A 60,948-nucleotide genomic window follows, 5' to 3' on the forward strand; every position below is an offset into this window, starting at 1 on the left:
TTGCAACCATGGAAAGCCTTCTAAGGATGTACATCTATCAAACATAAAAGAGTGTCATTAGCCTAGTCTCGCTAAGAACAAAAAAAATATAAAACGACAATGTAAAACAATACCTGTTGCTCAAGGTCAACTTGGGATTTAGTTGTAGGAGTGAGGAAAACTTGCTCGATGATAGGCTCTGTCTGCAAAGCAGACTTCCCCAAACCAGAGTTATCAGTAGGCACTGATCTCCATCCAATAACTGAATGACCAAGTGATTCAGCAACCTGAAAAAAAAAAGGTTTTCATTAAAGCTCCTAACAAAATTTAATATATATTAAAATATGAAAAAAAAAACAATCAAGAGACAAACCTTGGTGAAAACGCTTTTGCTTTCATCTCTCCTGGACTCAGCGGTTGGTAAGAAGAACATACCAACAGCATACTTTCCAGCCGGTGGAAGCACAAAGCCTAGATCTTTAGCAGCCTGATACACCAAAGATTTCAAATATATTTCAGGTATTACATAACAAAAAAAAACTTTGGCTTATATCCGAATCAGATTCTATATAAACCAATTAACTAGTACAAAAAATATTTTTATGGCTAAAAGCAAAGTAATTTCTAGCAGCCTGTTAGATCAAAGATCTCGAATTTAATTCAGATATTACTACAAAACAAAAAAATAAATAAATAGATAAAGACTTTTGGCTTATATCCGAATCAGATTCTATACAAACAATTAACTAGAATAATATATTTTTTGTTTAAAAAAGCAAAAGTAATTTTTTGCATGGATGATAAATAGATTATTATTGGAGAGTGAGGGAAGAGAAGACAAACCTGAGCATAGAACTCATGAGGCATACCAACAAGAATACCAGCGCCATCACCAGTGTTGCTCTCACACCCACACGCGCCTCTATGAGTCATCCTTATCAACATCTCCAATGAATCAGTCACCTGAATTTATGTTTCAAAATCAATTAGTTGATTAATTAATTAATTAATTAATTAATTAATATCAGATCATTTTATCACAGAACAGTAAACGCTACCGTTTTGCGACTAGTCTCGCCGGACAACTCCGCGACAAAACCGACTCCGCAAGAGTCTTTGTCAAACGAAGGATCGTACAGACCCATCGGCTTCTCCGGAACACCGGAGAACGACGACTTAACCACCGTCCTCAGCTTCGGAGACCGTCCGGGGCCGTCCGATCTCCAGAGCTGAAGCGTGTCGGAACCGGATCTCTTGATCCGGGTCCCCATGAACGGATTCTTCACGGAGCATCGCGCGGAACATGAGCCCCTGCGGCTGACGCCAGACGCGACGGCCAATTGAGAAACGGAGGTGGAGTCTCTCCTCAGAGATCGGGCTGGAAACAAGCGGTTGTTTCGGATCTGCAGAAGGGAGCTCGAAGAAGAAGCTGCCGACATTTTTTTTTCTCTCTTCTCGAGAAATCAACAGTGAAGAGTTTTTTTTTGTTTTTATGGATGAGTATTAGATTCGTTTGTTCTATTAGGAATATCACGAGATCGATTTTATGTAAAACAAACACCAAAAGGAGCTGATGAGATAACAATACTCAGATCAGTCTCGGAGCAAGGCGGCAGAGGGAGAGGAGAGGTGGCGGCTAGGGGGGGGAGAGAGTTTTGTGAGTATTTGCATTGCTTAGGTATTATATTTATAGAGGAGAGAGAGGGTTGAGCGAGAGGATTTGTTCAGCTTTTTTTGCTTACTGAATTTTTTTTTTTTTTTTTTTTAATTCCAGACGAATTTTTAATTATTAGGTATTGTTTCTTATTATTTTGGTTCTTTTATTTGTTACTGTTGCTCTTTCCCGTGTTATTTTAATTTTACTAATTTATTTTTTCTTAGTTTGCATGAAGAGTTTATAGACTTGCACAAAGTGTTAAACTATAATTTTGGATAAAATTTTATTTTATTAAATTATTTTTTTTACTCACTCCTCATCGCGCCACGTCAGCGTTTTGTGAGCCCCACTTTAAAAAGTGTGAAAAAATGTCAAGTCTATGATTCGAACCCGTGTTATTGAGATATAAACACCAACATTTATACAACTAAACTAAAGGATACTTTGTACATTGATGGTCGAACCTAATATATATTTATGAAGGTCGGAAGCTCTTGCTTCTTCGGCTTCCTCTGAGGGTAGGGCCTACAAGTGCGTTATGGGTTTCATTTTTAAATGAGATTCATCACGTTATATGAAAAAAAAAGCTCAAGTTTGCAACAATTATAGTTTTCTCATATTGTAAACTATTGTCATTTAACATGAGTTTGAGTTCTTTTCTTCACTATCTCAAACAAGTATGAGTTATAGAGTTGCACCATGTGTCTGTTCGTAATCTATTTTTTCACCGGTGAACTCTTCATGTCCACATCTTAAATCGCTTGATCATAAATGTTCCTGATTTGTAGCCCCTATATAAACTCTATATATATGATTCTCATCTTTGATGAACCCAATCTGCATCTCCACAAAACTCATTGATTCCTCTTGGATTTAACCAACTTCTAGAAAATGTTTCTCTCTGCCTCTCCAATTCGTCAAACCGGTGTCTCGGCGTCCATCACTCAACCTTTGAATCTCTCCGTCGTGGTCGTAGTAGTCAGAGCATAGCCTCTGGCTTCCTCGCTTCTGGGATTCCCTGAACTTCAAGAAAGACATGGAGTTTGTGGGAATCACGGTTCTCTTCCTTGATGAAAAGGTAAGTTAATCTTCGATCTATAACACTTATTTAACATAATTGTTTTAATTTATTTCCTGATTCTTTGTTGAATAATATTATTTGCAGATTCTGTGATATATGGTTTTACTCCCGTCGGACGTGCTAATCATTACATGTCATCTTTGAAAGCTGGTTCCATTGTGAAAGTCGATCGTTTTGAGGTTTCTTGGTTCTCAAGCATGTACAAGATAACTGATCATCCATTCCTCATTCGTTTCATCTCACTAACCATTATTGATGAAGCCATCACGGATGCTCCTGAGATCAACCTTCAGTCAAGATTAGACTATTCGACAACCTCCAAGTGATTGCGAACACAAACCTAGAACTTTCAGGTATATTATCATATTGCATCTGGGTTTATATTATGTTTTGATATCATAACTGATATTTAAACTCATAGATGCGGTTGGGCAAATCCGTTCTGTCTAGGGCTCTGGTCTCACCAAAGAAACAACTTGAGTCGTTATCTGTCTCCTCATTGATCCGTAAGTAACAATCAACACATAATTCCCTTTATATTACTGTCTATATTGTGCTAACATCAATAATCAAAAATATTTCATACCCAAGATTTGTGGTCGTCTATTTATCTCCCTTACTTATCAATCTAATTTTACACAAATCTTTATTTTACTGTTTAAAAGAAACCACAATAACCCAAACAATCAAAACACCAAAAACTAGAATCTCAAAAAAGACGAATCATTAATGATCACCTCTCTTTTTGTCTAATCTTACAAATAAACTTCGAAACAAATATACCAAACCAATCAACTCAACTAAAACTCAATGACACATGCATTGAGCCAGCTAAACAAATATAAACTACACGGCCAAATATTTAACAATTTATAAACTTACTTTCACAGATGCTTACGAAAATACGAAGACGACAACCAAGATCAGTGAAATTACCTAAACAAAAAAGCAGAGTAAGTTACAAACTCTGATAAATACAACTAACAATGATTTTTGTTTACATATTACCTATCAAATAAAAGAGAAACAAACACAGCCACACCAGGAGATACAAAAGACAATCCCAACAGACACAAAGGCGGCAACAACATCTTCACCTGCTCACTCCTCTTGTCTTATAAAAATAGCTTATATGCTCAATGTCAACATGCCAACGCTATTGTCTTCTTAAGAGAAATATATATATTGGCTTAAAACCCATTAAGACCCAAATACTAATTGTCACTCATTTTATAGTTATTTCTACAAGTTTTCATATATTTGTTTTAAAGGTCCGGTAAAAATAACAAGTTTAAAAGTAAAAAAACATATAACCAACGTAATAAGAATAAAAAAATTATTACTTAATACACACAACTTACACAACTAAACTGGTGAAAAAATATCCAGAAACAAAAGGTACTCTCAACAACCTTAATATAATTTATGTAATCTCAACAGTACAAGTAACAAATTAAAAAGACAAACAAACAATATGTCTGAGTGACACAGCAAGCAACAACACGAACTATATCAATCACATTACTAACACAGTTTAGTCCTTCGTGAGTGGAGAACAGTGCATACACAAGACATCATCACAACTCTAACCCTATAACAATAAAAACTTAAAAAACTAGGGGTGGGCATTTCGGTTTAACTATGGGTTCGGTTTGGGTTCGGTTTGATTTGGGTTATATGGGTCTAAGAAAATTGTAACCAAAGTCAACCCATATTAGTTTGGTTTGGTTTATATTCGGTTTGGTTCGGTTTTAGTTCGGTTCGGTTTGTGTTCGGTTCGGTTTTAGTTTGGTTTGGTTTGTGTTTGGTTCGGTTTAATTTGGTTTGTTTGTATCTTTCTATTCAATCGAATTGATTTTTTTAGTTTTCTTCTAGTTCAATTACAAAAATATAACTAATAAATATATAAACAATTCATCATTTGACACTAAATCAATATTTTCTTCATATTTAAACGTAAAAAAACATCACAATAAATATGTAGAATATGTGATCCAATAACTTTTTGGTTTTGATGTTAATGTATCAGACTATATTCTTTTATTTTATTTTTAGTTGTGTTTATTCTATTCATTGTAGAAGTAAAATGTATATATAAAATTATGGTTAGTTGTTTAGGCTAAATTTGCAAATATATTAAATCTCAATATTATTAATAGATTTAATTAATCTATATTAAAAATACTTCGGTTTGGTTCGGTTTGGTTCGGTTTTAAACCAAACCATACCGAACCATTCGGGTTGATAAAATCTTGAACCAAATGGTTTAGACATATAATTTGGTTTGGTTTGGATCAGTTTGAGTTCGGTTGGGTCGGTTTGGTTTGGTTCGGTTCGGTTTTTTTGCCCACCCCTATAAAAAACAATGATCAACCCAAAACGCAAAATTCACATCTACAATAACCCTAACAAATATTGAGATAAAACAAGAAATATGTCTACAACCCCACGCTTGCGCGGAGGCAATGCCCTAAGTAGTATATAATGGAAGTAGTTTAATTTAGTTTATGTAATAAGATTAAAGTAAATATATTTTATGATGATATAATAAATAATTAAATTTTAGTAATTGACATTTCATTATTTTGTTAATATAAACAGAAATCTTGAAGAAGAAAAAAAGCAATAATGGTATCATATCAAAAATGTCCAAATGTAGACAAATAATAATTAAAATGAAATTATTTTAATAATGGATAATTGTGACATTTCAATATATATGTGGGGTATAGCTCAAAAAAAAAAAATACGTGGGGCTCAGTAGTGAAGGTTACGTGTATGTGGCACGAGGCAACCGCTAACTGTGGGTTCCACCGTAGAGGAATACTACCCACGATGGCTGCTTCAGGTCTGAGTTTAGGGTTAATACAATAATTAATCGGCTACGAGCCTCCGCAAATACGCGGTTAATTTATTTTTAACAGCTGCAGATAATGATTGATGTCCAGGGTCAAATATTGACACCTGATATTTGTGGGGGTTAAAACGTAATTATCTAAATTAATTAATTAACGAGAGATTTATTTGCTATTTGGTTGGTTCATAGTTAAGCTTCGGTTATGATAGTAAAAAACTAGTAACGGAAAGTTGATCATTGTCCGTGGATATGGAACGTGACGCTATTGATGACGAATCATTTGGTTGAATTGAACCGCACCCAGTTATTTTAAATTCCGTATGCGGCCGGGCCAACTGTATAATGTGACTCATAAAAAGCGTAATCCAGCGACCTTAATTAACTGTTATCAATAATAAATAAGGTTAGAAACATTTGAGTTTCAAAATTTCAAACTTATTTGTTTTATTGACTAGCATAATACTCGTGGTTTAATTATGTAACTCTGTGTGCGTTTTGCTGTCTCGCTAGTACAGAGTTTAAATTTTTGTTAGTTCAGTTAAAAATCTAAATTTAATATAAAATCTAACATAATTGTACTAAGCAGAAATAAAAGTGTGTTTTGTGAATTTAACGGTTTGGCTATTTGAACCATTTTAGGCTAGATTATTTGTTATCAGTAAAAAAAAATATTCTCTTTATTTTTATGTGGATGGCACACGCCAGTACCAAAACGTGCAGACCCTTAAAAAAGAAGTTATAGATTTGGCTTTGAGATCTCATCGGAACAAAACCAGCCACTAAAGGTATTTTTTATTTCAGATTAGAAAGAAGAAGAGAAATAGAACGGCTTGATTGTTGGTGGATTTTGATTTATTTTTTGGTTTTTGCTTTTGTAGAAACCATTTTTCATCTAATCAAGTTTTTGGTTTTAGTTTTTGTTTTTATTAAAACCATTTGAATTGCCAATCAAGATTTTTAATAAATAGATTCCCTAAAATTTAGGAAAACTAGTTTTTGAAAAGTTTAACCAATTTATGAAGAAAAACCAAAAACTAACTTTTGTGAACTTTTATGAAGAAAAACGAATTTTGATTTTTTTTTGTAGAAACTACTACATTATAATTAATTAATAATTAATAAACAATATTTTCATAAAAAATAAAAATATCATAAAATATTTTGTACATTAGATATCATTTAAACAATAATGTGAAATATTTTAATTTGTGTTTCATATCTGTAAATAAATTTATATATTTTATAAATAATATTATTTAATTTTAAAACTTAGTTATTAGTTTCTATAAATAAAACAATTGAATTATTTTAATAATTATTAGTCACATTAAAAATAACAAATAATTATAAAAACATAATACGTTTTATTAATAAAATATATTGTATAATCCTGAATTATAAAAATTGCCATTCAACTTTAAGAAAATATAAATAATTTATATAAGAAAATTTATAATTAGTTTCAATATTTTATGTATTTTTATTTTTGTATCATTTATAATATTTATATAAGAAAAATTATTTCTATTCAAGTTTTAAAAATTAAATATAATTTATATAAGAAAAATTTCTAAGTAGTTTCAAAATTTAATATTTTTATTTTTGTGTAATTTTATATATATTTTATGATTTATATTTTACTATAATATATTTTTTATAAAAATATAATAATTAAAATATGTTATTGTATTTTATTTTAAAATAATAATCACAGTATTTGGATAAATTTCAATTGTAAACTCTAAATATTTATTTCTATTTTATTATATTATTTTAAAGTAATGTATTAGTTAATTTTTGAAATTTTTTTAAAAATACAGCAAATCCAAAAACCAAAATCTAAATCTAAAAACCAAAAACCAAAAACCAAAAGCTGAAAACCAAAAACCAAAATTTAAAAACCAAAAGCTAAAATCTAAAAACCAAAAACTAAAACTAAAAACTACTGAAACAATCATCACCTAAGTTTTGTTTTTGAAAGCAGAAAAAATTACAGTTAGACATACTTTACTCTTACCTCGTATCACTCTACCATATTTTCTCCATGTCAAGTACTTTCTCATATAGCAATGTCTAAATTATCCTTCAAACTAAAATTATGATAGTTACATTTTTACTTTCTCCATATCTAACTCCTCATTACCACAATATTTGTCTAAACCCTAGACACCGTAAATCTTCCCACCGCCGCATCCCAAAGCATAGGTGACTCCAAATTATAATCTTTCTTCAATTTTCAACCACGATTTGTTTATTCTCACCAGCGGTTTTTTTCATTCTGATCGGCAATTTGTTCTGTCTCACCGGCAAACTGTCAATTCTCACTGTTGCAGCCCAAACTCTACATTGACTCCAAGTTTCCACATTTTTTCAATTATTTTACCCTTTTAATCTTATTTCAAACTTTGTGTTATAGATTTACTTAGATTCATTTGATTCCTTTTCGGATGAATAGCGACGACCGCCATCTTTCTCCTCCGATCCGACGAAGACACAATCCACGTCTTTTGGTTGGGAGAAGTGTGGTTGGGGAAGTGTGGTTGCTGTCTGTTTTTCAACCGTCTCCTACTCCTCCACCACATCAGCCCGGCCACAACTGTGCCACACCAATTGAAACTGGCCCCAACTCTCCAATAAACAGTCAATACAACGCATGGCACTTTCAATCACATTTTATTCGACCAAAATTCCTCAACCCTCTCCCAATTCCTGTGACCACTCCTCACCAAACCACGTTTCACTCAGTCAACCCTCTCCCAATTCCCGTGACCACTCCTCACCTAACCACGCCTCGCTTGACCAAATCTCCCCATTTCACGCTCGCCTTCCCTCTCTTTACCCAACCATCCATCAGATTAATTTTCTCATCTTTTAATCTAACGATGCCAAACAAATCACACTGTTAAAGAAACCTACCAATGAATTGTAACTAAGAAAATGGTAACTAGTTGCTATTCATTTCTGACTAGATTGCAAGTGTGTTAGAGAGAAGCATTTAGGGAAGAAGAAATACAAAAGGAAGTCAAAAAATATACCTCTAACAAAAAGTACCTAAACATGTTAAAGACCAACACAAAGTAACCTTTTGTGTAACTTTCTCTTGAATGAAACATCATGCACGTAAAAATTATTTAGCATGGGACATAAACTTTGTATTTTATATAAATTTTATCAATAATGGTGCCACAGAATAAATCATGTAATCTACTATTTTGTAAAAAGGGGATTAGCCAGAATATATGTCTATAGAACATGTGTTGTGTCCATACGAGGATTTTTATAGGCATGGCGTTCGGGTACCCGTTGGTGTTCGGATTGGATATTTCGGATTATTTACACACTAGATCTCATTCTAGTAAATTTGTGAGTACGGATCGAGTTCAAATATAACACATCAGTTTTGGTTCTAATTTGTATCACATCCTAAAACCCATAAAGTAATCATATATCGTTCAGACTCAGATTATATCGGATCGGTTCGAAGAACCCGAAATAAAATCTAAAATTTTAAAACAAAACATAAAAAATATATATAAGGTACTTATTTAAATTTTAAATACTTATCTTTAGATATCATATCAAAATAATATGAAAATTAATATTTAAATTACATATTTATGTTTCAAATATTTTTAATGCATACTAATTTGGATATTCGGATCGAGTTTTTTAGATATAACTTTTTTGGGTTTTTCAGGTTAACCGTTCGGATTAGGTTAATAGTACTTTGGGTTCAGATATATTTTGTAACACCCTATAAAACTCATTCAGATATTTCTAACATTCAGACCGGATACGAATCAAATTTTACGGTTCGGGTTTGTATCAAATTTCGAGTTAAATGTATTATGCCCATGCTTAGATCCGTAGATGAGAAACGATTCAAACCATAACATTTTAATGCCTCCAACAGGTTGTCAACTACATTTAGTCCTATACCTTTTTCAAAAAAAAACATTATGCTTGATACTGAATTATGTATGCTACGTGGAACCGTGTAATTAGAGATCCACTCACGAATTTTTTTTTATTAGATGGGTTGACTATCAAAGTTTTTTTTGGTAACTCTGGTATCTGGGCAGCCACATTCCCAACTATCCCCGTAGGGAGTCCAGCGCCCCAACGAAAGGGATGTTAAATCCGCTGTGGCCGGAGCTCGAACTCGTGATGGCGGGTACCTCAGCCGAGGTTCCTATACCACCAGACCACGAAGCTAGGTTGTTGACTATCAAAGTTAAACAAATTCTAAGCGTAAAATGCGGCTTTTACCAAGAATGAAATATCTCGGCATGTTTTCGACAATCAGTTTGAATCGCTAATTTTAAGCATACTAATAATCAATCTGATTATTAACTTCTAAATACAGCAAATAGAATAAAATATTCATCCAAACATTAATTTAGACGATATAATATGAAACACACAAAGTTTTATATCAATTCTGCCACCAACCACATGTCAATAAAATGTTAGGTAGGTAGAACAAATGGTGAGGCTAACGCCAAAACTTAAAGGTGACTAGTTGATATCTAGAAATAGTTAAAGAATAAGCTTTTAGTTTGCATTTTTTTCTATGAGATTCATAAATCATTTCAACAATAGCATATTATTAAACGATTATATCATTTTAAGAGAGAAATTTTATAACCGGGCATCTAGCTCTGGTGGTAAAGGGCTCACAGCAGTGAGTACCGCCACCTGGGTTCGATTCCCGGCCACTGCAAAATTTAACATTCGGGCCGCAGCGACACAGATTAGTCCTTTGGGCCTCGGAAGCCTTTGGGAAAACTGTGTATAATTCAAAAAAAAAAATTATATAATTATGTTGTATCATGGCAAACCAAGCTTAATCCTATAATTTGTGCAAAATCGAAGATCTTCTAATTTAAAACTTTCAAAGTTTTTTAATGAAAATATCTCAAACTGAGTGTTTCAAAAATTAAAATAAATAAAAGTAAAAAAATATTATTTTAATACGTGAATATCTCAAATGTTAAAATGTTCATCCAAAAACAGTTTAAAATATTTCAAATTATATATTTAACTAAATATTCCAAATGAGATACTTCTAAATAAATAAATAAATAATAAACTTTTAACTAGATATCTCAACATTTGAAATATTATTTTTTATTGACTATTTGAGATCTCAGAGAAGATGATATTACTATAACTAATTAATTAACATCACACTTGAAAAGAGCAGAACTCTGGTCACCAACACCGTAAGTGCCTTTCTCAAAGGAAAAAAAACGCATATGGCACACTTGGTCCGGTCGGAGCTAAGAATTAAATTATCCGACAAGCGGTTGACGAAAGGACTAAAGAGGTTAGGCAAGTAAGTGATGAAGAGAGAGTTCCTAACTAAAACGGCCAGATGGATCTATCGACCTGTCACGGTTATGGGCAAAGATTTTAGAAAGGCAAAATCAAATGTGACCATTCCTAAGATTCTATCCACCTCACCAGTCTTACTCCACTCCACGACAACTTTTATGACGTCACTCTCCATCTAAATAAAAATGCTACGCTAAACACACACAAATTTGGCGGAAAGTAACATTAAAAAAAATTAGAAAGGCTGTAAATGTGGCAGAAAATAACATTTTAATTTGGAAAAAGCTTTTGGCGATTTTTTTTTTGAAAAAAGATGTAAAGTGTGTGTATCATATTTTTGATTTTCTTTTATTGTCCAGATATATCTAGATAAAAACTTACCTAGTCCTCCAGAGGAATAATACTGACGACAAATTTTTCTTTAACTTTTCAACTAAAATTCGAGACACAATTTCATCTTATTTTGGCCAAACAATAGCAACTTAATATATTTTTTGGTTTTTATTGTCAATTTATTAAAAAATTATTTATACCAAATTATAAAATTTATTTATACAAAATTTATTTATACTGAATGGTAAAAGAATATTTGTACTGAACGTTTAAAAAAATCCTATTTCAGATATTCTTACAAAAACTAGGTTCTTGTCCGCGCTACGCGCGGATTATTGGTCTGTAAATTTTGAAAATGAAATTTGTTGTATGAAAAATTGAAATCAACGAAACAATCTATAATACAAACTATTTTAGAGTTTGTCATAGTACAACATAAATACATTCACTATTTTATTGAAATAATTTTGAGTGTTGTTTAGATTCAATTATAATTTGTTTTTTTAATTGTTTAATGTTAGCTATCCAATAAGTTTGCACTGGTATCAATTTAATTTTATATAAATAATTATGTTTTTGTGTACTATTTATATTAATTTAATAGACATGATTCTTTGAATTAATACCTTTTTAAAAAAAAGTTACATTCTATAAAACATTTTTTTTGAATTATACACAGTTTCCCCAAAGGCTTCCCAGGCCCAAGGGACTAATCTGTGTCGCTGCGGCCCGAATGTTAAATTTCGCAGTGGCCGGGAATCGAAACCAGGTGGCGGTACTCACAGCTGTGAGCCCTTTACCACCAGAGCTAGATGCCCCGGTTCTATAAAACATTTTTTGATATTTATGATTTTATATTACTTTTAGAATAGTTATTATATATTTCATGTAAATTCTTTTATATTAAATATTATACATGTTAATTTTAAGTTGGCTTTTAACTTATATATATAATAAGATGGATGTTTGTGACTAACATAATTTTGCTTTTTTATTTTGATGCTCAAGTATTGATGGGTGCACGTGTGATTTACATATATTAAATGTAATACTATATTGTGCATTATTTATATATTTTTAACTATTTTCTCCGTATAATAGTGTAGTAATGTAGTATGTGGTTGTAAACGTGTATTCTCAAACCATTATAAAAGCATGTAATCGTAATTTATTGTAACTTAACCATATGTATAAATCTATATTTATAAAAAAAACATATTATTGTATTTTTGGTGGAGTTACATTTTCGTGGTTTAAAATTCAACTAATAATAATTTGTAATTATATTTATTTTGTATAGCAGTATTGACGTATTTATATGTGAATGTACTTATTAGTTTCATTTTGATTTATTTAAAACAGTTTCATTTTGATTAGAGAATATATTCAGCGTAAGTGTCTTTGTAGCGGAAAATCAAATCTATAGTTGTTTTAATGCTGTGACAAAAAATTTAGAATTTGGTTTTATATAGAAACAATTGGATTAAGAATTGGAACATTTCAAATTTCTCCATAAACATAAGATATGTTTGATTTCTTCGACCTTCGTAGGAAACACAGTTTTGTATTTCTTAACATTTGTACCAAAAATAGAAAAAAGAACAAAGTTTAATTAAAAAAAGGTAATGATGCGTCTATCTTTATAAAAATGTTATTGTATTAATAAATATTTATTAGAAAAGTATTACGTTTTTGGTTTAGATTAGCAGCATTTATATTCAGATACACATCTTCATATTGGTATGTCCGTATGTATGATAGCGAAATGAGTACCATTTGGGAGCCTTTAATGCTCAAAACAGTACTTTAATTATTTCCAAAACAAATGGTTAGAATACAGTATATAAACTCTTTGATTTGAGAATTTTTGATGCGAGTCTTTTAGACTTTTTGAAACACTCCCAAAATAAATAGATGAGATAGAGAGTTTAGGTGAGAAATAATTGATGCAATATCCTTATTAATGCACACTTAACATATCGTTTTGTATTGTAAAATAAGGTAGAGAAAACCATAATTATTCTCTACTATTCTAAATATAGAAAATAATTATTTTTGCTCTCATAACCCTTCTAGTAAATTTTCCAATAGAACTTTTCATATCTTCGGAATTTGATTCCGAAATGATCTTACAAAGACTTTCAACGACAAAGGCGATGTTTGGGTTTCTCTTTAGCCACTCTGCTAACCATAGCAAAAAAAAATACTTGTTTCATAGATTCAAAGTCAACTATCATTACAAAGCTTTATATAATATATATGAACACAAAATAGTTTGATCCTTTCCAAAAGAATCTTTTCATTCGCTTGAGTGTGCGAAGACCAGCAATAATCTTGTACGTAACAATTCCAAAGATATTTACATCGATGTGGTTCCTGTGATGACGGGTTCTACGTACTCCCGAGATGCATAGTCGTTTCTTCCGGTACTCTCTTGAGAGAATCATGAAAAACGAAAAATGTGAATTGATTACTTGTTGAAGAAGTAACTAATAATATTCTAAATTTGTAAGAGAGACGGGAAACATGTTACTTACTGTAGTAACAAAATGAGTATTATCCCCGATACCTTTCTTTAGCCAGACCAACGCCTGATTATTTTGGATTAAAATCATCATCGAAAAAACGTATCATGATTTGAAGTCTCCGTATATTACCTGGTCAAGAGACATGCATCTAGTTAATGCATAAAACAATGAAAAGAGTCTATTGTAAAACCAAATTCTTTGTTGATTTACCTGAAGTTCATGCAAATAAGCCAATCCTTGAGCTGCACGAAGCATGATCTCAAGCCTTTGACGGGATCTGGGCTAAACTTACCATGAAGATCACCTATGAGATCACAATTGGCTTCAAAATCTATAAAAGAGTGCATTCTGAATCGGTCTGGCAAAATTGGAGAGACTATTTTCTTCAGGCCCTGAAAGGACAGAGTCGTGTGTAAAGCAAATAACACGCTTCTGATCAGCTACACTGAACATAGCCTTGCTGTTGGAGTGTGTAGATGGAGCCATGCTTGAGCCGACTTTCATATCACTCGAGACGGTTTTAAGCAATGAAACCTTGTGCCACAGTACCTTATAGATAAGATCAAAGTACTAAGTACTATTTTCGTCAATATATAGAAGAAGCATGCTTATTATATGGTGAACATACAATAATAAGCGATGAATATTGGATTGATTTATATCAGAAACCTAAACAATATGTCTCCTTTGGCATGGTTGCAAGCTTCCCAGGAATGAAGAAACATCATCTTCGAAGTGGATGGTCCTGTGACAGCCACTTGACTGAAGAAGAGTGCAGGAGCATTGGCAGTGGTGTCTTACTGTCGAGTAGCCATAGTATTATTAGGAATGGGTCAATGAAATTTTGCGACTGAGAAGGAGATTGATGGGGATATAAATATTCTGATGAGGGGAACACATAGAGTTGGACGTTTCTAATGAGTGGGTAATGATGGTTACTTGAAGAGCCATCGGAATCGTTGGTTAGGAGGGATGCACGAAGCTTCGTCTTGAAGGGTGATTAAGGAGCATTGAAGGTTGGGCTCGGTTTTTTCATTGATGAGGATACATGCGTTATTCCGGAGGAGGGAGATAGACAATCGATTTCGAGAGCTTGATGTCGGAGAAAGCGCCTAGGGTTCGCGAGAAAGAAGCTGCAAGATGACTACTGGACCTCAAGAAAAATAATAAGAATGAGTTTAAACCTTTGTTTGCTCCAAGATGAATGATGGGCCGTGATGACATGACAAAATGATTGGTGAAATTTTTTTTGGCCTATGTGGCACCCCTCTTTAGCTTTCAAATTAGCTCCTTTTATATAGTAGAGATAAGTTTTTGGGACTGAATTTTTAACCAAAAAAAACACTAAATAGTTTGAAACGATATAGTACTAAATATTAGGTTTAAGATCCCTTTGAATATACGTACGATACTAGTATAATTATCCATATATGAATTATGCTTGCCGACTCTGACGATTCAACATTCTATTTTCAAAATCAGCTGAATTTTTCTCTAAAGGTAAAAGAAACGTGCGTATATCGATAAGTGGTTCTATTAGTTTGACCCAAAAAAAAGTGGTTCTATTAGTTAAAGAAACAAAAAAAGAAAAAGGCAAAAGATGCAGAACTTTGTTCTTCTTTTTGTAAGGCGCCACGAAGCATACAGCTTGACAACTACACCACAACCTCCGAATTTTATATACGTGAGCACAGAGATTAATATATCAGTCATGCTTTGAAACACTTTTTTTAACACATATATTAGTCATGCTTACATTTAACATTTTGTGCTTCAGTTTCTATGAACTATGTTTATAGTCAATTTGGTTGATAACAAATTAAAGTAGCACATTATTCATACAAATATGAAAAATGAATATCAATGCTACTATTTCAGCGGTTGAGATTTCCCTTGAGTCTTGTTTTTTTTCTCACTTCGTGCTAAAGTTGTAAATTAAATTTATATAAAACTATCGTTTTAACAAAATATTTTAACTTGTTATATTGATTGTTTTATTCCGATCTGGTTACCCAGACCTTTCAAATTTGAGTAATAGAATAGATGTTCGTTATAAAAAAAACATTTTAACTACAAAAGCTCTCAAGTCTCAAATGTACAAGAAGAATACAATAACTGCACTTTTTCTAATTTATAATTTTTATAATAATCAATTTGTTAAAAACTGGTAAACCTAAATTTGTTTTCTATAAATTCAACTTATACAAAAAAAAAATCAAAACAAAATTGTAAGTGTTTTGGAATATAGGTTAATAACAAAGCAGTCAGAGCATAGTATAATGAATTTGTTGAGCAAAGTAAAATCCCACTAGTCATAAGTTCGATTTCAACTGGAAACATAATTAATGTTATATGACCAGATGGAAATATAGTCATGTGTTAAGTTTTATTAGAAGATTTGGGATAAAACTAGTCGTCAACAATATTTTTTCCTGAAAAATAATTGGATTTTCGATACAAATATCCAAGTTAAAACGAAAGTTAATACTATTTCGTAGAATTGATGGTCTGTTGTTTGTTGCTTGCAAAGCAAGATGAATGAGGTTTGTCCGGTTCGGTCATAAACCCTACTTAAAAAATTCAGTGTGGCAAACTTCTCCTGTTGGACAATTTGAATCGGCTAAGTTTGGACCATGCTCTGGTTCTGGATCTCCTGTCCCAATACTGACGAATGTTTCAAAACCATAAAACAAATTTAAAAACTAAAGCATTAAGCATCACCTATTTACAATTGGGGTCAGAATATTTGATCGATTCACCATAGACATAACGAAACAATACTCTCAAAAGGAAAATCACGATCCACTAGAAAATTTAATAGGTGTTATGAAATAACTTATAATTTAGAGTATCGAGAAATTTAAATAAGAGTAGAATTTAATACCCGTAGGAAGCAAATAACACTACTATAAGTGAGAGAGTTTATTATAAGTAAGAAGAAGAAGATGTAATGGTGTTTTCTTATAAACTCTTGTTCTTGTTTATGGTGTACAAAAGAGTGAGATGAGTGATGGTATTTATAGTGAACAACAATGCATAAAATATCAAAGATGGTGCTTGATTTGGTAAATGAGTGGGTGATCATAGTGCTTGATGAGTAGATGATCATAGTGCTTAAGTTGGTAAAGGGGTGGAGGATCATTTCAAAGTTTATCTTATAACACTCCCCCTTGATCATCCATCTTGTATTAAATTAAGTTTCGTAATACTCCCCTTGGGAACCGGTGTCACTCTCCGCTCTCGCTCAACGTCTTTGTTGCCTCGTTAAAAACCTTTCTAGGAAAACCCAATGGGAAAAACCATAGTTAGGTAAAAAGAGTACAACTACGTAAGCTCCCCCTCGATTGAGCAGTCATAGATCCTTCTGATGACGCATTCCAATGTTATGGACATGTTTTCTGAATACCGAAGTAGGAAGTGCTTTTGTGAAGAGGTCGGCTGCATTGTCGCATGATCGGACATATCTTACTTCAATCTCTTTCTTCTTCTCGAGCTCTTGGGTGTATGAGAAGAACTTTGGATGTATATGTTTTGTTCTATCACTTTTGATATATCCTTCCTTCGTTTGAGCAACACATGCTGCATTGTCTTCATATAGAATAGTTGGCCCCGTACTTTTGTCAATCCCACTACTTGAACAAATGTGTTGGCTTATTGATCTTAGCCATACACATTCTTTACTTGCTTCATGGAGTGCGATGATCTCAGCATGATTTGAAGAGGTAGCCACAAGCGTTTGTTTCTGAGAACGCCAAGATATAGCAGTGCCTCCGATCGTAAAAACATATCCTGTTTGCGATCGGGCTTTGTGTGGATCTGAAAGATATCCTGCATCTGCAAAACCAACCATTTGACCATTTGAATCTTTAGGGTAAAATAAGCCTAAATCAATAGTCCCTTGTAAGTAACGAAAGACATGTTTAATTCCATTCCAATGTCTTCGTGTTGGAGATGAGCTAAATCTTGCTAGAAGATTAACAGCGAATGATATATCAGGCCGTGTACAATTTGCAAGGTACATCAACGCTCCAATTGCACTTAGATATGGTACTTCCGGACCAAGTATCTCTTCTTTTTCCTCAGGTGGTCGAAATGGATCACTTTCAATGTTAAGTGATCTAACGACCATCGGGGTGCTAAGAGGAGTTGATTTATCCATGTTAAATCGTTTCAACACTCTTTTAGTGTATGTGGATTGATGCACAAATATACCATTTTGTGAATGTTCTATTTGTAGGCCAAGACAATACTGTGTCTGTCCAAGATCTTTCATCTCAAATTCTCCTTTGAGATAGTCTGATGCCTTTTGTATTTCTTTTTGAGTTCCAATAATATTTAGATCATCAACATATACCGCGATTATCACAAATCCGGATGTTGTTTTCTTGATGAAAACACATGGGCATATAGGATCATTCACATATCCTTCTTTTGTTAAATGTTCACTGAGACGATTGTACCACATACGTCCAGATTGTTTTAACCCATATAATGATCTTTGCAATTTTATTGCACATAACTCTTTAGGTTTGGAACTTAATGCTTCTGGCATTTTAAATCCATCAGGGATTTTCATGTAGATATCAGTATCTAATGATCCGTATAGATAAGCTGTAACAACATCCATGAGACGCATCTCAAGATTTTTATCAGCGGCTAGACTCATCAGGAATCTAAATGTGATCGCATCCATTACAGGAGAATATGTTTCCTCATAATCAATACCAGGTCTTTGAGAAAATCCTTGGGCTACAAGGCGAGCTTTATACCTTGTAATCTCATTTTTCTCATTTCGTTTTCGAACGAAAATCCATCTGTACCCAACTGGTCTCACATCTTCAGGTGTGAGTACAATAGATCCAAACACTTTTCGTTTGTTAAGCGAATCAAGTTCGATTTGTATTGCTTCTTTCCATTTATTCCAATCATGTCTCTTTTGACATTCATATATGGATTTCGGTTCTGGATCATCGGTATCTTCATTTACCTCACCTGACACGATATATGAGAAAGCATCATCAAGATCATTTTGTTCATTTCTATTCCATATCCTTTTATTGTGGATGTAATTAATAGAAATCTCATGATTATCTTTCGATTCATGATGCTCTGATTCATCAGAGTCCTTATCATTTATTTCTTCCAAAATATTTTCTGCTATTTTGGGTGCATCATATATTTCAGCTTTCTTCTGTTTCCTAGGATTCTTATCCTTAGAACCAGCAGGTCTACCACGCTTCAGGCGTGTTTTTGGTTCTCGTGTGTCATCCTCCTTTTCTTGTTCATTTGGCATTTTGATACGAGCAGGAGCATTTGCAGCTGGTATATGAGATTTAGTTACCGTCTTGGTATCTGCAAATGCATCAGGTAGCTGGTTAGCTATACTCTGTAAATGCATAATTCGTCGAACTTCTAGTTCTGACTCTTTAGTAGGAGGATCAAGATATAACAATGATGGTACACTCCATTTTATATCACTTCCAACATTTTTGTTTTCTCCCCCTAGAACTGGGAATACATTTTCGTCAAAATGACAATCAGCAAAACGTGCTGTAAAGACGTCACCAGTCTGTGGTTCTAGGTATCTTATAATTGATGGAGAATCACAACCAACATATATTCCCAACCTTCTTTGTGGTCCCATCTTTGTTCGTTGTGGTGGTGCTACAGGCACATATACCGCACAACCAAAGATTCTAAAGTGGGAAATGTTTGGTTCTCGACCAAACGCTAACTGAAGTGGGGAATACTTATGGTATGCACTCGGTCTGATCCGAATGAGTGCTTCTGCATGCAAAATGGCATGTCCCCATACAGAGGTTGGAAGTTTTGATCTCATGATCAATGGTCTTGCAATCAATTGCAGACGCTTAATTAAAGATTCAGCCAAACCATTTTGCGTATGAACATGAGCAACTGAATGTTCAACTTCAATTCCCATTACCATACAATAGTCATTGAATGCTTGGGATGTGAATTCACCAGCGTTGTCTAGTCTAACTCTTTTAATAGTATAATCAGGAAACTGTGCTCGCAGTTTGATTATCTGAGTTAGAAATCTCGCAAATGCCACATTTCGAGATGATAATAGACAAACGTGTGACCATCTACTGGATGCGTCAATTAATACCATAAAATAGTGGAATGGTCCACATGGTGGATGTATCGGTCCACATATATCACCTTGAATTCTTTCAAGGAACTTTGGTGATTCTTTATCGATTTTGGTTGGCGATGGCCTTACGATCAATTTTCCTAGAGAACATGCAACACATGTCATTTTATTCCCTTGAGAAATCTCCTGGATTTTCAGTGAATGACCATGTGAGCTCTCTATGATTCTACGCATCATTGTACTGCCTGGATGGCCAAGGCGATCATGCCATAACGTGAACTCTTCTGGGTTCCGTTTTACTACAAGATTTGATTCGATCTCATCGATATAACTATGATGTAATCCCGAAGGAAGTTCTGAAAACTTTTCCAATATGTGTTTTCTGCCACATTTTTCAGAAATTACATACATGTATTTCTTTCCATCCTCAGTTGCAGACTGAGTATCATATCCGTGAAGATATATGTCTTTAAAACTCAACAAATTCCTTATAGAACTCGGAGAATATAAAGCATTATTTATGGAAAATTTTGTTCCATTCGGCAAAGTAAAGTTTGCTTTACCAGTTCCTTCAATCACGTCTGCAGGACCTGATATTGTATTGACGACAATTCTTGTCGGTTTTATATCAGAGAAATATCTCTTTTGTCTCAGAATAGTGTGCGTTGTTCCACTATCTGGTATGCATATTTCACGAATCCGTTTCTTGGATTTTGCTCCATTAGTATTTTGATCCATTTCTGAAATTATCATAAACATTAAATAAAAGTGAAACGTGAAATTTATTCATTGATTATATAAAGAAAACACACAATAATTATACATATATTTTTGTTAAAACAACATTATTCTTTGAAAAACATAATTATTATATATTAGAAATGAGGACTATTCAGCAGTCTTATTAGAAACATTTTCGTACTCTTCAAGAGTATTCTAGTCCAGCTCATTTGCGAAATCAGAGGATTCAAGGTATGAGGTCCCTTCAACGTTTTTCGTGAGGTTCATCTCTTTAGCCTTTCCTTTTATGGATTCTTGATATAACTTGCACAAATGTGGGGGAGTACGACATGTACGGGACCAATGTCCTTTACATCCACATTTGTAACATTTCCACTCTTCAAGAGCGTGAGGGAGATTGATTTCCTTCTGATGATCAAATCTGTCTTTCAAGGCTTGCCATAATACGGCTGGATCCTCAACGTCTCCATAGTCGTGAGTTAGATTCTCATCTAAATGCTTCTTCAGGAAGATTATCGCTTCGGCTATATGCTCGGGTGGCGATTTGTTACCGACTATTATCGCTTCGGTTATATATTTTTTTTTTATTACAAGATAAGGTTTCACATTTGTGACCCATCTGACATAATTTTCGCCGGTTTTTTTCAGAGCCGGGAACTGGAGTTTCTCGACGTTTGCCATTTGTAAAACGCAAAATAATAATTTTATTAGAACTTCATAATTTAAAAACCGTTTACATTAACCATACAAGCAATTACAAGGAGAAGCGATGTAAATAAAATTAAACCGATAATCATCTTAAATTCACTCGGAGTAAATTCTCCATCGAATAAACCATAAATAGAAACACAAATAAAAATGGCACATAAAAACAAAAGTGCGCGAATCATCTTTCTTGAAAAATCGGAGGAGAGCGATTTGAAATTTTTGAGAGAAGATGAGATGTTTTGGATGATGAAATGAAGTGAAAATGAGTTGTATTTATAGATGAAAATTACTGTTCATGACCGTTGGAGAAAGGGGAAATTTTTTTTGAAAAATTTTCTTTGTGACCGTTGGGTTAAATCGAGTGCACCAAAAATTAGTCTGAAAATATCGTATTAAACGGTCAATCAAATCTATAAAATTTCATAAAAGTGAAAAATTATGACAATGAAATATTTATGTTATATGACAACAAATCATGCGACGGCTCAGCCGATCAATGCAGAATAATAAATAAATTATACGGCGGCTCGGCCGACCAATTAATAATAAACAGAATATAAGGCGGCTCAGCCGACCAATAAATAATAAACAAGATATAAGGCGGCTCGGCCGACCAATAAATAATAAACAGGATATAAGGCGGCTCGGCCGACCAATAAATAATAAACAGGATATAAGGCGGCTCGGCCGACCAATAAATAAATTAAATTACTAGTAAATAATATAGGCGGTATTCCGGCCATTATAACATGATATAAATAATAGTAGAGGCGGTATACCGACCATTATAACAGGGTATAAATGATACAAATAAATTTTACCGAATCGCAGAGTGATCGTGCTGATAACGTGTTATGAAATAACTTATAATTTAGAGTATCGAGAAATTTAAATAAGAGTAGAATTTAATACCCGTAGGAAGCAAATAACACTACTATAAGTGAGAGAGTTTATTATAAGTAAGAAGAAGAAGATGTAATGGTGTTTTCTTATAAACTCTTGTTCTTGTTTATGGTGTACAAAAGAGTGAGATGAGTGATGGTATTTATAGTGAACAACAATGCATAAAATATCAAAGATGGTGCTTGATTTGGTAAATGAGTGGGTGATCATAGTGCTTGATGAGTAGATGATCATAGTGCTTAAGTTGGTAAAGGGGTGGAGGATCATTTCAAAGTTTATCTTATAACAATAGGTTAATTATAATTTCGATTTTCTGATCTTACTATCAACCTTTTCATACCCAATGACGACCCACCACTTAGGAGTGAATCTGATGAGTTGTTCTTTTATTCTATTGTTTTAAACTTTCAAAGATTCCAGTTCCACTAACAGAAGGCCACACGGGCCACACATATGCATCATGATAACTGGCAAGCAGGTAGGCTCACTCAATAAACTATTATATTTCTAGTGATGTCTTGAAAAGACTAAAAACTATGGGCATTCACCGGTGACCAAAGAACGACAAAGAATAATGCATTTTTTAACGTTCCTAAAAAAAATCACAATACACAAGAAATAATAATTTTCTCTCATTCCATTTCATTCATTTTTTTTTTAGAGAATTAAAGAACAAAATTATTCCTTGTTAAATTTGATAAATAACAACCATTCATTTTCATTCTTGCTATTTTATTTCCGTACATTTTTTTTTATTCGTTCCTCTTGTTTCCCGAATTGTCACCAGTCGGACCCTATATGTTTTATAAAAAAAAGTATCGGCTGTTAGTATAAATGCATAATTTATTATACATATTTTCTTATCAAAATATCTATAAAAACTGAAAGAAAAAACTATGGCAGACCAACTTTTCATTTACTATTCAACCGTGATCGACTAAGATTCATAATTTATCTCATATGAACCTGGTACTTATGTGCATGTTCTTCATGCACTCAACCGCTAACTTGCACCAAACTTTTAAGAACTAGAGATCTTCAAAACTTAAATTTATTGAAAACTTGTGGTATGAACCTTTTTTAATACATATTAGACACAACTCTGCTCACAATTAGTATGGATCCAGGTAAGAACTAAGAAGACATGATATTTACCGAAATAAATCATATAAGCTAACACTACAAGAAAACACATGCTTAACGACGAAAATTAACGAGGAAAAACAATCCTCGTAAATTTGCGTCGAGTTTACGACGAATTTACGTGAAAAACTAAAGTCATCGTTATTTCCTCGTAACGTAACGACAAAACTGTTTCGTCGTAAAGTGGATGTAACTTTACGAGTATTTTACGAGGAAAAACTATTTCCTCGTAAATACGACGTAAACTTTGCGTGGTATTTACGAGGGAATAGTTTACGTGTATTTAGCGAGGAAATTTTTGAATCCACCAACTTTATAGGTGTTACACGTTTTTTTTGCCCACCTAATTAATTTTCGTCGTAAATTCATAGCAAAATTACAACTACCAGATTCGAATTTTCCTATAAATATGGATGTTTAAACATCATTTTAAACACACCAACAACAAAAAACGTGAAAGAAAAAAAATGGCTGGCTCCGGGAATATTTACGAGTTGCGGAAGTGGATGTATATGCATAGAGATGCTAACGGGAGAGTGACGAAAGAATACCTTGCGGGTCTGGAGACATTTATGCATCAAGCAGATTCAACACCGCTCGCCCAAGAAAGTGGTAAGATGTTCTGTCCTTGTCGGAAATGCAACAATTCGAAACTGGCAAACCGTGAAAATGTTTGGAAGCATTTAATAAATAGAGGTTTCACGGCAAATTACTATATCTGGTTTCAACATGGAGAAGGTTTTAATTATGATCAGAATGAAGCTAGTAGTAGTAATAGCAATTTTCAGGAAAAAGAACCGGTTGATCATCATTTGCATAATGAACATAGTTACCAGCAAGAGGAGATGGTAGATTATGATAGGGTTCATGATATGGTAGCTGATGCATTCGTAGCTCATGATGGAGATGAAGAACCTAATATAGATGCAAAAAAGTTTTACGAAATGTTAAACGCGGCGAATCAACCACTTTACAGTGGTTGTAGAGAAGGTCTCTCTAAATTGTCGTTAGCTGCTAGAATGATGAATATTAAAACTGATCACAATCTACCTGAAAGTTGCATGAACGAATGGGCGGACTTGTTTAAAGAGTATTTGCCGGAAGACAATGTGTCTGCTGATTCTTATTATGAGATTCAGAAACTGGTTTATAGTCTTGGGTTACCTTCTGAGATGATAGATGTTTGCATCGACAACTGCATGATCTATTGGGGAGATGATGAGAAGCTAGAAGAATGTCGATTCTGCAAGAAGCCACGATTCAAGCCGCAAGGACGGGGACGTAATAGGGTACCATACCAAAGGATGTGGTACCTACCAATTACAGACAGATTGAAAAGATTGTATCAATCAGAGCAGACTGCTGGAAAGATGAGATGGCATGCCGAGCATACTCAGACGGATGGTGAGATGACTCATCCATCAGATGCAAGAGCCTGGAAACATTTCAACAAAGTACATCCAGATTTCGCTAGCAATATCCGGAATGTGTATCTCGGATTATGCACAGATGGATTTAGTCCGTTCGGAATGTCAGGGAGACAATATTCATTGTGGCCAGTCTTTCTTACTCCATACAACCTGCCACCGGAGATGTGCATGCAACGGGAGTTACTATTCTTGACCATATTAATACCTGGTCCGAACCATCCAAAAAGGTCCCTGGATGTTTTCCTACAACCACTGATAAAAGAGTTGAAGGATTTGTGGTCAACAGGGGTGAGGACGTATAACTGTTCAACGAAGACGAATTTTACGATGCGAGCGATGCTTTTGTGGACCATAAGTGATTTCCCTGCCTATGGGATGTTGTCTGGATGGACTACACATGGGAGATTAGCTTGTCCATATTGTAATGGAACGACAGATGCGTTTCAACTGAAGAATGGTAGGAAGACAAGTTGGTTTGATTGTCACCGTCGATTTCTTCCCATTGGCCATCCTTACCGAAGAAACAAGAATTTGTTTAGGCACAAAAGGGTTGTGAGAGACACTCCTCCCCATATCTAACTGGAGAACAAATTGAAGCGCAAATCGACTACTACGGAGCTAACGAAACAGTTCGTTGGGGTGGTAATTGGCATGTCCCTCGTAATATGCCAGATTCTTACGGTGTTCATCACAACTGGCACAAGAAGAGTATATTTTGGGAGTTGCCATATTGGAAGGATCTTCTTCTGCGCCACAACCTCGATGTGATGCATATAGAGAAGAATTTCTTTGAGAACATCATGAATACAATATTGAATGTCCCAGGGAAGACAAAAGACAACATAAAATCGAGGTTGGACTTGCCGGATATTTGCTCAAGAAGCGAGTTACATATTAAAAGCAATGGACAAGTTCCCGTTCCGATATTCAGATTATCTTCAGAAAAAAAGTCGGTGTTGTTCAACTGGGTGGCATCAGAAGTGAAGTTCCCCGATGGGTATGTTTCGAATCTCTCTAGATGTGTTGAAAAGGGTCAAAAGTTCTCCGGGATGAAGAGTCATGATTGTCATGTATTTATGCAACGACTACTGCCCTTTGCATTTGCGGAGCTACTTCCAACAAACGTACATGAAGCACTTGCAGGTACGTAGTGTATTATATCACAATAATTTACAAAATAATATATGACTAACAATGTGTTTAATTTTTTTTTGAATATAAAAGGCATTGGAGCATTTTTCAGGGATCTGAGCACACGCACTCTTAAAGAAGAAGTTGTGGAACAGCTTCAGGAGAACATTCCCATCTTATTGTGCAACTTGGAGAAGATATTTCCTCCCGGATTTTTTGACGTCATGGAGCATCTAGCTGTCCACCTCCCATATGAGGCATTGCTTCGTGGACCTGTACATTACGGATGGATGTATCAGTATGAGCGAGCCATGAAATATTTGAAGGGAAAAGCAAAGAACCTCGCCAAAGTTGAAGGTTCTATAATTGCTGGAAGTTTGACGGAAGAAGTTTCTCACTTCACATCGTACTACTTTGCGTCAAAAGTACGTACACGGAGAAGAGCTCCAAGAAGATATGATGATGGTGGTGTTGCGCCAACATATGCAGTTGCTGGTGTTCCAGACATCTTTAGCCAGATTGGGCGACTCGGTGGGAAGTGTAAAGAGGTTTGGTGGTCGAGTGAAGAAGACGCTCATAGTGCACACACCTATATTCTACTCAATTGCGAAGATCCATTGATGCGTTATTTTGAAAGGTAACATATATTGACACTTCGAAACACATATAAGTATAATTAATTGTATAATTGCGAGAGATTCATTCCTATAAAATGTGATTTTACAGCCTATTTGTTTCTCAAGTCGAAGAAACATTTCCTGGTATATCCACAAGTGACGTAGACAAAAGGAAAGATCAACACTTCATTAAGTGGTTGCGGAATCAGGTACTAACTAAAACTTTTTTTTCATACATTATCTGTATTTCATTAACATTCTCTTTATTTTTGCAGGTTGATTATGACGACGACGATGCAGATTATCCTAAGTGGTTACACGAAGTAATTCAATCTCCACTTGTAAAGGTCACCACATCACAGATGTATTTCACACGAGGCTATACTTTTCATACATATGACTATGGTAGACAGCGGGCGACCAGTAACTATGGAATATGTGTGAAAGGGGAAACAGATTTCTACGGGATCTTGACGGAGATTATTGAAGTCGAATTTCCAGGGATACTGAAGCTGAAATGCGTCCTCTTCAAATGTGAATGGTTCGACCCCGTCGTCAACAGAGGTGTTCGGTCTAACAAATTCGGTGTAGTTGATGTCAACGGTGGACGAAGGTACAACAAATTCGAGCCTTTCATCTTAGCTTCACAAGCAGACCAAGTTAGCTTCCTTCCATACCCTCGGATGAGAGATTCAGGTATAAATTGGTTAGCAGTGATCAAAGTTACACCTCGAGGACGAATCATCAGTGGAGAAGAACCACCATTGCAAGAAGAACAGATAAATGAAGTCGAGGAACCTGAACAAGAAATTGATGACATCCTTCTCATTGATCCGCATAATCACGAGTACGAAGATCTTACCGATGATGCCACAGACGAAGCTGTTGAAGACGAGTTTAATGAAAATGATGATGTTTCTAGTGATGACGAGAATGTCGATGTATCCGATTGATGTATTTGTTTTATGAATAAGATGAGGGAGTTTGTTTTATGAATAAGATAATGTGGGGTTTGTTTTATGAATAAGGTAATGCTGGGAGTTTGTTTTATGAATAAGCAAATGTGGGATATTGTGGTTTGGAATGGAAATAAAGATGGAGTTTGGAATATATGAAGTAGAAAATAAGGAATATGGGGTTTCGGGTTTTTGGTTTCGGGTTTTGGGTTTTGGGTTTCGGGTTTGGGCTTTCGGGTTTCGGGGTTTGGGGTTCTAGGGATATATGAAGTAGAAAATTAAAGATGGGGGTTTGGAATATATGAAGTAGAAAATTAAAGATGGGGGTTTGGGTTTCGGGTTTCGGGTTTCGGGTTTGGGGTTTCGGGTTTGGGGTTTCGGGTTTGGGGTTTCGGGTTTAGGGTATGGGGTTTGGGGGTTGGGGTTTCGGGTTTCGGGTTTCTGATTCTAGGGATTTAAACATAACACTCGTTAATTCCACGTAAGCACAAATCGTCGTAAAGTCCACGCAGGATGAAATCGTCGTAAAGTCCACGCAGGATGAAATCGTCGTAAAGTCCACGTAGGATGAAATCGTCGTAAAGTCCACGCAGGATGAAATCGTCGTAAAGTCCACGTAAGACAACGAGGAAATAACGACGAAACCTAAAATTAAATATGGGGTTTGGAATATATGAAGTAGAAAATTAAAGATGGGGGTTTGGAATATATGAAGTAGAAAATAAGGAATATGGGGTTTGGGGTTTCGGGTTTCGGGTTTCAGGTTTCGGGTTTGGGGTTTGGGGTTTCGGGTTTCAGGTTTCGGGTTTGGGGTTCTAGGGATATATGAAGTAGAAAATTAAAGATGGGGGTTTGGAATATATGAAGTAGAAAATTAAAGATGGGGATTTGGGTTTCGGGTTTCGGGTTTGGGGTTTCGGGTTTGGGGTTTTGGGTTCCGGGTTTGGGGTTTCGGGTTTCGGGTTTCGGGTTTCGGGGTTGGGGTTTCGGGTTTGGGGTTTCGAGTTTTGGGTTTCGGGTTTGGGGTTTCTGATTCTAGGGATTTAAACATAACACTCGTTAATTCCACGTAAGCACAAATCGTCGTAAAGTCCACGCAGGATGAAATCGTCGTAAAGTCCACGCAGGATGAAATCGTCGTAAAGTCCACGTAGGATGAAATCGTCGTAAAGTCCACGCAGGATGAAATCGTCGTAAAGTCCACGTAAGACAACGAGGAAATAACGACGAAACCTAAAATTAAATATGGGGTTTGGAATATATGAAGTAGAAAATTAAAGATGGGGGTTTGGAATATATGAAGTAGAAAATAAGGAATATGGGGTTTGGGGTTTCGGGTTTCGGGTTTCAGGTTTCGGGTTTGGGGTTTGGGGTTTCGGGTTTCAGGTTTCGGGTTTGGGGTTCTAGGGATATATGAAGTAGAAAATTAAAGATGGGGGTTTGGAATATATGAAGTAGAAAATTAAAGATGGGGATTTGGGTTTCGGGTTTCGGGTTTGGGGTTTCGGGTTTGGGGTTTCGGGTTTGGGGTTTCGGGTTCCGGGTTTGGGGTTTCGGGTTTCGGGGTTGGGGTTTCGGGTTTGGGGTTTCGAGTTTCGGGTTTCGGGTTTGGGGTTTCTGATTCTAGGGATTTAAACATAACACTCGTTAATTCCACGTAAGCACAAATCGTCGTAAAGTCCACGCAGGATGAAATCGTCGTAAAGTCCACGCAGGATGAAATCGTCGTAAAGTCCACGTAGGATGAAAACGTCGTAAAGTCCACGCAGGATGAAATCGTCGTAAAGTCCACGCAGGATGAAATCGTCGTAAAGTCCACGTAAGACAGCGAGGAAATAACGACGAAACCTAAAATTAAATATGGGGTTTGGAATATATGAAGTAGAAAATTAAAGATGGGGGTTTGGAATATATGAAGTAGAAAATAAGGAATATGGGGTTTGGGGTTTCGGGTTTCGGGTTTCAGGTTTCGGGTTCGGGGTTTGGGGTTTCGGGTTTCAGGTTTCGGGTTTGGGGTTCTAGGGATATATGAAGTAGAAAATTAAAGATGGGGGTTTGGAATATATGAAGTAGAAAATTAAAGATGGGGATTTGGGTTTCGGGTTTCGGGTTTGGGGTTTCGGGTTTGGGGTTTCGGGTTCCGGGTTTGGGGTTTCGGGTTTCGGGTTTCGGGTTTCGGGTTTCGGGGTTGGGGTTTCGGGTTTGGGGTTTCGAGTTTCGGGTTTTGGGTTTGGGGTTTCGGGTTTTGGGTTTCGGGTTTCGGGGTTGGGGTTTCGGGTTTCGGGTTTGGGGTTTCGGGTTTCGGGTTTGGGGTTTGGAATATATGAAGTAGAAAATTTTAAGATGGGGGTTTGGAATATATGAAGTAGAAAATAAGGAATATGGGGTTTGGGGTTTCAGGTTTCGGGTTTCGGGTTTGGGGTTTCGGGTTTCGGGTTTGGGGTTTGGAATATATGAAGTAGAAAATTAAAGATGGGGGTTTGGAATATATGAAGTAGAAAATAAGGAATATGGGGTTTGGGGGGTTTCGGGTTTGGGGTTTGGGGTTTTGGGTTTGGGGTTTCGGGTTTGGGGTTGGGGTTCGGGTTTCGGGTTTGGGGTTTCGGGTTTGGGGTTTGGGGTTTGGGGTTTGGGGTTTGGGGTTTGGGGTTTCGGGTTTCGGGTTTGGGGTTCTAGGGATTTAAACATAACCCTCGTTAATTCCACGTAGGATGAAATCGTCGTAAAGACCACGTAAAAAGATTTAAACATAAATCACGTTAATTCCACGTAAGCAAAATCGTCGTAAAGTACACGTAAAGAAAAACACGGGCCTTTGTAACTGCTCGCTATTTCGTCGTAAATTTACGACGAATTTGCGACGATATGTAATCTTATATATACACCCGACCGCTCACTCTTTCTTTCCTCTCTACTTCCTCTCTACTTCCTCTCCATTTCGTAGCAATGGTAAGCCTCTCTGATTCCTCTCTAATTTGGTTAGTTTAGGATATATTAGGTGGTTAGTATAGGGAATTTAGATAGGTTTGCGGATTTTATGTTATTTAGTGTTGATTAGGTGGATAATGTTGGAAAATATATTGTTGATGTTAATTTTAAAAATTTCATTTTTTTTTTCCAGGTTCGAAAAGGAAGACTTACTGCCCATTACAGAGAGATCTTCGGTGAGCCGGGTAGTCGTTTAGACCCGGCCTCTTCTTCCGCTCCCAGTTCTTCGGGCCAGGAGACTGTCCCCGAGACTCAGTACACTCAGAGAGTCTCTGGGTCTACTTCTTCTAGTGCACCATCGGCTCCTCATGTGCCTCCTCCGATGCCTCCTCCTGTGCCTCCTCCGATGGCACCTCCGATGGTCGCTGATATTCATCCTGATCTGATGGTGCCTCCGAGTGCTCCTTACTCGCAGTACACGGTAGAGGACATTCTCAGTCTGCCAGGCAGAGAAGGTTTACCAGTCATCGATCCTGACCGACCGGACGGAACGTTGTGGTATGTTGCATTAATTTTTTAAATTCGTTTAAATATCTTTTATAACATTAAAAAATAATTTATATTTTAAATTTGTATTTTCCAGGTGGGGGGTTGACGGATGTCTTGCATCGGACGTAACCGACACGATCAAGGGTTACTTCTCCATGGCACATCCAAACTGGAGTAAGACGCCTCACTACGTCAGAAAGACGTGGTTCAAAATTTACGCTGTAAGTTTCTATTAATTAATTATATATTTTTTAATTTTTTCATGATTTATATATATACTTTCTAAAAAACTAATTGTTAATTTATTTTTTCCAACAGCAAAAATATAATTGGGCTTTGGGGATCACTGAGAGGGTGAGGAAGAAGTTTAACGCGAAAGCGAAAGTTCGCTTGTTGGACACGGTCTCCAACTGGAAGGGTGACTGGATCGTGAAGGGGTATGAGCGTGGCAAACCCGCTGAGCTCACCACGGACGTGTGGGATGGCCTCATCCGTTATTGGCGCCTTCCTGATTCGATTAGAATCGCCCAGGCTTGCTCTAACTCCCGTAACACGGTCGATGAGCACGGGAACGGGCCGATGCTTCACACTACGGGCCAAAAACCCCACGCCGGTGTCCGTTTGGAAATGGTAATTAAATATTTTATTAAATAATTTTTTTAATAATTATATTAATTTATTCTAACTTTCTTAACTGTTTTTTAGGCCAAAGAGACGGGACATCTCCCGTCTCTTATGGAACTTTACGAGAGGACCCACAAGAACAAGGCGGGCGTATTTGTAGATGGCAAGTCCGAGCAAATCTACAACGACGTAGTTGCTCGGGTTGAAGACCGCCAGACTCAGCTGACCCAGCAGTCTACCGACGGATTACCCGTCACCTTATCCACACTTGAAGTGGATAAGATTTACGAGGAGGTAAATTTTCAAAAAAATTAATTTTTAATTATTCATTTAATTTAACTTTAAATATTTACTTACAATATTTATTTTTTGTTTTTAAGGTTGTCCCTAAAAAAAAGGGACGGACATTGGGTATTGGTTCCGTCAACGATGTTCCGAGAGCGACATCGTCTTATGGTCAGCGACGGGATGATGAAGTCACGGAGCTGCGTAGAGAGTCCGCTCAGCTGCGTAACGAGTTGACCGCGACAAAATCTCGTATGGGTGGAGTCGAGGGCTTCTTAGACGTTATTGCGGCCACAAATCCGGAATGGGAGTCCATGTTGAGGAACATGCGACAACAACATCCCATTCATGGCGAGTCATCCGGCGACGTACATAACGAGGCGGATGTTACGAGGAGGAGTGATGAATTCTACCGGGCGATGAACGACCCTTAGTTTTTTTTTGTTGTTGTATTATATAAATTCAAAACTTATTTATTTATAAAATATTTTCATATGAATTTATTTTTATTTTGAATTTTAATTTATTATTAAATTAAATAATTTTAATTATTTTTTATTATATTTTAAAATTCTGTAAAATAATAAAAACGAAGTAAATTCGTAGCTAATGTACGACCTCTTTACGTGGAAATCTTACGAGGAAATGACGAGAAACAGTTTACGAGTATTTTACGAGGAAGTATTTACGAGGAAATAACGAGGAAATGTTTACGACCATTTTACGAGGAAATCATTTCGTGGTTGTTACGTGTATTTTGCGAGGAAAATCTTTCAAGGTATTTACGTGTAGATTACGAGGAACTGTTTTCGAGTTATTTACGAGGAATTGTAGCGACGTCCTTACGAGGAATTGTAGCGACGTCTTTACGACGAATCGTTCTACTTCGTCTTTACGACGAAATATATTCCTCGCTAAGTTACGACGAATTAGCGAGGAAATATGTGTTACGACGGACGTGTAACGAGCAAACGCGTTTCCTCGCTAATTCGTCGTAAAGCCTCTTTTACGACGAAATAACGAGGAAAACCGCCCTCGTTAAGATTATGTTTTCTTGTAGTGTAAACTTGAGAGCAACATATATTATTAATTATCGTAGTCCGAAACTACTCACTTCGCAAATACTATGAAATAAGCTAGGAACTCAACAATTTAAAATTTTAATTGTAGATCATATAGAATTGCTAACAATTAGCGTTAGAGGATAAACTACTAAACTATCATCTTATTCTTGTAATAGTAATATGGAAATACATTTTGTAATAAGTTGTATTGTAACCTATAGTAATACGTTTCCATGATTACGATAAAGTAACAGATCATTGACCTGTAAAATAATTACAATCAATTCATTCAGCAAGCTTTGCAGAACACTTTAAAATTGTCATCGAGCACAAGGAGTAATAAATAACAAAATTTGAAGTGTGGTAGAGATCTCTCTCTCCTCCCCTTCCTGTCTCCCATCTCAAGCCGCAAGTTTACAAATTTCAGTAGCTGCTCCGGCGTCCGGAGGCCTTGGCTCCGGCTGGGCTCGCGTTAGCTCCGGCGCCGGAGGCTCTCTCTCCCTTGGCTTTGGTTTTCCGTTTTGCTTCTCTTCCTCTCTTCTCCTCGTCCGTCGACATGTTTGAGGCCCTGGTCTCTGTCTTGCTCCAGAACTCTAGATCTTCCCGGGGAGTGATAGATCTGGCAGGTAAGATTGGTTTCATGTCTCTTGACGAGCCAGCGAGGGTTGAGATGTGAAAGGAGTCGGCTTTTAGGGTGAGGCTAGATCATATCTCGTTTTCCTTTTGTAGATCTGGTCATTGTCTCGGCGGTTCGTGGCGCGTGAAGGGTTTTATCGGACTTTCTCCACTGTTCTTCATATTATTCTTTATCTGGTGTATCGTATGGATTGGTTTGTCGGATCTCAGGGGGACGGAACTTGGTGTCTTGATTCGTCCTTCAGTTTAGCCGGTTCTCAATAGAGACATCAGTTTGGTTTGGTGGTGCGTGCTCAGTCAGCTTGGTGGTCGTGTGGCTGCGGTTTATCTGAGATTTAGGTGTATGAGGATCCGAGTCGTCGGTTGCTCTGTCGTCTATGGCGGATTCAGCCCCGTCTTCGGAGGCCTCTCTCTGTTTGTCTGGATTATCTTTTTGCAAGGTCTTTATGATTGAGTCATTCGAGGTGACTCGTCTTCTCCGTGTCCGCTTAGCCGTCTCTGTCTCGTCTCTGTCTCGTCTCTCCATCGTAGCGTAGCGGCTCAGCGCTAAGAAGACCGGGTTGGGTTCTCTTACCCGGGCTAGGGCGTCGGTTTTCAGAGCTTCGATTGGGTCAGTTGAGGCTCAACCGGCGAGGAGACCTAGTGGGATGTTAGCCTTCCCAGTGTCCAGTTGGCCAATTGGCCTCTTGAGCAGGTTAATGTTTTGATTCTCTTGCAGGACACATAGCTTCGTTCCTTGGTGGTGCTTCACCGCAACCTGTCTTTCTCGGGTTGTTTGACGCTGTTGTGGTTCTCACATTCGCGTTTCTTTCAATCCTGCCGGTGGATTCTTGTGGTGCAGCGCTTGCCGTGTGGTATGCTCCTTCCCCCTTTCATCTATCCGGTTTGCGCATAATGATCAGTGGAGAGCTCAAGCTCTAATAAGCCGTCTAACACCAGCTACTCCGGAGGTGTCGTGTGAGTTCCAGTAACCGAAGAAATGAGGTGAACGCCACCCTCTTCCGGATCACATTGAAGACTGAGAACAGTGTTGGATAGTTTAGGAATTTAGAAACTGGCTAGCGGAACGCGCCGGACGGGTAGTTGAGCGAAGCTAGCCGGTGTATTTTGACTTAAACCATTTTGGTGAAAACGAGTTTGTAATCAAAACTGAATGCCCGTTTTCGGGAAGATAAACAATAGTATATATAATTAAAAATAAAAAAATAAATAAATATCAAAAGTAGCAGCCACAGAAAACTATGCGTTTGACCTGATTAACGTAATTAATTAATTAATTTTGTCAGTTAAAATAATTTTAAATATGTAGTGGAATAGTTTAATGCAGGAGTTTTAGAAGTACTAAACGGTTGGTTGGGGTTGCCTATTAGTGAGCGTGGAAAGCACTAACGGGTTTGATGTTTTCTTTAAATCCAATACAACTTCAAACTGATCAACTGTCATTTTGACGACGCTGTGCAGCGTCTCGTGCCGTACAATATTTATTTTATTTTGCTCGTCTTTTCAACCTTATTTTATTGGAGTAATTAATTTTCATATGTTTATGACTTTTTTTTGGTAAGGAGCATTATGCATAGAGCAGGTCGGTTGAGATTTAGTGAAATGCACAAAACAGAAACTCGTCGTTGCTTGAAATACAAGTTTTAAATCCAATACAAAATTCTTAAAAACCTAATGAACACTATACTAACGTAGAATGTATCGGCCATACCTTAACAGTACTGTTGTAGTTGACTTTACAAAAATTAAAGTATTATTTTTCATAATTATAACAGTATAGACAAATGAGTAAAACCCAAGATGCATGCAACGACTTGTCGCTGTAAATTTAATGTAGTAAAACCTTCAGCATTGCATAGAGATTCAAATGAATTTTCCAACTATCTGGTTTGATATTTATATATATTAGCTGATAAAAATATAAGTGGATTTCCAACAATTTTTTCGGAATCTTTCATATAAGAGACCTTTTACCTTTTCTGTTTTATAGTTTTCACATTTTTATTTTTCTCAATTTTTAATTCTTTTAAAGACTCTCTAAGATGCTCTGAGCTTGCTAATGACTTTATGTAATATGATTTTCTATCGTCTTCTTGCTATTATTGCAGCTGTCTCTCCATACCCTTACTTTGATTCCATACCCTTACTATGATTAAGAACTTTATGAACAATGAAACACAAAAAAAACTTAACAATCATATCACATCATGTTTAGTGTGGTTCAGTGTACCAAACCCAAATGATACATACATATATAAGCATATTATTATTATTATTATTATTATTTTTAATACTTCAATGTCAAAGCACTGAAGTATTAGTATTACTAGTAAGAAGTGTTTTCATCGATCACGTAAGAAAGAGTAATGTCCCACTCCGATTATCCGCTGCGTTGGATATCAATTTTTTTTTTGTTACAGAACATTATTATAACACTTGATGAACTTCCAATGGGTTATTATAACATTTAAATATGATAAATTAGAATTATAAATTAAGCAAACTTGAACTTTTTTTTCTTTTGCACTCCTTTCTTCGTTTGCAAGTTTTTTCTACAAAATGATCGAACATTAGTTATAAAGACAACAAAAGCAAAGTGGCATTTTCTTTATTCACTAAAATTATTAAACTAGAAGAATAAATCATCCATTGTTATAAACTTAAAGACAAGTAGACGACATAAGCAAATTGGCATTTGCATAGCTGCATTTATATACTAAAAAAACTAAAGAGAATAGGGACGCGACTTCTCGGAGCTGATTGAGGCCAACGAACCATTTTCCGTGTCCATGTGCCGCTTCACATGTGTGCGGCGTAATCTATATGCTGAATCCTTATTTAATGAATTGTTAGGTTAAGCTAATGATTTTACACGATCCTACACCACCATTATGTACTAATAATTAAATATTATAATCATTATTCGCTATAAAAATGTATATATCTGTGATTTGTCAGTAGAAAGAAATAAGATTTTTGAATCAAATTTACAAATGATTGTTAGGGCCTGATTGGTTCAAACGCAGCGGTTGTGGTTGCGGTTGCGGAAGTTTGCGGATGCGGATGGTTGCGGAAGTTTGCGGATGCGGATGGTTGCAGAAGTTTGCGGATGCAGATGGTTGCGGTTTCAAGAGATTTGTACGACTGGTTCTGCGGTTAGAAATTGATGCGTTTACAGGGTACTTATGACTGGTTAATTACCAAATGCAACAGCGGTTAAATAATAAATTAACAATATTTACATTTTATATAATTATAAAAATATCAAAAATCATAATTTTATACTAAATATAAAAAATATATTTAGAAAGTTATAGTTTTAAATTTTTAAAAATTATAGAAAAAAGTTTTATTTTAAAATTTTAAAATATTAATTAAAGTATAATAGATATATTTTAGTATTTTTATAATTTCAATTTAAAATTTTTATTGAATATTTTTATTTTTGTATTTATATTGTTTTTTTTTGAAAAGAAAAAAAATTATCCTCCCGCAACCGCAAACGCTAGCTCGAACCTGCAACTTTTGAATTTAAGAGGTTTAGAGCGATTTGGAGCGGTTTGAAGCAGTTTGGAGCGGTTTGAAACGGTTTGGAGCGGTTTGAAGCGGTTTGGAGCGATTGTTGCCAAACGCCAACAACTGCTACCAACCGCAAAAGCTGCGTTTGTGGGTGGTAGCGTGAAAACCAGTCATACCCTTAGTACGTACACTACAACAAAACAGGGGGATTCTGATGGCCGAAATCGTCGGAAATTCGTCGGAATAGTCCGATTCCGACGAATTTCCGACGAACCCGTCCGTCGGTATCGGTTCGTCGGAAAAAAAAAATTCGTCGGAATTTCGTCAGAACTTCCGACGACTTTCTGACGAATACCGAGAAACGTCATTCTGACGAACTTCCGACGATATTACGATGCGGATACACGAGACCAGAGTTCATCGGAAAACAACGTACCGACGAAGAACGTTCGTCGGACAATTCCGACGTAGAGTGTTCCTCGGTTTATTCCGACGGACAATGGTCGTCGGCATATACCGACGGACATATATCCGTCGGAATATACCGACGAACCACGTTCGTCGGATATTACCGACAGACAACGTTCGTCGCAATATACCGACGGACAATGGTCGTCGGTATATTCCGACGGAAATGTGCTTTGTCGGTAAATTCCGACGGATATATGTCCGTCGGTATATTCCGACGACCATTGTCCGTCGGTATATACCCATTTTTTTTTACAAATTAATTTTGCATTTTTATATATTTTTTTATATTAATAAATTTAAAAAATCGAAAATTTAAAACTAATAATATTATAAAATTTAAATTCATAAAAACCGAAATAGGAAAAAAACATTCATAAAGTTTAAAATTCATACAAACCGAAATAGAAAAAAAAAACATTCCGAAAGTTTTAAAAAGCCGAAATAAACTAAGATGAACTCGAAGACATCAAACGATCTAGCTTCTGCATAATCTCGGTGTTGAACTTCTTCTGGGATACCAACTCAGCAAGGATAGTGGCATTCTCCGAAAGGATAGTGGTGTTCTGCTCCTCCAATGCCCCAATCCGTTCATCTTTGTCATGTAGCTCCTCGAGAATCATGGGATCGGCATACGGAGCTTGCGAAGAAGATGCCGGATACGAAGAAGCACGACGGGCCAACCCAACTAAACGGCCTCCTTTCCTTTTAGGAACCGCCTACAAAAATATTTAAAGTAAGTAAATAGGGACAAGTAAGTAATCGACATTATAAAAAAAATATATTAATAAAAAAATTACCTTTTCAACCATCTCATTTATTTGCAATAGAGACATGTTGGTTAAAGCTCTTGTGGAGTCGCCGTCATCAGAGAGAGGCTGAGATTGAGAAACTATCTCAGCTTCCACCAAATCAACTACACCTTTGATTACGGGGTCCTGAATTTGACCCGTCGTCTTGTTAGTGTGAGCCACCTTAATGAGTTGGAGACGATCAACGGGATTACCGTCATTTGCTTCGATCTAAAAAAACCGCCTTTATTAGCCAAGAAATATATAAAATATTTATTTAAAAATATAAAGATAAATAATAATAAAAAACTTACAAGTTCATCCTCCTTAGTAGACATGGAGCAAGCGCCGAGGTTGTGCACATACATACCTTTCCCGCCACGATCGCTCTTCCGGTTCCTGGAGTTCCTAGAAGACGTCTCTGCAGTGTCTTCCTTCTCCCAATGAGCTATCAACTGCTCCCACACCGTCCCGTTGATGAACCGTGGCTTCTGGTTCTTCTGCCAAACTGTCTTCCACGCGTTTATCTGCTTTGTGTAAGAGTCCATGGCCTTTTTGTTGAATTTCTTACGGACTGTTTCCGTAAGATCGGAGTGCCAATTGAACTCTTGCTACAAAACAAACACAATTTAATAAGTAAATATATGTAAAAAAATGTAAAAATTTTAAAAAAATGAAGAGTTACTATACCGCAAACTGACGAAACCACAACTCTCGTTCGTCGGAAGGGATCACACTCCACTTTGGATATCCAAAACGGAGCATGGAGTACATCATCTGGTTGATGCTCCGGCTAATGCCATTTTTCGACTTGGTGAACCTTTAAAAAAAATACAAGTTAGCAAGTTAATTAAAGGAAAAAATATAACGGTACAAATAAAAAAAAATACTAACCAAGTGCTATGGCCTCGTAGTGGGTTGGGTTGGAGAAACGGGAGATGCTCTCGACCTGGTTGTTGAACCAATAGATGAACCGGCATGACCTCCGGATCCTGTTGAGCAGCAGAGTGAGGGGCAGAGGGAGCTGGAGCGGGAATATATGCGGGAACCGAGTCATGAGACGATACCGATGCACGGGAACCGCTCACCGAACTACGTCGAAGACGGGCTGCGGGGCGGGCTTCATCCTCGGCCCTAAAAAAAAAAATTAACCCATCAAACATAGTTTATTAGTGGAAACTTAAAAAAAATTATAAAAAATTTCAAAATTTGTATTATACATGATTTACATATATATATATATATATATACAAAATTATAAAAAATTTATAAATATAGAAAAATGTTGTTAAAAATTTATAAATGAAGAAAAATGTTGTTAAATATTTATATTTTTTTTAAAAAACGTTTTATTATACATAGTTTATTAGTGGAAACTTAAAAAAAAATTATAAAAAATTTTAAAATTTTTATTATACATGATTTATATATATATGTATACAAAATTATAAAAAATTTATAAATATAGAAAAATGTTGTTAAAAATTTATAAATGAAGAAAATGTTGTTAAATATTTATATTTTTTTTTTTAAAAATGTTTTATTATACATAGTTTATTAGTGGAAACTTAAAAAAAAATTATAAAAAATTTTAAAATTTTTATTATACATGATTTATATATATATGTATACAAAATTATAAAAAATTTATAAATATAGAAAAATGTTGTTAAAAATTTATAAATGAAGAAAAATGTTGTTAAATATTTATATATTTTTTTAAAAAACGTTTTATTATACATAGTTTATTAGTGGAAACTTAAAAAAAATTATAAAAAATTTTAAAATTTTTATTATACATGATTTACATATATATATATATATGTATACAAAATTATAAAAAAATTTATAAATATAGAAAAATGTTGTTAAAAATTTATAAATGAATAAAAATGTTGTTAAATATTTATATTTTTTTTTAAAAAACGTTTTATTATACATAGTTTATTAGTGGAAACTTAAAAAAAATTATAAAAAATTTTAAATTTTTTATTATACATGATTTACATATATATATATATATATGTATACAAAATTATAAAAATTTTATAAATATAGATATATGTATACAAAATTATAAAAAATTTATAAATATAGAAAAATGTTGTTAAATATTTTTAAAAAAATTTAAAAACGCTTTAAAAAATCAAAAAACGTTTTTAAAAATCAAAAAACGTTTTTAAAAATTAAAAAAACGTTTTAAAAAATCAAAACAACGTTTTTTAAAATCAAAAAACGTTTTTAAAAATCAAAAAATGTTCCAAAAAAAAACTAAAACAACAATCCAAACAACAATCCTAACTTATATATCCTAAACTATCCATTCAATCCTAAAATTTTCAATCAAACAACCTAAAATCCGAGATCAACTTCCAAAACCCTAAACAATTGATAAAAAAAAAGTTTGGGATGATTCTTACATGATTTGGGGTTTGGGGAAGAGATATGAGGGTGAGGAGAGGATTCGCCGGTGAAGAGAGGTGGAGAAAGGCCGGAATCGCCGAAGAGGAGAAGAAATCGCCGGAGTGTTTGTGAGAGAGAGAGAGAGGCCGCGGAGATAACGAAGAAGAAAGGATAAGGGTTTTTATTTCCGAGGATTCTGACGGACACGGGTTCGTCGGTATTCCGTCGGTATAATTAAAATATACCAAATGCCGATTCGCGAAAATTTTCAAGCGGTTTGGTTCTCCCGGGCTAATTGAAATTCCGACAGAACGTGTCCGTCAGTATTTTCCGACGGACACATTCCGTCGGTATATTCCGACGGAATTCCGACGACTTAGTGTTTAGGGTGTTCATTTCAAGTTTCTAAATGCAAAATCCAAATCTTTGATAATATATATAGTATTTGCATAAAGATTTAACAATAAAAATGTTTTATAACACGATTTTACACAACAACATTTTTTTTGTAGTGTAAGCTTATATAAATATGATTGTATAAGTATATAATGTTAAGATGAGATGTTATGAAAACAATGATATGCATACATAAATATTTTAATGAGTTGTTATATTTGAACGGTTGCGATCTAATATTATACTAAACACTTATTATGTGTTATTTTCATAGTTTTGGCATCTAAATTTATAGATTTTTATGATTGAAACTTTATAGAAAAACATGTCGTCGGTATTTCGTCGGAAAATACCGACGCCATTCCGACGAACTGGGCAAGTTCGTCGGAATGTCGTCGGTATTTTCCGACGAAATACCGACGACCTTTACAATTTTCAATGAAACCCGTTGTCGTCGCTATGTCGTCGTTATATTGCGAGGGATTTCCGACGGACCATTAAAAAAAAAAAAAAAAAACTAATTTGAATCTTCTGAATCTTCATCAAACTCCCCAACCTCGGCTTCCGGCTCTAAATGTACGACAGCATCATGTCCAAACACAGTCAAATTCTCAACGAGTTGAACATTTTCCAAATCTTCAACTGCCTGGGCGTTGCTGGTAGACTCTGGTTGCAATGGTTCATCATCATCAGAAGTTCCATCCACTCGTCCTCTTGGGTTGATTTGCGTTACAGTAACCCATGGATCATCTCTGTACGTCACCCGAGGGTAACTGATGTAGCACACCTATACATATCAATTATACAAGTATTAGTTCAATATATAACATTAATTAATTATATTGGTAAAAAATTATGAATAGATTGACATACCTGATCAGCTTGCGAACCAAGAATGAAGGGATCATAATATTGAAGTTTCCGCCGCGAATGGACTGATGTAACACCAAACGCGTCAATCTTCACTCCTCTATCTGGGGTCGTGTCATACCAATCATAATAGAATACTACACAACGCAATCCAACCATTCCAGGAAATTGGATTTCCAATATTTCTTTTATGTTGCCGTAGTAGACATCGTCACCAGAAGAAGATGAAACACCAGCATCATATGTTGTCTTAGAATGACCTTTCCTTGTGAATGCATATCCTCGCGTACAAAATTTAGGATATGATTTGACCACATAGTTTGGTCCCTGCACAAATTCGCGTATCCAATCATCGAACACAAGACCTCTGGCCAAACCATCATTCACCTATAAAAAAAAAACATATATGATTGCAAAATTAATTAGTTTATATATATTAAATTTAAACTAATCATTTGCATAGGGTGATATGATATATGACTCACATAACTACGAAGCCACGCAGCAAATCCGTTATCTCTAAGTTGTCGAACCTCATCTTCTGTTGCATGCCTGTGAGTCATACGCAACTCCGCCATATATACACTATATACAAAAATATTATCAATATGAAATAAATTTATTGAATATTAATCTAACAATAAATGAATAAATATTTTTACCTCTCATATTGTAGAACATCTTCACAGTTGGTGAGCAAATATGTTTGCAAATGAGCGTGCTCAGTGTCCGTAAGTCTCCGCTTCGTGAATTTTCCACTAAGTCGTCCTATTTCCTTGAACATGCTTGGGACAGTAATATGATATGTTGCTCTCTCCCCTCTATCGTCATGCCGAGCAGGTCTTCGGTGTTTTGTTTGCACTTCTGGTGGAAAATAATTTTCAGCAAAGATTGCAGTTTCTTCATTGATCACATGTGCCACTATAGATCCTTCAACCCTGCTTTGATTTTTGACCATCTTCTTCAGATGATGCATATAACGCTCAAAAATATGCATCCATCTGTACTGCACAGGACCACCAAGTTCCAATTCTCTTGCGAGATGAATAGCAAGATGTTCCATTACATCAAAGAATGATGGAGGAAATATCTTCTCAAGGTTGCACATGCTGACTGGTGCGTTTGTCTTCAAATTATTAATACCCTCTTCAGTCACTACTCTGCTGCATAAGTCGCGGAAAAAAACACTAATCCCTGCAATTGCTTCATGAACATTACGTGGCAATAATGCGGAAAAAGCAAACGGAAGGAGGCGCTGCATAATTACATGACAATCATGACTCTTCAAGCCAGTAAACTTTCCTTCGCTTCTATCAACGCAGTTCCCCAAATTTGATGCATATCCGTCAGGAAATTTCACTTTATCTGTAATCCAATCAAAGAACTCTTCTTTTCTAGCACCATCTAGCCGATAAATGGGAAAAGGGGCCGTACCGTTCTCATCAACGTGAAGTTCAGAACGATCACAAATATCGACTAAATCCAACCTTGACTTCAAATTATCCTTCGTTTTACCTTGGATGTTAAGGACTGTGTTCATCAGATTATCGAAGAAGTTCTTCTCAATATGCATGACATCTAAATTATGCCGCAATAGATGACTCTCCCAATATGGCAGATCCCAGAAAATACTCTTTTTGTGCCAGTTATGTAGCTCTCCAACCGCATTGACTCGAATGTTTTCATGTCCACCTACATCTGGCGTCCTTTCTGCATCAAAATACCTAAACTGCTTCAACAAATCTTTCCCACTAACTTCCTCAGGTGGACCATCAAACACCTGCTTGTTCTTCGTAAACGAAGTCTTACTCCTGCGGTATGGATGATCAGGTGGTAGAAATCGTCTGTGACAGTCAAACCAACACGTTTTCCTTCCGTTCTTTAGTTGGAAAGCATCTGTGTCATCTTGACAATATGGACATGATAGCTTCTCATGTGTTGTCCATCCAGATAACATACCATATGCTGGAAAGTCACTTATTGTCCACATAAGTACTGCCCGCATCTGAAAGTTTTCTTTGCGCGAAACATCGTATGTCTCAAAACCATGTGCCCATAGTTGTTGCAACTCATATATTAGTGGTTGAAGAAACACATCTAGTGATCTTTTAGGATGATCTGGCCCGGGGACGAGAATTGAGAGAAACAAAAACTCTCGTCGCATGCACAAGCTCGGCCGTAAGTTGTACGGTGTCACAATAACTGGCCATAGAGAATACTGCCTTCCATGCTTTCCAAATGGGCTGAAACCATCAGTAGATAATCCAAGATAAACATTTCTTCTCTCTTCCGCAAATTCTGGATATGTTGACTGGAAATGTTTCCAAGCCTTTGCATCTGAAGGATGTCTAATCTCACCATTTGTGGAATGCTCTGCATGCCATCTCATTGCTTTTGTTGTGCGCTCACACTGATACAACCTCTTCAATCTTTCCGTCAAAGGCAAATACCACATTCTTTTGAATGGGATCGGAACTCTTCCCCTCGTCTCCTGATAACGAGGTTTCCCACAAAATTTGCATACATTCCGTGTCTCATCCGCTCTCCAGTAGATCATGCAGTTGTCAATACATACATCTATCACTTCATACGGTAGTTGAAGACCTGCAACAAGTTTTTGAACCTCGTAGTATGAACTCGGTGCAAGGTTATCCTCAGGTAGAATACCTTTGACAAAATCAGTAATCGCATCCATACATTCTTCAGCCAAATTATAGTCTGTCTTAATACCCATTAATCTAGTTGCAGATGATAAGACTGAATGACCATCTCTACAATTTTGATACAAAGGTTGTTTTCCTGCATCCAACATGTCAAAAAATCTCCTAGACTCGGGGTTTGGTTCTTCCCCTCTATAATGATCATGTACCATCTGCTCAGTACCTACACCATAATCTATATCCGTTCTAGATTCTTCTAACCTAATATCAGGCTGAGGTTCACTAACAGGCTGAGGTTCGCTAGTACTACCATATTCATAACCAGTTTCCCCATGAAGGTACCAAACTTTATAATTACGTGAAAACCCTTTCATATACAAATGAGTCCAAACATCAAATTCTTTTATAACCTTATTATTATTGCAAGAAGAGGAGGGACATCTTAACATACCACTTTTTGCATCCGGTTGCTGTTGAACAAGCCTCATGAATTCTCCTATCCCTTGAACGTATTCTTCCGTAAGCAAATTGGTGTTCGGATCCAAATGAGGTTTATCCATCCACGAACGATAATAAACTTCTGAAGACATGATTTTCACGGAATTGTTATGACTAAAGAGAATGAAGAGAGAATGAAGTGTGAATGAGTTGAATGAGGAGGGGTTGTACTTATAGGAAATTGCTTACGGACCTCCGACGACTTTCCGACGAAATTCCGACGGATGTAAAGCAGTCCGTCGGAATTCCGTCGGAGTTGTCCAATCCCAAACGGCTATACAACGGTCATATATATTTGTCGGCAACGGTCACATGGTTCGTCGGAATTCCGTCGGAAAATACCGACGGAATTCCGACGTCTTTGCTGTTAATCGGAATGTCGTCGGAAATTCGTCGGAATATACCGACGAACTTCCGACGACTACAACGGTTACATTTTTTATCAGAATGTCGTCGAAAAGTCGTCGGAAAATTTCGACGAACCATATTTCGTCGGAATTCCGTCGGAAATGGCCGACGGAATTCCGACGACTTAATTTTTTTGGATTTCGTCGGAAAGTTGTCAGTATTCCGTCACAAATGTCCGACGACCTTGGTGTCCGTCGGAACCTCCGTCGGAATTCGGTGTGTTTTCTTGTAGTGGTAGTCCAAAGATTTGGAGTTAATTTTGAGCTCGACTATCACTTAGGCTGTAGATGGAAACATTTTCAACCTCTTTATTTAGGGCTTCTTAACTCTTCTTGTCCGGTCATGTTTTCACGTTGCATTTCATTTCAAATCCTTTCTCAGTGATATATAGCGAAACGAGAGAAACAACCTTTTCCCACGTTTAGTAAAGGGGGAGGGTATCGAACCTTGGTCATGTCAATGTGTCGGGAATAGTGGACACCATGATTTACGAGCCATTTGCAAAATAAAAATGATCCTATTGGCCTGTAGGACCTATTTTTTTTGGAGTGAAGATGGGTGAGAGAGGAGAGAGGAGAGAGGAGAGAGGAGAGAGGAGAGAGGAGAGAGGAGAGTCAAATGTGGCCATTTGTATCGTTGTATCAATCAATGGCCACACATTGGAAGAGTCTTTCTCTCCTTTCACAGATTCTAAGGGTCAAAAGCTATACATATAGGGCCCGGTCTTATAATTTTATAACTATATAAAGTGCATTTCTTGGAACCTTATGTGTTACTTTTTTCTTGTCACAGTTCTTTGTCTCTTAGCTATTGTTTTTGGTTTGTTATACAGTGTGTACACTTATTTTTCAAATCTATATACATTTTGCTTAACAAGTGAGTGAGACGCTATAGTCCATAAGTTAATCTAGAAACGTTATGTTTTCTCCCTTTCTATAGATTTATCACACAATATAGTATGGTACGTGACGTACGTCTCATATACTAGGTAAAAAGTCATGTACAATAAAAAAACAAAATTGAAAGAACAAATCATTGGAAATGCCATGGTTAAATGGTTAGTGTATATTGATAACAATATCGCCAATTTAGTTCTGGATGTCTGATCACCAATTTAAATTAACGACTTTGCTCTGCCGTGAGTGATCCGCTAATCATATGCGTACTTACGTTAAGAGTATCCGATCATATAAATTTCAAAGAAAAAAGTACCCGATCATATAACGTTCACATATAATATTATAAACATCTACAAAATATATTCTGCTTGTGAAAAATATTAATTTGTTGTAGCCGTGGTAAATATTAGAGGGATGGCATTATTATCCTAGTCTCCTAGTCTTGGATGTAGGACTCACAAAATTTCTCTAAATTTTGATCCGGTAAACAAAAAATATTGGATATCCGTAACTCTACGAACCACGTCAAATATTGATATGAAATATCCGTAAGAAACAAATTAAATCACAAATAGTAATATTTTTAGAGCTAACAAAAAACTAATATTTTTAGGAACGAATATCTGATCCATTATATGCATATATATACATATATTAAAAAATTCATGTATTTTTATACTAATATGATACTTTTATAAAGTTTTTTTTAAAAATTATTTGTTAAATTTATTATATTAGTTACTAGAATTTTATAAGGTATTTTTTTTAAAATAAAATATTGTTATTTTATATTATTTTGGATTTTTATTATTTTATTTGTACGGATTAATTGGATATTTAGTTAAAAATCTAAAAAAAATCAGATATCCGGAACACTGAATATTCAAGTGGTTATGGATAAATCAGTCGGATAATTGATTATTCGGATGAACATATTGGATCATGAGTACCATCAAAATTTTGGACACTCAATATGTGCCCATCATTACCTAGATATATTGAATCTGCAATCCATTTCGAAATTCTGTAGGGACTGGATATGAATCAGAATGATAAAATTTTAGATATGTCAAAATTGGATCGAGATATTTATTTTAAAATTCAGATATCCAGATTCAAAACTTTAAATTTTACATTATGAATAATGTATACCAAAAAAATATTTTTGTGATAAAGGAAAATTAGCGTATTCAAATGTTAAAACATCAAGCATAATTTTTACTTTATGAATAATGTATACCAAAAAAATGATTCAAACCAGAACAACTCATTTACCAACGAATGCAAAAAGAACGGCATATTAGTGTATCACATGAATAAAAGAAGAAATTTGACTAAAATTCTAATATAAAAATGTAATTGGGAAAATATAAATATTTCAAAATAAGGAAGCAAAATATTTTTTTGTTGACCAGAACAAAACCATTTTTGTTTTGATTTTTTTTATGATAGGAGAAAATTTTATTCATTTGTTTCCTTTTTTTTCTGTTAGTTTGTTAAGATTTTGTTTTATGATATTTATTTTTTTTCTGTTTCCTTTCTACTCTACATATTTATTTTTAGTATTTAAATAATATGTTTTACTTTAATTTTGTAGTAAGTGTAGAGTAAAACGAAATCCAGGTATTGCCGTATTAGACCTTGGACCATGTTTTTTTTGACCTGGAGTGTGGACCATGTTGGGTGGACTGGAAGACGTGTTTCTTAACTCTCGCTGAATAAAAAACAAAAGAGATTCTCCTTTTTGAATAATGATATATGCTTTTTTTTTGCTTAAAGATATATGCTTATTAAAAAAGAATAAGAAAATGTATGAAAATAATTTATATCATAAATATTCCAAGCCTCATAGATTTGGACTTTACTTGCAACAAAAGTTTAAGGAAACTGGAAAAGGAAATTAGACTGAAATAAAAATTCTCAAAACATATCATTTACAAACAAGACTAGTGTTTTCTCCTACGCACCAAAATGACTGTGTTTTAAATTATTTGATGATAAAACCGTAATTTTTATAGTTATCAATCAAAATAAAATAATTTAATTAATTAAATATTCTGTAAATATGGATAACCCTGAAGTGTTGCATTTAAATAGAAAGGTTGTAAACGGTAAAATATTTTTTCTCATGTTTTAGCATAAATATATGTTTTCAAGTATTTTATGTTTAGAAATTGAGAAATATACCAACACGTAAAATATACTTAAAAGTATTATATCTGATTCATTCAGTTTTCTTTGTTTTTGTCTTGTAAGTAAATCTTCCATAAAATATAAATCTGCAATTTTAATATAAAAAAGTAAGGGATAATTTGCAAAATACTCTATTATTAGTTTAAATTTTGAAAAATACATATTTTTTTTTTTACTTTTTGAAAACTACAATTAGTTAATCATGAAAAGACATTTATATCCAGATTAGATATTTCAATAATTAAAATGTCAATTCGAAATTATTAATAATAATAGTAATGATAATAAGATAACTTTTTATGTTTCAGATAAATCTATCTTGAGATGAATATATTGTTTTATTATCTAAAAATTTAAGTGATTTGTTTTGACTTTATCATTAAGCTTCTATGTTATAATTTAATTCACGTTATTTTTTAGCAACTGTTTTGCTGTATATAAATTCTTGTCATGAGGAATCCACGCAACAACAACGACGTAGCTATATGGTTTATGGCGCTTTTAGGAAAATCAAAGCAATTGTCTGATTCTTATCTTTTACAAATTTCTTTTATTTAAATTGTTTAGATAGAAATAGAGAAATACATGACTCAAAAAAATGGAAAAAAAGCAGAAGAAGAACAAACACATAACAAATTTAAAATCAATAAAAAAAAAGTTGTTGCTTGAAATTACGTTCATCTGTGTATGATGGAGTTGGAAGAAAACGAGAATTTACTAAATTGAATTACACTTAACGACATGGGTAAAAAATGAACAAACTTCTTAATGAGAAGAAAAATAACCTATGAAACTAGAGAAAAAATGCTTTGAATCATTGGAAGGAGACGAGACGCATCTAGCTTGTTTCCCTTATTCCAAAAAATTAAAAAAAGTTAAGATATTGGATATATATTATAAATATTTCTTTATTTTAAAAACAATCTTATATTCTTGTTTGTTTGAGAAAATCTTATATTCTTGTTGAAACTATTTTTTATAATTTTAAATAAATTCTGATGATAAAAATTGATAGTAATATTAAATATTCAAATTGGACAATTTAGTAAATTCATATGTACTAAAGTGTATTTTTCAAAACATTTAAATAATGGTGTAGTTTTCAAATTAAAATCTCAAGTAAGTGTATTTTTTCAAATTTTCCCAAAAAGCAAAGTTAAGATATATTATGACAAAAAAATTATTGAATTGTATACTTAATGTTTTTGATTTTGTGAGACATAATATAAAGAGAGAGACCCAATAGGAAATTTATTTATAAAAAAGGAAAATCTATATTTAAATGGTACAATAATCACATTTAAGTTTTTTTTCACCATTTTTCTCAAACACGTCCATCTTCCTCCAAGCTCCAATAGTCTCTGTATATTTTTTTAATGGTACCCTTGTTTATTCTTTCATTTCTGTTTTGTTTTTTTTATTATTAAAGTAGCAAACATAAAATTGAGCTTTCAAAATAAAAATATATTTGCATTAGTTGCAAATATTAATTTTAAAGTATTTCTTAAATGAATTGGGAAAATACTTGAAAATCTGATTTACCGTCTCTATTTTAAACATTTCTGCAAATGTTTCTTAAATGAACAAAATTAAAGTGTTTGCATTTTATCCATCTGTAGCATATAAATAACATAATTTTCCTAAAAATATGAAAATCAGTTTATAGATAAAAGAAGTAGAGAAATACTTTATTACCTTTGTTGCTGATAAATTGGTGGAGTTTCATGAAACTATGAGAATATAGACACACGTTTGAGAAGATTTTTTTACTATTGATCATTTAAATTTTCATAGTCAGAATATTTGAAAATCTCAGATAAGAAGATAAGTTATAAAGAGAAAAAAAAACAGTTTGATTATGAAACGTGGAATAAAAATTCCGAGATAGTTGGAATTACAGGAAAATAGGAGATAACACAAAAAAAAAATCAATCGATTGTTTTTAGTTTTTTTTTTAATTTTCTTTAATAAAAAAATGTCATGTGTCAGAATTTTAGTGGATACATGATTTGTGCTTTAGTTTATAAGATATTATTTATTAGAGGTTGGTGACAGGGAAGTTCCAAAGCACCCATTTAAATCTTCAAACTGAAATGAATGGTATTAAAATGGACAATAAAGTGTGTGAAGAACCTTGTCTTCTTCAGTATGTTCTTTTTTAATCGGATGCAACTTTGAAGATTTACAGTGGAAGAGCAACTTTGGAGATTTACAGTGGAAAGCAACTAATCGAATAGATGATCAACCTACCAACTCATTTTTAGAATGGTGATGATTAGTTGAGATTTAACTTACTATTTTAGTTATATTTATTTTAAATCAATAATCTTGATATAAAGTTATTTTTAAAGTTAAAACCTAGGTACATTGTCTAAAGCTTCATTTTTTGTTTGTTCATGTTTTATTTATTTTTGTTTTAAAACAATTATTAGAGTGCTTTAAAAGTTGTAGTATTTTTCTACAACAAAATAATATATACCTACTACAATAAGAAATACATACTAAATTCTACGGCGAAACTTCTATATCTACAGTCCAACCAATTATCTCTAATATAAAATGTAATATCAGTTTAAGCATCTTTTCAATGATCTAGTAAGAGAATGTCTCTTAAAAATATATTAATAAAATTTAATAATTGATGAAAAAAAGAAGCATAATGTGAGAGACACTTCTTTTTAGATACTCTGAACAAACAAAGATACACCACTATTCACAAATAGTCTTTTTAAGTTTTTGTCACAAAATAGCATAAAAAAATGATTAAAATAGTCTTTTTTTTATTTTGAAATTTTTAATATTTTTAAATTTGAAACTCTATCCCCAAAACTCCACCCCTTAACTCTAAACCCTAAGTTTAGATTAATTAACTCTAGGGTAGAAATACTTTTTTACCCTTTAATAAAACTTATTTTGGTCATTTTTTTCATTGAGAGCTATTTTTGTGACAAAAACTTAAAAATAGTTATCTTAGGGAATTGGACAATTCTCCCAAATAGTTTTTTTTTTTTAAATTTTTTGTTACAAAAATAGTCCTCAAAAAATAAAATGATCAAAATAGCCTCTTTTTATTTTGAAAATTTTCAATTTTTTTTCATTTTTTAAAATTTGAAACCTTATCCCCAAAACTCGACTCCTTAACTCTAAACCATAAGCTAGATTAGTTAACCTTAGGGTAAAAATACATTTTTATCATTTAATAAAACTTATTTTGATCATTTTCTTCATTGAATGCTATTTTTGTGATAAAAACTTAAAATGAGTATCCTAGAAAATTTCTCTAGGGAATTTCTCTAAATAATTAGTGTTAAAAATATTAATATAAATGTTGGAGAAACTGAGGTTGAAAGACCAGAGTAATGCTGATGTTCTTATAGTGTTAGGAACTGGTCTTTTAGTCTTTTAAATGCAAGGGGTGGACAAAAACTAGCGATCACTAATCAGAGATGTTGATTTAGAAAAACTAAACTTTTTTAAATTTTAACTGTTTGAAGGAGGCTAAATTGAAACTAGTTTCTTGGTAAGCCCATAAAACGAATTTGACAACCAATTTAGAAAGGCTTCATATTTGTATCTTTCAAACCCATAAAATGAACTCGGCCCAAGCGTAGCACTTCAACTTCCCGCATGAGCAAACAAAAAAAAAACCGTAGCAACAAGGAAGTTTAAAGGGTAATATCGTCATTATAGATGTTTAATCCCTTAGTCTTCCCCTTGTCCGAAAGAACAAAACAGTTAAATCTAACGCAACGCATTTTCTTCAAAGAGAGAGGAGGCATCTGAGAGAAAAGCACTAAAGAGGTCTCTCTTATCTCGCCGCCGCCGCCGTCAAATATCGCCGGAGATCTGCATCAATCCGCCGCCGTTTTCCAATCCGCCGAAGTCTTGCTCCGTTCCGCGGCGCCAAACCTTGGATTAGGGTTTCCGATTTCGAAATCGAAGAAGAAGAAGAATCAATTGGGGGGGGGGGGTTTGCGATTTGGGAGATGCCGAGGAGCACGAGGCACAAATCGAGCAAGCACAAGGACGCGAGAGACCACTCCGATTCGGAGAAGGAGGAGAAGAAGAGCAGCAGCAGCGCGATTAGGGTTTCTGGGGAGAAGCGAGGGAAGGAGTATTACGATAATGGAGAGTACTATGAGGAGTACACGTCATCTTCTTCGAAGAGGAGGAGAGGGAAGGGAGGGGAGAGTGGGAAGGAGGATGAGAGAGGGGAGAGCTCGAAGAAGAGCAAGGTGTCTAGTGAGAAGAGTAGTAGTAGGAGGAGGGATGAAGGGGATGGGGAGGAGGTGAGGAAGAGTAGCAGTGGGAAGCATAGGGAGTCTAGTAGGAGGGAGAGCAAGGACGTTGATAAGGATAATAAGAAGTCTAAGGAGAGTAAAAGTGATAAGCTTTATGATGCGGATGATCACCATAGATCCAAGGGCCTCTCTGATAAAACTGGTAAGATAGCCTTTAATTCTTGTCTTTGATGTTGCTTCTGAGACATAGTTTTGGTTTCAGTTTGTCGAGATCTATCTGTTTTCTGTTGTGTTTGTGTATGAATCAACGTTCTATTTTAATTGAATTGAGTGTTTTGTCTTTGTTGCTCCATCTGAGACGCAGTTTTGGTTGCATGATGCCTTTTCTGGTAATGGGAATTTTAGTAGTCTTTTGGAGCAATGTTGTGATTAGCACTTGCAGAATTTGATCCGTGTTGCTTTCCTTTTCCAAGATAATATAGAGTTATTGATTGCTGCTTTTGTATGTTATGACTCTGGTTTTAAAATATATATATGAAAATGTGCAAACGCTATTTAGCTAGATGCCTCGTATAACCGGAGAATTCTTTCATTGGGTCTTTGCTGATGTGTCTGTTTATTGTGGATTCAGAGTCGAAAGCTGAGGATCAGCAAAGGAGTCTAGGCACTGAAAATCATACTGAGAAGCGATCAAGGCGTAAGAGGGATGATCATGGAGTTGGAGACAAGAATCAAGATAACAGTGATGATGACTACATTAAAGACGGAAAACACAGAGGAGAGAAGTCCGGAGACAAATATCTGGAAGACAAGGAAGAAGACGTCAAACAGATAAGTGAAAAGCAGAGAGAAGACCGACCTACTAAAGAGCATCATAGGTCTGATGCAAAGCTCCTCCCAGACGAAAGTAAAAGGAAGTCCAAAGTACAGGATGCTGACCATGGTCATGAGCCTGACAGTGAACTTGATGGATATCACGAGCGTGAACGGGACCGCGAACGTGGTCGGGATCGTGATCGTGATCGTGATCGTGACTATGAGCGAGACAGGGAGCGTGATAGGGATAGGGAACGTGATCGAGATCGTCGGGATTATGAGCATGATCGTTACTATGGAAGGGATTGGGACCGTGATAGGAGTAGAGATCGTGACAGGGATCATGATAGGGATAGGACTCATGAGAGAGAGAAAGACCGTAGTAGCCGTGACTATTATCATGAAGGGAAACGAAGTAAAAGTGACCGGGAAAGGGATAGTGATCGTGACGCGTCGCGTCTAGATGATCAAAGTGGTCGGTACAGAGAGAGAAGAGAAGGGAGGAAGTCTCCGGATTATCAGGAGGTCGTAATGGACACTAGAAGTAGCCGAGCAGGGCCTGATGGTGATGTGATCAAATCAGAGCGTCAACCTTCCAGTTCGGTTGTTCAAGAAGAGAATGGGTATGTTTTTTACTCTAATGTTGATTTGCGCTCTTGCTTGAATTTCAGATTAAATGTTGATATTGATAATAGTTTTGTTATGGTGAAACAGGAATGTCTCAGATCAGACAACAAAATGGGTCTCCTCCAGGGAGGCGGCTGAGCTGTCTGGAGGATCAGACAGAGGTACAAGACAGAAAGCGTCTGAGAAGACACCAAAGACGGAAGATGGTGTTTTGGGCGAGTTTCATGGTTCGGCAAAAGCTTCTCCCCGCCCCATGGTTGAAAGATCTCCTTCTTCGACAAGCCTTGACCGGAGATTCAATAATAATCAGAGTAGTGCAAGATGGAGCAATGAGGTTGAAGAAACCGGCCTTAGGAACAACGCGAGAGATTTTTCAGCACCTGAGGACGAAAGGCTTCGGGCAGACGACACATCCCAGGGAGACATATCCTTTAACAATAAAGCCAACCAGAACAATTCTTCTTTTCCTCCACGGCCTGAATCCAGGAGTGGCATGAGTAGTCCTAGAGTGGGCCTTCGAGAAGACGACAACAGGTCCAACACCGGTGGGCGTTATAGGAGAGGCGTTGATGGGATGATGGGAAGAGGGCAAACACAGAGTAATAATGCTTGGAGAGGTGTCCCAAGCTGGCCAGCTCCACTTCCGAATGGGTTCATACCATTCCAACACGTTCAACCTCATGGTTTCCAGGCTATGATGCCGCAATACCCATCTCCATCTATCTTTGGAGTCAGGCCTTCAATGGAGATGAACCATTCTGGTATCCCTTACCATATACCTGACGCTGAGAGGTTTTCCGGTCACATGCGTCCTCTCGGGTGGCAGAACATGATGGATAACTCGGGTGCTTCTTCTCACATGCATGGCTATTTTGGGGATATGAGCAATAGTGCTTTCAGGGATGAATCAAACATGTATGGAGGATCTGAGTGGGACCATAACAGGCGGATGCAGAGCCGTGGCTGGGAGTCTGGTGGAGATGAATGGAAAAATCGAAATGGAGATGCCAGCATGGAAGTCTCGTCAAGATCTGCTAAAGATGATAACTCGGCTCAGGTTGCTGATGGTGAGTCCCCCGGTGGCCAAACAAGCCACTCTGAAAATAACAGGGGGAAAAGCGTTGAAGCTGGGTCTAATCTAACGTCTCCAGCGAAAGAAATGGATGCGAGGTCTCCTAAAATTAAGGTGGAAGTTGCAGCTGAAGATCATGTTGCAGAAACTACTGATAAGAGAAGTGAACGTTTTTGCCGGCATTATCTCTCAAAGCTTGATATGTCGGTAGAACTTACTGATCCTGAGCTGCGTAAATGCATCAGCGTATTGATGGGTGAAGAACATCAACCAATTGATGATGGAGCTGCTGTGTTTGTAAATCTCAAGGTAGAACACTGACATCATTGATTCTACTTGTATTGGCTTTTAAAACCTTTTCTCATATCTCTGTATATTCTTTTTGATGACAGGAAGGTGGGAAGAGAGTGCCAAAAGGCAACAATACTTCTTCCCTGGCGACTCTTTCATTGTTTCCTTCTCAAAACAGTTCATTGTTTCAGGTAAATGCACTAATGCTAGAAAAGATAAGATTCTGATATTATTAGCTTCCTGCAATTTAATATAATGTGTTTCTTTCCACTTTCAGATAGCGATGGAACTCTACAAGGAGCAAAGAGTTGAAATGAAGGGTCTTTTAAATGTTGAGATTCACAGGCCTTCTCAAGCCTCTCCTTCAAGCTTGGTTAAAGTCGATGTGTCAGATTCAGACACATCCCAAAAGGAAAATCAGGAAGAATCCTTACCTGTTGATGCTGGATTGGAGATGGGAACACAAGTTGAAAGATCTTCATCTCCCATCCCAGACAAGTCACCGGAGGCTGTGGCCTCTGATCATATTGAAGATTGTGAGGAAGATGGAAAGCCAGATGATGGAGCCGCTGTAGACCAAACAATGGACACGGCTCCTGAACATGATGCTGTTACAGAAGGAGATCCTGTTACAGAAGGCGATCCTGTTACCTTGACCGTAGCTTCACCAGAAGCTCTGGAGGCTATGGAGGTTGAAGAGGGGAAGGTGGTGTGTGAAGACCAGGAAATGGAAGAAGCAGAAGAAGAGAAGGAAGTTGAAGCTATTGAAGGTAATGGAGATGTATCTCCAAAGGTAAAGGAATCATTAGTTAATGAAACTGATGAGTCAGTAATAAGTCAGATACATGATGCTACTCAAAGTACACATTAAAAGACATTTCTATTTTGCATCTCCTTTCTGTTTTGTTTTTGCTTTTCATTTTCAATGCCTTATTAAAAAAACATTGCTTAATTTTGTTCTGTTCTTTTTCCTTTGTGCCCTCCTTTCTCATTTCATGCAAAGAGAAATAATAAAACATTAGAGAAAATAATCTGGTGTAGTCTTTTTTTTTTTCTCGTTTTTATTTGATATTTTTGAGAAAATTGAAACCTTGTCAAGAAAAAAGGTTTGAAGAGTTAGATATACAGAAATGGGAAAAATTAGAAATGACACAAAGCTACCCTCTCTGGTCTTTGTCTACTTACTAAACAAAATAATTTTCATCAGCTTTAGGCTCACTGAGACTCCTATTAAAGCGTGGAGAGCAACAGGTTCTTGGCTTCTTTTTATGTGTGTAAAGGAGCAGCTCCAGCAAAGTTTCTCTTTTATGTAGCATCAACTACAAACTCCTCACTAATCTAAAACAGCTGCAACAAATTTGAAACGAACATAAAGTTCAGAAATCTATATGCTCAAAACTCATGTGTCAGTTTCAATCCTTCCCTTCCCTACCATATCTTGTTTCCCTACAATGATTCCTCTCACTTGTTCCGCAGCGCTATTCAAGAACCTTAAAAGAAGATGCATACAGGGGCGAAGCTAGGATGTGGGAAGAGGGTGCCTGTGCACCCATAATTTTTTTTTGAAAATTAATGTATTTTTGTACAAATTTTTGTATGTGCACCCATAATAATTTATAACATGCACCCACAAAAATAGATAAACTCTAGAAAAAAACAAAACATATCAAATATATTTAACAATTTAAACATAATTCACTCTATTTAAGAAATCAATAAATCTTGGATTTAAAAGACATTTTTGTTTTAAAATCTTTATCTATTAAAAGTTTCTAACAATAAAAAAACTTAGCCTATTTAAGTAAATAAAAATAATTTAAACTCCAAAACTACATACTTAAGTTTTGAATTGTATATTTTTAATTACTAGTTTACCATTAAATTCTAAAAATAACAAAATATCTTACTTTTAAACAAACTTCTTATTTTGTAGTAAAACATTGCAGAAAAAACATTTTATATGAACATATATTTTATTGTAAATATACAAAAATTTAATGATTATCTATTCTATTTTATTAAAATAAATTTAAATATTATAAATACAATAGTGGAAAACTGATGAAAAGTAATATTGAAAATATTTTATGGTATTAAATTTAATAAATATTTACTTTATATTTTAATTAATGTAATATTTTAATATATTATTTAATATTTATTAAATTAATATTAGTGCACCCACTAAATTACTAGTCTGGATTCGCCCCTGGATGCATATCAACAAACACTAAAAACAACAGAGGAAAGGAAACAGACTTTCTTCATGGAAAAAGTTTGTTCAGATGTCTCTGACTACCATTTCTCGTTTGATCTCACTTACATACGAGTATACGACTCCGTAAAGATACCAAATGGAGTAAGAATACTCTGTAACTCACTCAACATGCTCTGTATCTTCAACGTAACTACACCATCATTCAATCAGTGATTCAATTTATGGAGTTAGGTAGCTGATCAAATAGATATATACTTAAATATTTATAATTATATATTTATAATATATCTACACATCTCACATCACCATTACATAACTTCTGTAGCTACAATTTTTCTTTCCTTAAAAAAGCTTATTTTAGAGAAACCCTTTATATACAAAAACTAATTAGATGCTCATAACATCATTATACATTATATATAAAACAAAACTAGTTTCTAGTGACATGATCCTTATCTCCTCATTCTTCAACTTTCTTCAGTCCCATCCAATTCTTTTGAACTCATTCTACTTCCTCTCCTCTGTTTTGGCAAACCTTCCTCGGATCCTTGGTTGGCTATCTGCAAGAGCTTTCCTACAAGCATACTGAAACCAAACAATACAACAGTTTGAGTTACTTCAAACTAAAAAAAAAAAGATTAGTTCTCAAGAGGATCTTCAAGTGTTTGAATTACCTTGATTTTGCGTCCGAAGTTTCGCCTGCTCTTCTTGTTCCTGTATCGAGACAGCTTCTCACGTCTATCATCTGAAGTACAGCTCACAATAATCATATCCAGTGGAGATTGAAAATGGCCAGTCCCAAGTTTCTACTCATAAAAAAAAAAAAAAACTCTTAATCAGCAATTCATATAAGAGTGTCTAAAAAGGACACAAAATTTGTGCAATGGTTCAAACCTGTATGTCGCCTTCACTAAAGGCTCGTCGCATCCCATTAACATAACCAAAATCCAACTGAGAAAAATCAGGGAAGTTCTGAACCACAACTGCTTCTTGATTCTGTGACCAACCCATAGAGCTCAAATTCTCCGAGCTAACGCTCTTCTGCAAATCCTGGCTCTCAGTGGTGATCAGAGATATGTTCTTGACGTCTAAGACATCAGAGAATGAAGGCTCCATAGCTGACTTCATCATGAGATCTTGCTCACACTCATAAAAGGCTTTGTCAAGAAGCTCTTGGCCACTCTGAAGTGACCCTAGATCAGGAAGCTCGCAAAGCCCTTGCGAAGAGTCTTCGCCGCAAGAGATCATTGTCAAAGCAGCTGAGAGTGGATCAACGGCTAAGATTGGCTCTTCAAGAATTGGATCAGGAGCTTTGAATAGATCTCCTTCTTCTCCAAGGTCATAGTCAGTTATGTTTGTTGACTTAGCAAAAGCGTTGTTCTTGTAAAAAATAAATCACAAACAAAAGTAAGCATCAGAATCAAAGACCACAACACAAAACAAAACAGAACATAGTTCGAGACATTAAGACAGTAAAGCACGGAGCTTTATGGGAAGTGGATCCCTTTTTTTATTTAGTGGAGAAAGAGCCAATGAACTAATACAAACCCTTTTCTACTCTTGAGGGACACGGAATCTCATGTTAAAAAAAAGGGCACACTTCCCATAATCAAATCTCTAGACTGATAAAGGGTTTCTTTAGTTTCCCGAGAAAACTTCTTTTTTTCTTTTTTCTCTGACGGGAAAATAAAAAGTTGGCTTTTTGCTGCAAAAGAAGATTCCGTTTTATAAAAAGATTCCATTTTTCTTCTGACAAAAGAAAAAAAACTATTTAGCAGCTAAAAGCAATTATGGACAGGTCAGCGGAACACAAATATCTTATTATCAAGTGACCACTTAAGAGTTCACACCACAAACGTTTCCTCTTGAACAATCAACTTCACTAGTAGACAAATTTGCTTTGTTCAGCTCCTAATAAACACTCCAATTTTAACTCCATAAACCAAAACAAAAAGAGGAAGAAATATGTTTCAATACATCAAAAAGACACACAAAAAACACTATCAGGATCTTCTGGGAGAAACCCAAAAACCAAGAAAATCAGTTTAAAATTCAACAAAAAAAAAAAGAGAAAAAAAATCGTCACAAATAGAAGATCTGTATTCAAATGCAGTGAATTAGAAAATGAAAATCCATACCATTTCATCATCAGAGAGCTTGTATGATTTGAAGAGGTCTTCAATTTGTTGAAAATCTGGTGGACAATTATGCATGTAACTGATCATTAACCCAGAATCTGCATACATTTTTGTGTTCTTGCTGTTTGTGAGAGAAAACTTTGGAAGTATCAAATGTTTTTTCAGAGAAGAGGAGGAAGAGAAAGTGAACATAAAGAAAGCAAACATGAAAAACAGAGGCCAAGTTGGGAATTTGAGAGAAAAAGATTGGGACTTTGGTCCCTTTTTATGACAAGAGAGAGAGGAGGCTTATTACATTTATTTGTGCTACTGTGGACACACTAAAGTGTAAAAAGCCCATAAACCATTACTATTATTTTATTCAAACATAAATATATTCAGCAATATAGAAAACAAAAAGGTGTCCAACTACATATAAAAGTCTTTTGTACTGTAATAATTCCATTATTGTATATATTATATATGTTGATTAGGACGTTTTATTTTTAGTGTTGTATTTGTATTTCCTTACTTTTAAGTTCAAACTGTTAATCACCACAGAAAATAAGTTCTGACTTGGTCAGTAATCAGTTGTTTATGTAACGTTTTTAACTTTTATTTTTTTTCACTAACACACTTATTTCTGTTGGATTAATTTCCTGTTTTTAAAATCAATAGATTTGTTAATCACCACGAGAATATTTGTTTTTACGTGTTTTTTTTTGAAACTATAAAGTTACAACTATAAAAGTATCAGTAATAGAGTTGTTTTTTACGTGTTTTGTCTTCACGTTCGTAGAGATGCTCTTTTGACATAATGCATACAAAGTTAAAACTATAAAAGTTGCATGATATCGGT

The 60,948-nt window shown here is 35.2% G+C and overlaps 3 protein-coding genes across 4 annotated transcripts in view; 1 reads left to right on the plus strand and 2 right to left on the minus strand.

Moving 5' to 3' along the window:
* LOC106387482 (glutamate synthase 1 [NADH], chloroplastic) overlaps window positions 1–1,644 on the minus strand; it is a 9,349-nt gene extending 7,705 nt beyond the window's left edge. The window contains exons 1-5 of the mRNA XM_013827345.3: window positions 1,038–1,644; window positions 823–942; window positions 353–466; window positions 114–266; window positions 1–34 (exon numbers count right to left, since the gene is read on the minus strand). The exon at window positions 1–34 is cut by the window's left edge and continues 67 nt beyond it. Of these exons, the coding sequence (XP_013682799.2) occupies window positions 1–34; window positions 114–266; window positions 353–466; window positions 823–942; window positions 1,038–1,418 (802 nt within the window). The 5' untranslated portion in view covers window positions 1,419–1,644. The remainder of the gene's footprint in view (window positions 35–113; window positions 267–352; window positions 467–822; window positions 943–1,037) is intronic.
* Window positions 1,645–52,431: 50,787 nt separating this feature from the next.
* On the plus strand, window positions 52,432–56,706 carry LOC106375706. The gene is made up of 5 exons (XM_013815688.3): window positions 52,432–53,150; window positions 53,580–54,387; window positions 54,479–55,772; window positions 55,856–55,945; window positions 56,032–56,706. The coding sequence occupies exons 1-5, from the start codon at window positions 52,694–52,696 to the stop codon at window positions 56,623–56,625; spliced, it is 3,243 nt and encodes a 1,080-aa protein (XP_013671142.1). The 5' UTR covers window positions 52,432–52,693; the 3' UTR covers window positions 56,626–56,706.
* A 1,516-nt stretch (window positions 56,707–58,222) lies between these two features.
* Window positions 58,223–60,492, minus strand: LOC106375707 (zinc finger protein HD1-like). Of its 2 annotated transcripts, none has more exons than XM_013815689.3 (4): window positions 60,111–60,492; window positions 58,867–59,352; window positions 58,647–58,778; window positions 58,223–58,557 (listed from the first exon to the last, which is right to left on the minus strand). In XM_013815689.3, the coding sequence occupies exons 1-4, from the start codon at window positions 60,315–60,317 to the stop codon at window positions 58,480–58,482; spliced, it is 903 nt and encodes a 300-aa protein (XP_013671143.1). In that variant the 5' UTR covers window positions 60,318–60,492; the 3' UTR covers window positions 58,223–58,479. The 2 variants fall into 2 exon arrangements, with proteins under 2 accessions (XP_013671143.1, XP_013671144.1); XM_013815690.3 differs by lacking the exon at window positions 60,111–60,492 and adding an exon at window positions 59,521–59,719.
* Between the last annotated feature and the right edge of the window lie 456 nt (window positions 60,493–60,948).

The sequence above is a fragment of the Brassica napus genome, chromosome C3 (assembly GCF_020379485.1).
Source record: "Brassica napus cultivar Da-Ae chromosome C3, Da-Ae, whole genome shotgun sequence".
In the NCBI taxonomy this organism is placed as follows: Eukaryota; Viridiplantae; Streptophyta; class Magnoliopsida; order Brassicales; family Brassicaceae; genus Brassica; species Brassica napus.

Excerpts from the sequence above, each read along its gene's own strand:
- LOC106375706 (XM_013815688.3), top strand. The coding sequence starts at position 52,694 with ATGCCGAGGAGCACGAGGCACAAATCGAGCAAGCACAAGGACGCGAGA. Across the intron at positions 53,151-53,579 it reads GGGCCTCTCTGATAAAACTG|AGTCGAAAGCTGAGGATCAG; the intron begins GTAAGATAGCCT and ends TTGTGGATTCAG. Across the intron at positions 54,388-54,478 it reads GTTGTTCAAGAAGAGAATGG|GAATGTCTCAGATCAGACAA; the intron begins GTATGTTTTTTA and ends ATGGTGAAACAG.
- LOC106375707 (XM_013815689.3), bottom strand. The coding sequence starts at position 60,317 with ATGTTTGCTTTCTTTATGTTCACTTTCTCTTCCTCCTCTTCTCTGAAA. Across the intron at positions 58,779-58,866 it reads TTAGTGAAGGCGACATACAG|AAACTTGGGACTGGCCATTT; the intron begins GTTTGAACCATT and ends TTTTATGAGTAG. Across the intron at positions 58,558-58,646 it reads ACTTCGGACGCAAAATCAAG|TATGCTTGTAGGAAAGCTCT; the intron begins GTAATTCAAACA and ends GTTTGGTTTCAG.